Source organism: Heterocephalus glaber, unplaced genomic scaffold, assembly GCF_053883595.1.
Source record: "Heterocephalus glaber isolate CG9 unplaced genomic scaffold, H.glaber_assembly_v1.0 deba00000122, whole genome shotgun sequence".
In the NCBI taxonomy this organism is placed as follows: Eukaryota; Metazoa; Chordata; class Mammalia; order Rodentia; family Bathyergidae; genus Heterocephalus; species Heterocephalus glaber.
The window spans coordinates 77,637,373-77,707,972 of record NW_028258138.1 but is presented as its reverse complement, the minus strand read 5'-3'; the positions used below and the strand labels follow the sequence as shown (position 1 = coordinate 77,707,972).

Below are 70,600 nucleotides of genomic sequence, written 5' to 3'. Positions count from 1 at the left end.
CATCGTGCCTACTTACAGAAGAGGAAGTTGAGGCCACTTAGCAAGAGGGAGGCAGATGTGTAATGAAAGCCCAGGTCTCAGATGCCTGACCCAAGACCTTTTCAGGGCACAGGTTCTCCTCAATTCCTTCTCCAGCCTGTTTTCAGAAGCCCTCTTCCATCTATGCTCCTTAAGGAGGCCATCCTGTCCCTCCTGCTGAGGGCTCAACTCTCACGAATATAGAATTGTTTTAGAATTAGCTTTAAGGTACATGTTTGTCCATCTCAAGAGCCAAGCCAGAGTCCAGGGTGGGGCTCCCCCAGTGGGCAGCATCTAAAGAGAAGTCAAGTTGACTGGCTAGGCAGTGTGAGCTCAGTGTGCTTGAGGAGACTGTCTGACTTCTTTTATGTGTCTGCTCCCTAGGCTCTGGGCTGTAATTGTCTAGGACTTCACTATCGTTCTTTGCAGAAAGCTTGGTGTATGATATCAGGCAGCCTCTCCTGCTCCTTGTAATGGAGATAATAAGAAGTCAGAGACCCATCTCTACTCCCTGTGGAAGTCTAAATCCCTTTGTGAAGTCCCAGTGACTTCCCAGGAGAAAGTGCTTCCTTCTGGCCACTTTTAACTCTGAGCTCTTGTTTCTTTAACTCATAGATTGTGCTGGCCTGCCTAGTTTGTACTCAATGCATGCAGGTGTGAAACTTTAATTCCTCTCCTCACCAAAACACCTTATATCCCTGGCAGTTGGTAGATGTAGAAAGAACAAGAAAGGTTAGGTCCCTGCATCCTGACCCTGGGTTGAGCAGTGCACATCTCTGCCTGAGCCCCTGGGCTGTCCCCACCATGATTCATCATTTCTTGGGCCCCATTGCAGGCATTTTGTCCCCATTTTCTCTCTCCCTCCCTTCCTTCCTTCTTCTCCACTTTGGATAATTTAGGTGACAAGTAGTTTGATTTTCCCTTTCTTCTGCCCCTATGGACTCACCTGACTCCTCTTCTCTTCACGTATCTCATCAAAGTATTTTCTCCAGTGCAGGCAGACCCCCTCAGAGGGACGAGCTTTTCATGCCCTCTACAAGGACCACATCAGCTGAAAGGTCCTTCTTCATGTCCCCCCTCTGTACCTGCCTTCCCTCCTGGGTGTCTGTGATGGTTTGGATAAGCATCCCCAACAGCCCACGTGCTGAAGGCTTGATCTGGTGGGAACTTTAGAGGTTAGACCTAGTGGGAAGAAGTTAGATCAGAGGGGACATTGGGACATCAGCCCCATCTTACTTCTCTCTTTGCTTCCCAACCTCTGTAAGGTGGACAAGTCCCTCCATCATGTGTTCCTGCTATCATATACAGTGCTGACACAGACCCAGAGCAACAAGACCACATGATCACAGACTGAAACCATGAGCCAGAACAAACTTTTCTTCTTTTAAAGTTGGCTGTCTCAGGTATTGTTTCATAGTGAGGGAAAGCTGACTAACACAGAGCCACCATCGTACCTACAAAATCCTTGAGAGAAAAAGGACTTGGGTCTGAATCTCACCTTTGCCACTCAGTTGCTGGCTGGGCATGTCCTATACTCCTTTGGTCCTCAGTTTTCTTATCCAGTTGGTTTTCAGTTGGCCACTGTAACAGAGATGGGGTGGGGCAGTATTTATGAGTGACCCCCAGCAGAATCCAAGCAAAATGCATAGCACAGTGGATTTAACAAAAGCTAAGTGAAAATCATATCCAGTCTTTTTAAGGATGATAACTCCCAGAAAAAAATATCCTAAAATGTAAAATCAATGAATCACATTTCAAAAATTGCTTGGCAAGACCTCTAACTCTAGGCTTCCTGTTTTTTTTTTTTTTTGTACCAGGGATTGAACTAGAGTCCTTGCGCTTGTAAGGCAGGCACTGGACCCACTGAGGTAAATCCCCGGCCCAAGGCTTCCTGTTTTGATGGAGTCACTGGTAGTGTCTGTTTGTAGCCAAGTTTTCCTTTTGCTCCATTTTGGAACAGAGCTTCTCTGACGTTGATTTGTCACTAAGAAAACTTTTAGATAATAGCACACGTGCTGGTGATGAGCGCAGCGTGGAATCTCATCTTGTTATGGGAGACAGCAGGTCCAGTCCTTGTCCTCCCCCTGCTGAACTCTCCACCCACACAGCAATCACAGTTTCTAAAGCTCTCCCACATTTTAGACTTTTCATCACTGGGATTGGCCACAAGACAGGCGGACAGCAACTATTCTCCTCTCTTGATAGCTGAGTGGGCCGGGGTCCAGATGGTTAAGAACCATGTCCAAATAAGGCTGCAGGCAGAGCTCAATGAGGGCTGAGGAGCAGGGTCTGACTTGCTCACTTGCCTGGTCGTGTCCTCCCTGTGGCCCAGCCACCCAGCCACTGATTAGAATGTCAACTGCAGCTCCCATGTGCTCCTCCTGATGGGGCTGGCCCAGTCTATTTGCACCTCTGAACTCAGGAAACTCAGGAGGTAAGGAAGGGATCAGGGTGCTGCAGACTGTGGCTGAGGATTTAGAGATCATCCGCTTGTCCTATCCTAGCCCTCTTTGCTGCATGTCCTCAGTAGGTCCTCTCATCTGGAGCCTTGGACAATCAAAATCATGTTGTTTGGAGCTAAAATGAAGTTGTGGGCCACTCACGGGCCTCACCTCTTTGGCATTTATTTCCACCCCATCCCTCTCAGATGATGTCTCTATGATCACAGACCCTTTGGATTTTATGGCTGCTTCATAAACTTTTCCATTTCTTCTCTCTCCATCAGCTGCCACTTCATATTATTATCAGCTGCCTCCCAAATTTCTGGCCTCTCTAAATTCAATATTCTAATCTGCTGTGATCTAGAGTATCAGATAACTATCAGATAATTCTGTCTCAAATATAAGCCATGACTGTGAGTGAAGACTTTGGAGCATGCACTGAGTAATAACAATAACAATAACAATGTCAAAGCCCTTTCACCTTTCTTCTATATTCTGAGTCACGTTTGAAAGGTGAAATCCCCAGATCCAGTGACATCTGATAACAGTGGGCAGAAGTATGGCTCCAAAAGTGGCTGGAGCCTTTTGTTTGAGGGAGCATGGTGGGTGGGAGACTGGCAGCCCTGAGGCCCTGTCCTGGGTTCCTTCCAAGTAGCACCAGGCTCAGGCAATTCCCCCTTCCAGAGCCACAGGCAGAAACAGCTCGACTCCGTGCATTGGTAGTAAAGGGCTTGGACTAAGAGAAGCACAGCTGTGCAGTCAAGGTCATAGATGGAATTGAAAGGGGCCAGTGGGATTGATCCTAGAACCAGGGAAGGACCTTAGAGGAGAGGTTTTCCAATCATCTGAGGTTCACAATCATTTTTTAAAAATCCAGTTCTAAATCTAAAAAAAAAAGTTATTTATAATAGCAAAAAGTCAGACATAAATGAAGGTATACATGTATTTGTAAGGAAGTATTATATAGCAATTACAATATTTAATTTTTTCTAACACACGAAATTGCTTATGAAATATGCTAGTGAAAAAATTATTTGCCTAGACAAAGGACAGAAGGATATACTGAGGGATTGTGACTGTGGTAATTACAAGAGTCAGTGGTGAATATAAAGCAGTAACTCAGACCACATGTGACATAGTAGGGAGCACTGAGGACGGTGGCAAAATGGAAAGATCATACATTGGGTGGGGGACCCTTCTCACAAGCAATCACCATGTGCTGCTGGATCTTCACATTTTTTTAAAAGGGAAGTTTGAAATCATGGTGTCTGTGCGAGATCCTTCAATTTTTAAATATTGGCAAAATAGAATATTGGCCAAATACAATGTTTTGGTGCTTTGGCTTTGGCTTTTGGTCTACCATCTACTACATTTGAACTACACTAGAATGTTAATACCACCTGTCTCTGAGGAATGTGCTTTCTAAGAAATTTAATTTTCACTTACCAGAGCCTTCATAATTTTCCAGTTTCATACAATTAATAGATAGTATTTATATAACTAAAGAAAAAAGTGAATGATCCTAACCTTAGGGGAGTGGAGCATGTCTGGGGGGGATAAGGTAAAGATAAGGCAGGAGTGTGGAGGGAAAGACATTTAAGAGTTTTGAGCTACTCCTGGAACCTTCCAGAGTCTTGACTTCTTCATTTATAAAACAAGGAGAGCAATTTCCACTCTGCTTATCACATGAGATCAAGGATTATTATGGTTGGGATCTGAAAGATCCAGAAGAAGGCCCACCAATCCCCAGTAGAGCAATATTCAGAGGTGAGGCCTAGGGGAGGGATTGGATTGTGAGGAAGCTAACTCATCACTGCAGAGCCACTGAAGAGCACACAGCTGAACGGGTTACTAGGAGGTGGGGACTAGTCTGAGAAGTGGGTCACTAGGGGCCTGCCTTTGAAGGGCATATCTTGAGCCTGGCCTCCCCGCTACCTCTTTCTCCAGCCACCTTGAGGTGAGCATATTTCGTCCATCAGGCACTTCCACAATGATATTCCTGCCTTCAAATATAAATGGAAAGCTCTGATTCCTGAACCAGATAAACCTCTCCTCCTTTGAGTTGTTTTTCTCAGGTAGTTCATCACAGAGATGCAAAACTGTCTCACACAAGAGTCAAAAGAGATGGAAAATTTTAAGAAGAATTTGCAAATAATAATATGGCCTTGAGGATGAAGATGAAGTCTGTGCTCAGATATTTTTCATGTGAATTTAGGGACAAAAGGATGAGGAAAGATCGTAGGTCTCTGTGGACCTTGGCAGGCACATTGCAGTGGAGTCACAGGTGTGCATTTGCAGTAGGTGAGGCCTTGCTGCTTCCCTGTGGCCCTCAGTAAGAGTCATCACTGTAACTATGATGTGCGGCACATTTCCTCTGTGTTGGCGCTGTCAAGTGCTTTGTATGCATGCTACCTTTCTGAGCCTAATTCCTCATAAAATAAGAAGAATCACAGTGCTTTTTTCAGCGTGTCCTTGTGAGGATTAACTCAGATGATCTAAACACAATGCTCATGACAGAACCAAGCAGCAGCAGTTCCTTTCAGTTCTGGGCTGGTAGGTTGGATTTAATTTCACTTGCTCCCCTAAGACAAGGAAAGTTAATGGACCGTGAGTAGAAATGCAATAGATGATTATTCAAAATAGGTAATTTTCTTTTTTCCAATATTTATTCAAAACATACAATTTTTTCTTTCCTTCATTTTTCAGAAACTCATTCCACCCCTCATCAGTTTAGAAATGCAAACTAAAATCCAATTTATATTTGGTGTTTGGAAAAACTGCTCCAGATAGATCCTGAAAGGAACTCAGGTCCACCTGCAGAAGCTTTGACAGGTTTTTTTTTTGTCTTTCCTTTTTATGGAGTTTTGTTTGTTTGTTTTTCTTTTTAACAAATACAATATCAACTTGCTTTTGTATCAAAATTGGGTAGGTAAGCACTTCCACATAAATGATTTTGTTAAATCATCAAAATGCCTCTAAATGCCAAAATCCATGCATATACACATGTACATACACATATATACGTGATATTTATATACTATAGTTTGGATCTGAAGTGTCCCTCAAAGCCCCATGTGTTGAGAACTTTGTCCCTAGCCCATGGCTCTATTGGCAGGTGGTTGTTCCTTTAAGAAGTTCTGGTGAGTGGAAGTCACTTGGGGGGTGTGCTCTTGACAGGATGTTAGGACCCAGCCCCTTCCTGTCTCTCACATCCTGGCTGCCTCAGGTGAGTGCTGGAAGCATGGGCTTGAAGTGTTGCCTCTCAGTGAGCCCAAAAGCACCAGGACCAACTGACCATGGACAGAAACTTCTTCCATAGAATCTGCTTTTGGGGTTCCTTAGAGACTTCTATAAAGATAAACTTAGTCAATATTTACCTCACTTTTCACAATGCCTTATTTTCTAAAACAATGAAGTAACAAAAACAAAGAGGGAAACTCCATAATTTTTTTTTTGTGTGTGAAAAGAATCATAAAGTTAACACCAAACTTGTCCCTCCATGGGGTGGACCCAAATGAAGCAGGGAGGATGAAGTTTCTCTTTGTTCCTCCTATTTGGTTTGAGCTGTTACAAAAACATTTTAAATTTTGAAATAATTGGAGACTTACAGGAGAGTTGCAAAGAGACTTGTATATCCTATACTCTGCTTCCCTTAGTGTTTTCATGGCACATTTATCAAAATTAAGAATTTAACACAGGTACTGTACTGTTGTAAATGGCAGACTTTTCTCAGACTTTGTCAGTTTTTTTCATGTGTGTCCTTACTGTGTTCCCTAATCCCATCTGGGATTCTGTATTACATTTGGTCCTCCTCCTCATCGGTCTCTGACCATCTCTGACAAACCCTCCATCTTTGCTTGTCTGTTGTGACCTTGATGGGTTTTTGCAGAGTGCAGGTCAGGTATTTTGTCAACTGTCCCTCAGTTTGGGTTTGTCTTCTGTATTCTCATGAGTCTGAAGATTGAGGTTATGGATTTTGGAGGAGAGTGCCACATAGGTGATGTGGCCTTCTCAGTGTGTGATGCTGGTGAGATTCCTGGAGCTGTTGACCTTGACTATCTGGTGAAGGTCATGTTTGCCCACTCTCTCCTCTGTCAGGTTCCTGTTACCCCTGTGTAATTGAATACAGTGGATCAGGAACACTTTTGTTTGTGAACAATTTGCTTCACAAACAAAAGCACTTGGCAAAATTTTGTTTTTGTTTGCAAACTCTACATCGGGTAACAAATACAACTGCAACCATTTTTCCCACACAAACACAAATGTGGCCATCTTTTCCAAAATCATGGAACAAATTAAGTTTGTGAACCGAGGTATCACTGTATTTTGGAAGGAAATTCTTTGAGGTTATCAAATACCTTCTTTGTCCTTAAGTTTTCACCCACTGATTTTAGTATTTGGGGGATCTGGCAGCAATTATTGGGGTAGCACACTTAACAATGGTTTTAAAATTTTTTCCTCATTTCTTATCCATTTGTTAATTGGAATTTTCATATAAGGAAGAGCTATCACTTCTCCTTTGCTTACCGTTTATTCCACTTTGTTTTATATCAGTATTTGTCAGTCGTTATTTATTTTATTCTTTGGGTTATAATCAAGTATTATTGTTACTCACTTATTACTCAGAATGTTTCAGCTTTGGCCACCGAGCACTATTTCAGGATGGATCCTGTGTCCGTTTGATGTGATGTATTACTTTTGTAGTTTAAAATTACTACAAAATGAAAATAATTGAAATTGTTCTTCAGTGCTTTTTATTAGATTGAGTAGGTGTTTCATTTGTATGCAAGACTATGCTGAGCCTAGGCAGGAAGCAGCTCAGGTTTATTTGTTACATAGAAAAATCTTTAAAACATGATAATTCCTTCCTCCCTTCTCTCCTTCCCTGCTTCCTCCCTCCCTTCCTCTCTTTCTCTCTCCACCCCCCTCTCTTCACCCTCTCTCTCTCTCTCTCCCTCCCTCTCTCGTATGAGGCACAAATCTCTGATATATGAGGCTGAATAATACTAGAATATAAAATCAGGAATCTATTTAGGTCATGAAAATATCTGAAATAGTTTTTGTTGTTTTTAAAATTACAAACAGTAATAAGAACTTCATGTTGTTGAAGAGATGTGTGAAATCTTTGAAGATGAATATGGCCAAAACATTAATTTGGGGAGAAATTACAAATAAATTCCAGAGTATTGTTTTGTCTGATTTAATAGTCAAATGCTGAAAAAATGACTTGACTGGAAAAAAATCAAATTTCAAGGTTAATTCATCATCACAAGGGGAAATTATCCTCCTTGCTTCATTATGGATGCTGCATGAATAAAAAAACTGTTGCTTGAACCCTGAAGACAATGACTTGGATTGATGTTGTTTGTGAAGTGTACTCAGAATTGTTGGAAGTAATGAGCTTAGTGAGAGAGAGAAAAAAGATTTGGCTTCTATTGATGCTATATTAATAATGTTAGATTCAAGATCAGCATTTTGGACAAAAATCTAAAACAAGATGTTTTTAGGATGTGCAAAACACCATTAGAGCAGCTCACCCTAGCTATGAAGATCATTCACCTATGCTAAGAGCCCACTTGCCATTTGGTGGGAAGAGCCAAGTGCTGGTCCCAGAGACCCAGGTCCCTGTACTGCTAGAGGGATATTTGCCCTTTATTGCTGGTGGAATTAACAAGGCCATGGCTGTTCTATATTTGGAATATTCCAGAGAAAGACCTTTTCAGATGTTCAAAACTATTAACTTTCCACATAGCTGGGTGTAGCAGACACTCTGTTTCCCTTGCAGCCTCCAGGACTCTGCTACTGATCTGGAGCATTCCTCTTCCTCCTCCTCCTCCTCCTCCTCCTCCTCCTCTTCCTCCTCCTCCTTGTTCTCCTCTTCCTCCTCCTTGTCCTTCCTCTTTCTTTTTTCTCCTCCTTCTTCCTTCTCCTCCTCCTTCCTCTCCTTCCTTTTCTTCTTCTTCTCTTACTGTTATATATATGGTGCATCTGTAGGTTCTACATACATGGATTCAGTAAACCACGGATTGGAAAATATTAAGGAAAATGCATCTGTATTGAACATGTATAGACTTACTTCCTTGTCATTGTTTCCTAAACAGTACAATGTACAGCAACGATTATTTACACAGCACTTACATTGTTTCAAGTATGATAAGTCATCTAGAAATGATTTAAGGTATATGGACTGATGTACACAGGTTACATAGAAATTTTTTTAGTTTGAGACAGTGTCTTACTAAATTTCCCATGTAAGACTTGAACTTGCGCTCCTCCTGCCTTGGCCTCCCAGAGGGCTAGGATTACTGGAATGTGCCACCAGGCCCAGCTGAGATTTGTCTTAAAAATTTTTTTTTAAATAAGTAGAAAGGATTGGGGAGGTAGTGTGAAGGCCCTGGATTCAATCTTCCAGTACCATGAAGAAAAATAAAAACAATAGAATCCTCTCTCCTAGTTATAGATAGATATAAGACATTGTCGACACACACAAGACAATGTGTTAACCATAGGTGCTCAGAGCTGCTGCTTTCTTCAGGATCATCCTTGAGCCACACAGCCCCTTGCCTGCAGGTGCAGAGGCTGCTTCCTGGGGTTCCTGTTCCCCAGGGTGGCTGTAGCCAGTGACTGCAGGCCCGGGGTCTGAGTGTGGCTTTTCCCCTTCCCTGCACCTTACCAGCTTCTCTGGCCCGAACCTCTTGTGGCTGCATCTCCCCCTCAAGCCAGCTTTTTGGGAGTCTCATCTGAGATAGTTGGCTCTCTTCACAGATGCGTTTAAAGCTTTGAAAGTATCAATCATGCAATTTTAAGAAATAAACATCCAACTCACTTTTCAATATTGTCTTTATCAAGAAATTATAGCCCATGTTTTATCTCAGGTGCATTATATAGATGGTAAACATCTATTCTTAAAGTTTAGGTTTGGTAATGTCCTTGCTTTTGAGGAAAACACAGTATTTCACCTCATGTGTCTGCAGAGTGGGTTTAGGGTGCACCTTCCCCCTGATGTTGCTATCGTTTGGGTGCATCCCTCACAAGTGCATGTGCTGGACCCTCATTCCTCCATGCAGCAGCACTGGAAGGGGTTTGGATCCTGGAGGTGGAGCCCATGATTGGATCCTTGCCTTTGCCTGGGAAAGAGTTAGCTACCTGGGGAGTTCAGCTTCCCTTCATCTCCCTCTTGAATATCTTCTTTCTTCTTCTGACTTCCATCCACTTTGTCCTGAAGCAGTGGGAGGCCCTCACCTGATGAAGCCACCCAATTATGTACTTTCAGCTTCCAGAAACATGACCTAAACTTCTTTGCTTCATAAGTTACCCAGTCTCAGGCATCCTGACAGAGCCACAGAAACCTGACCAAGACAGATACCGCAGCTAAGAATCCCAGTTGAAACTCTGCAAGGAAACTCTCAGCAGCCTTTGGGTGTTGCCAGACTTCCTAGAGGTGTTCTGGGAACTCAGCCTTGACTTTGTACCCAGAACAATGTAATGAAATTGACTTTAAAGTTTTTGGAGCATAAATTGTCTCCTTCAGCACCTGAATATAGGTAAGTATTCATTGCACACCAGTTCTCATTTTTGTCACCATAAAAAAAAGACAATCAACAGACTCACAATTGAAAATGATCTTGGTGATGTTTTACTCCTACTTTTGACCAAGAGAGGGCCTGGGGCAGACAAGTAGATTGATACTATGTGAATAAAATAAAGATTCTATCTCTCTTGCAGGGTGAATAAGTGATTTTCATCTAAAATTGCTATGGCTTGGCCCTCTTTTGAGGGATAATATTTAATTTGTGTAGGCAGTTCAGGTGACATTTAAGGAAGCAGGTATTTTTTGTGTGCTTGTTTTGGAAGTTAATGGTTGGGAGGGCTTCCTTAGTTATCTCTGGAGTTTTCCCCTGCCCTGACATTCTTTGATAATAAGATTAATCTTTCTCTTAGCCAAGATTTTTTCTCTGAGTCAGACTGACCATTTCCCTAATTAGAGGATTCTGGGGACATTGTATTAAATTTTGGTCTCATGGCAGAGTTTGGTTTCAACAGGCAGTGCCATTTAGCATGGTCTTGTTGGGCTGTATGAATTCCAGGGGTGAACCCCAGGGTCCTTTCTAGTTGGACATTCTTCTCTTTCTCTATCCCTCTTCCTTTCTTCCTCTTCTTTTGTTCCCTTTTCCTCTCTTCATCTTCCCTCTTTTCCAATTCATTTTCTTGTCTATTGTCTTATTTTCTTGTCCATTGTCCTAGTTTCTTGTCTCACTGCTTTTCTCATTGCTAAGACAAAATACCTGACACCCAAAATTAAAGGAGGAGAGGTTTATTTAGCTCATGGTTTGTAGAAATTTCAGACCATAATTGGCTGGCTCCAAGGCAGGGTGGCATGGAAGACAAGTATCACAGAGGAGAAACAGTTCATGGCAGGTAGAAGGTTGCAAAGCAACAAGGGATGACCACAGTTCTTTCTGCCCCTTTTATCTTATCCAGGCAACTTAGGACAGGTAGCATTCACATGTGTAATCCTAGTGCCCTTGATCCTAGCATTGCACCATGAATCAATTCACACACTCTAGATCCAGCCATCTCTGAAAAAGTCCCACCTATGACTGCATGAGGCATTGGCAGGGGACATTTAGACACAAGCTGTAACATCCATTTTCTCTCCTTTTTCCTTTCTCCCATAGCAACTGAAATACCCTTTCCGAAAATAATTGCAGTCATCTTCTTCCCATTTTGACATTAATGTTCCAGAGCATGGACACAAAAGGATGCTCTCAGTTGAACATGAAACAGAAAGTCTGGTGGCCAAGGAGTGGTCATGGATGACAGAAGTCCTTCTTGTGTGAGGGTTATTTGTAAGGGTCGGGGTCTGTGGATGCAGGACAACATGTGTGTTAGAGGATAATTCACATTCAGAAATGACTGGTAGGAATCCACAGGCACCTTGTTTGAGAAATATGAGTTGATTATGAGTTGATCCACTGTTGATCCTGATAAGTTGTTTAGCCTGTCCTTTGGATGTCTTAATTTGCTTGGCTTTTTTTTTTTTTAAATGAGAGTGGTGATCTTGGCTCCTTTCAAGGGTAGAGGTATCCTGAGGGTGCCTGGACCACCAGAATACACCATGGTCAAGAGACTGGAGCACCAGGCAGGGAATTGGAATTTGGATCTTAGACTTAGCCCCACTGTTTTCTGGGTTTGTTATGCTCTGTGCATAAACAGCTTCTGAAGACCTCGGTTTTCTCATCTGTGAAATAAGACAGTTTGCTTTTCTCAAAATGGTACCCATGTCCCCCATTCAACTATATTTCTGTTCCAATGCTGTCTTGACTAAATGTCTATAAAAGCAGGACTGAGCATCAGATCTGGGGAGAAGCTGTAGCCCAGAAAAGCTCCAGCATGAATGAATGGATAGGTGAAGGGCTGCTTCCAGTCAAGGCTTCCAAGCATAGCTGTAGAGAGAGCAGGCTGTGCTATGCACAGCTCCATGGGGAGGGGATATGGTTAGTGAGGACAATGATGGGAATCATGCCCCCTGCAGTTGAGCTATGTGGTGGCTGCTCCCAATGGATAAGCATTCAATGACCTAAAATTGCCAAGAAGGAGGTGAGGCTCTTGAAAGATGTTACATCCTTCACTCTTCTCCCTAGCTCATTTTCTGGCAGGTGAGCACCTCATCTCTCACACCCAACTGAAACACTGTGAGTGCCCCCATGTGCTGGCTACAGTCCCAGGACCCCAGGACCTGCAAAGGGTCTCCTGAAGGGCACTTGGGCCAGCAGATGCCATGATGACAAGAGCTGGGCATCACTAAAGAACTTCCAGCCCTTCTGTTAGAAGCTGTATTTTGGAAGTTAAAAAGCCAAAGAATCCCTCACTTTCTTACCAAGGAAGATGTGGATATCCCAGTTAAAAGAAAGCAAATTTCTTCACAAAGTTCAACTAGAAGAAAACAGCAATTCCTTAGAAGATGCTAATTATTTTTAAATTTTAATAAGTTCACTGTGCGCCTCCTCAGTCCCCTCTGTGTCCTTGGGGTGCTCATGGGAACCATCGCTGGGAAATGCTGCTTAAAGTGAAGGCATCTGCGGGCTAGGGCATCCTATGGCGTTGAACAGTAGTTGCTTCATCAGTTACCAAGCTCATAGTGCCCCCTGGTGGCTACCGTTGCTCTAATTGATGGTGGAATTCCTGGGCTTGGTTGAACTGTAAACCTTCCCAAGCAGTCACTGCCCATCCCCACCCCACTCCCAGTCACAGCTTCTCACCTGTCCTCTGCATTTTTATATCATTTTGTGTTTGTTTCTCACAAAGATCTGGTGAAGCTTTCTGAGGACAAAGGATGAGGGATGGAATTCTGAATTCAGTATTAGGAGTTGGGGTTCCAGGCACTTCCCTGACTAACCATTCCTTGCTGTTCTCTTGGCCTCTGTCCCTCTGTGTGTCACCTTTGTGTGTCACATGGGAGATGGTAAGTGACTCCCAGCCTTCCTTGCAGCAGAATAATGCAGTGTGGTCAAGCCTGGGCTTTGGGTAGGGTCTCCTGCAGGGCACTGGGGCTGGCATATGCCACATTGGCCAGCAGACTTGGGGTGACATCCGAGCTTAGAACTTGAGACAAGTCATTTTGCCCCCATGAACTTTAGTTTTTGGTCAGTAACACAGAGGTAATACTGATCATAGCTGTCCCTAGGGATATGAAGTAAGTGAAATAGAAGTATGTACACAGGCAAGATTCAGAGCCAGGCACATTAATTACCATGCTCAGTTTGTGGCAGGGGCTCCTTCCACAATGCTGCTATGGCCTTCCAATGATTGGACCATTAGATGGGTCTGAGGAGAGCACATCTCTCTTTAGACCACAGCAAGAACACTGGCATGAATGGTTCCTTGGTGCTTGCTTTGTATTTGGAAAGAATCCAGAATGACTCATCCATCTTGGTTTTTAGTGGGTAATCACTTATACCATTGGAGCCTGGGGCCGTCCCCAGCCACATGTTGTCATTACATCCCATCTGTGGCTTGGGATGGAGACCAAAAGCAGTGGTGCAGAAAATTGTATTTGCTCAGTGGCCCAGGCACTGGCTAGTTAATGTGGCCCTGTGGGAACTGGTGCAAACATGCTGTATCAGTCAGTGCTCACTAGAGAAACAGATTTAATATAAGATATATAAATATATAAGGATTTACAAGGTAGGCTTACAATGGCCACCTGCAGAGTCAGGTGTAGAAGAGTATGAAAGGGCTGTCTGTGCTCTGGAGATACAAAGGAGCCAGTCACTGGAGCCCATTGTAGAGTCCTCTAGAAGTCCATATCAGGAGGCTGAAGTGTCTTTGCTGAAAGGCTGAAGAATCTGTGCCAGGAAATAGATGTCCAAGGCTAAGGGGAAGACTGGAGCTTCTCTGAAGGAACAGAAGTGAGACTTTTTTCTTTGTTCCTGTTAGGGCTTATATCTAGATGTCCTCCCAGAACCTTATGCACTCATAGGTGGGGCTTTTAGGAGCTGGCTGGATCTAGGGTGTGTGATACTGGGATTAGAGGTGTGTAGTACTAAATTAGTCCACTGATTGGAATTAGCATAGTTCTGGGTGTAGATAATGGAAGCCCCAACCTGTGTGTGGGTGGCACCAATCAATAGGCTTATTGCTTTGGTAGATATAAAGGGAGAGAGGGAATGCAGGGTTCCTGCTGCTGCTTCCTGGATTCTGCCTGCTCTTCCATGAACTGTTTCTCCTTTGTGATGCCTCTCTGCCATATCACCCTGCCTTGGAGCCAGCTGACTATGGACTTGAGACCTCTACAAACTGTGAGCTAAATAAACCTTGGGTGTCAGGTATTTTGTCCGGGTGATGAGAAGTAAATTAAACAGTTCCCCTTTTCATTCCATCCAGGCCTATTGGCTGGTGCCACTCACACCCACGGTGAGTCTTCTGTCTTCAGTAAAACCAGGGGACAGGGAGCAGTCCAAGAGCATGGGAGTGAAAGCTGGTTGGGCTAGACAGCACCGCCCCCATCCCATTACCCTTCACTCTTCCTGTCCCTGCTCCCTAACCTGACCTTTCTCTGGCTGGGCTGGCTGATAGGAGTTATGAGCTAGAGACCTGGGGTTCGAGGAGAGTGAAGTCTGGGTTTTGAGCCTCTTGACTCCCTGCTTAGAGTTTGCCTTGGGCACTGGTGTCCTTTGGCAGAAAGTCACTGTCCTTGCAAAGGCCCTCTCCCCAGATCTCCCCTTGGTCACCCCTTCGGGGAGTGGTAACGCTCTATAGGTTAGCCAGGTCCTGCACTATCCTGTGAGTCGCCTACTCATACCTTTAGGTACGACTCTCCCAGTAAGAACAAATGCTTCCTGCATGATTCTGACTGAGTGAGCCAGCTGTTCTTGCTGTCCAAGGAATGGAAACCAAGGCATCCAATTAGCCTCTGGTCTTTCCTTCAAGATCGAGCTCAGGCATCTCCTTCTCTGAGAAGACTGCTGTGACCCCTGCACCATTCCTTCCATAGCTCTCCTTGTTTTTGAATTCCTTCATCCTTCACTCTCCCCTCTCACTGGGTGTCTGATTAATTTCCATTCTCTTACACTGCAGACAACAAATGTCCACTGAATGGACCAATACTTATGTAAATGGATGGGTGGGTGCTGCATGGATAGGCGGATCGTACTGATTCTCTGCCACAGGACTGGGTCTGGGGAGAGATCTGAATGCACATGGGCAGGCTGAAACAAAACCTGTGCCTCTAGAAACTCCTGACAATCCAGCCAGGAAGCCACAGCAGGGACCTGTGAAGTATCTAACCCCACAGCCCCACTCTGCAGAGGAGAAAATGGGTGGGTGTGACAGGAGGGAGGTCAGAGAGAGCTGCCTGGAGGTGGTGGGGCTGGGTGGAAAGAGTCAAAGAGAATAATGGCTGAGGAGCCTGATGGGCAAGATAAGATAGGAGCAAGAGCAGCGAGCAGTACAAATAGAGCATGTGGATTCTGTCAGAGAGAAGAGAGGAGGCAGGAGACATGGCACCTCCTCCACTGAGGTGACCCCTGTTACTTGAAACAAAATAAAGAGAAGCAATACAACATCCAGGCTTTCTTATAATAAGGCATCAAGAGAAACCCCTGGAGGACAAAGCATGGATTTCAGTAGGCAGACCTGGACTTGCATCCAGCCTCATTGATTTTTAACTGCCTGACCTTGAGAAGGTTATGTTACCTCTCTGAGCCTCAGTTTTCATCTCTAGAAAATAGAATTTGTCATATGTACCTCTGGGGGCTACTGTGAACAGAAGGATAAACAAAAGTGACATGCTTATCGGAATGTTTTGGGTGTGGTTAGGGCTTTACTATTACTACTACTACTATTATTACCACAGCTACCCACAGCCTCTGTGTTTTGCTTTGTCTGTGGGAATGTGACATTTGAGAAGCCTGTGCAGTGTGTTGGCAGCTGTGATTGTAACAGAAGGTCTGATGCAGCCACAAGCTCTTTTCCTTCTTTTTTTCTGGCCTGAAAGTGTAAGATAATGGGGTGTACACACAGCTCTCTGGAGCCTGGCAGAGGCTTGTTTTCATGGCCTGAAATAGTCTGACATCTGCCCATCAAGGGGGCACTGTGCCAGGCCAGGGAGCACATAAACCATCCAGCCAAACAAAGCAAAACTATTTTTACCACAGGGAGCCCAAGATTGCCTCAGAGTCCCTGAGGGCCGGCCCCACCCCGCCCACAACAGTCACAACGGTGCTGAATCCTGCTACTCCCCCATCCCAGAATAGGAGACCAGAAACACACAGAGAGCTCCAGTCAGGGTTTAGTTTTCTATTTCATATTATAGGAATAAAAGTAACCCAACCAGTAGTAACGACTCCATAACTGAGCTCATCGATACCAGGCACCAGCACCACCTGTCCTTACTCTTTTATGCTTGCTGCTTCTTACCCCACGACCTCTCCATGCGGGACAGCCCTATTTTCTGCTGTGGAAGCCAAGGCTCAGAGAGAGGAAGGGACTTGCCTGGAGTTACCCAGCCAGGAAGCAGGTTGGCCCTGAGTCCACTTGCTGCAGAGGGAATGCTCTTCTCGTCCCCTCACTGCTGCCCCAACAGGGGGATGAGATGAGGGGAGGGGTGGGAGCCAAGGCCTGGTCTTGCCCTTGACGGAGAGAAGGTATCTGCTTCCAGCCACGACCCATGATGAAAGCTCGGGAGGGGGCTGGGAAGAGACTTGGGGCCCCACAGTTTGTGGGTGTCAGCAGGTGACAGCAATGTGCCTGAGCTGAGGGCAAGGGTGTCACTCCACAGGATTCTCTATGAGAAAGGAGGCTGGGGTGCCTGGGACCTGCAGAGAGGAATCCTCCGTGCATTACCTCAGTGGAGACTCTCCTTCCTTTCTTCCTCTCTCCCTTCCTTCTTCACACTGTCCTTTCAGTAGCATGCATGTCACAGGGACAATGTGGTCCTTGAATCAGCCTTGTGCCCCTGCCCCCATCCAACCCTTGCCATCCTTCAGTGCCCTGTTCCCGGCCCCTCCTCTGACCTCTCCTCTGGCCAGAGCAGAGAGGATCCTTCCCCCCGGACCCCATCACACCCACTGCCTGTGACTGGGGCACCTCAGTGTAAGTGGCCTTTTGGGATGGGAGACACTTCATGCATCCATCCCCTGCCTTCTAAGCACATTGAAAGCTGCTTGAAAGGGGCTGATGGTGTGCTTCTTCACACCATTTTGTGTCGCTCCACTTCTCCTAAAACCTTCAGTGACTTCTCACTGCCTGTAGGATTGATCATCAATCCATTCATCCATCCACCCAACCACCCATCCATTTACCCATCTATCCACCACCCATGTGTCCACCTATCTGCCAAGTACATCTGACTGCAGTATTAGGGATGTGGAGATACCTTAGACACTGCCACGGAGTCTGGAGTTAAGAGAAGAGAAACTAAAAGGAAGCAGGATGGTAAATCCTATGAAATAGGAGACAGATAACTTGTGGGAGCCAAAGAGCTTCATGTTCTAATCATTGTCCACAACTACCCAGCTAAAAGAGCTTGGTCAAGTCACTTCCCTCCTCGTGCCTCAGTTTCCTCATCTAGAAGCTGAGGATAAGAATAATTCTTATTTCACAGTGTTGCAGTGAGAACTAAATGAGAGATGTCTGCAGCTCAAGCCCTTTCCTCCTTTCTATCACATTAGCTCCACTTGGGCAGGGACCATACCTCCTCTGCCCCCTTCCTGTCCCCCACCTTGGGGTCATTAGAAGGCTGCTTCTCTGTCTCTGTCTGGTGGTGTCCATGGGGCTGGAAGTCTGAGGATTGGATCGCCCAACCAACAGCAGCCTGTGCAAGTTGTGCCCTGTGTGTGCTCTGATTCAAATTCACCTGGGCAAATCCTTCCTTTCTCCCTTGCCTTTGGTCTGTAGAAAATACTTTTTCTTGGGAGTGGAGTAGGAATTCCTAGAGTTCACCCTCCCCTTCTGAACCCAAGTCTCACTTCACAAGCTGGAAAACTGAATCCTAGAGGAGAGAACAGGACACTGGGGTTGTCTTTAAAGTTCAGATCTCAATTTTGGTTCATCTGTTATTTTTTCTGGAAAAGGACAGAAAAACTGCCAGGGACTCAGCTGTTCTCGACCCCATTCACTCCACTCCAGGTTTTCCAAAGATATTTCCTTGATCAGTGGCCTGAAACTACCATACCACAGCTCCCAGGACCACTTGCTTCCTTGGGATTTTTGGCTGCACACCTTGAGATGAAGACAGGGAAATGGCATGCAGGCCTGGGCACCAGCATGGCCCCCCAGTGAGAGAGCACAGATGTGTGGCAAGGCTGGGATGGCGAGGTAGAAGGCAACAGTGAGGTTCCCAGCTCGCATGACCTTGTGTTTTAGGAATAAGCAGGAAAGCGTGTCCTGGATAGGCCTTTTGTTTGCTTTTCTCCTGGACTTGCTCCTAGGGAGATTAGCTGTTTAGTAGGAGATCTAGGTGAGTGTATGTTTCCAGTGATGCGAGCTTCTCAACTTTGAGCTTAAGTATCAGGACTTTTGAATTGTGTGTTCAGTTCAAGATTTGTGCAAACCTGCTCTCTCTCTCTCTCTCTCAATATCTTAGCTCCTTGGTCATTGTGAAAGTGGGACACAAATTATTAAAAACAACAATAGCAACGAACAACCTTGTTCTCATAGTAACAGAGGTCTATATTTAGTTTGAATAATATTCTTTGAAATTTGATTTCCTGTACTCCACAGTGGTGCAAGGAGAAGATAAAACAGTGGGAGAATTTAGCAACATCAGCATCCTAAACTTGGAAAGAAATTGCAGACTGGGCTCCTGAAATCATGATCCACATCTGTTTGCTCCTTCCCCCTCCACTTCCAACCAGAGATGGGGTCTTCTCTTCCAAAGCCACTGAGCATTGCAGCAAAATATGCAGAATGATTATGAGGCTGAGTTATTAGGTCATTTGGTTTGCTAGGAACAGAGGGACTGGAACATCAGCTCTTCTTGCTGTCAGTTTGCTGATTGATGTCGGTCAGAAATTGATTTGAGGTATGTTCTGGATTCCGATGTGTGTGTGTGTGTGTGTGTGTGTGTGTGTGTGTGGTGTGTGGCTAATTCCAAGTCAGTGTTCTCAATGAAACAAAGTAGATAGAAGTATGTGGATTAACAGGGCAGGGAAAGAAAGTTGGGGCCTTGTGCTCTAAACCCTGTCTATGCATCCACTATGTGACCTTGAGGGGCTAGTCAAGGTGATTTGGGGGAGGCTGCCCGCTCGGACACTGAGGTGTTCCTATTTTCCCCTGAATGCAGCATCTATCCATAAAATTAGGTAGTAGATGAGAAATGCCTGCCTCTCCCTTTTTCCATACTGGCTAGAGGGGATAGGTGTGGCATGGCCAGTAGTTGTCCCCACTGCCCCGCCCCTCCCCTTTGCTTGCCCTTGCAGCCCAGTGGACAGGGACAGTTTGCTACAAACCACCACTCTCCACTCCAAGGCAGGCAGTGTGGTGCCCTCCCCAACTCCAGCCTCTTCGGAGGGCACTGTTACCTTTGTGAAGGAGGGAGAGGGATCCCTGGGGTGGCTGAGATCAGGAAGAGGGGTTTTGGGTCCCCAACATGACACAGGCCTGCAGGCTGCTGTATAAGCAGCGCTCCCAGACACTCCTCAGGTTTAGTTCAGGAGGGTTCGCCCGCCCAGGCTGCAGTGCAGGCCCTGTTAAAACAAAGGCTTGCCTTGGTGCTCCTGTGAACCTGCTCTTGGCTCATTTCTTAGGTGCTGTGGGCCCCAAAGGTCCTGTAAGTCTACTTGGGATTTTTATCCTAAGTAGGTACACAGGATGGTCAATTTCTAAAGAAACAGCTGTAAACACTCAGAGCTGTTAATACCAAAGAGACCCAGAGACCAGCAGCCAACGATGATCAGCAGTGGAGACCAGCACCTGGCAGAGCTGACCTACTGCGTCCAGCACAAGCTGGAATCAGATGGTGACGCCAGCAGTTACAGTAACCAGCAGCTGGGGATGTCAACCATTGGCACTCAGCATTACCTGCTGAGTCATCTGGTGACACAAGGACTGCTAGTGGAGCTGCACTTTGCTGATTCATGATTTCCATTGAATCAAGCAAAAGAAACCTAGGCTGATGAGCAAAAGTTCTAGTTCTACTACTGTACCCTGTAGAAGCCCACACATATTCAGGTATATGCATAAGGACTTTTAAAAATCACAACACTGTAATTTGAAAAAGTAAGAAACAGTTTGTGTGTCCATCAAGAGGAGAATGGTTAAATACATCATAGTACATTCCTACAATGGAATACTAAAATGATTGTCAATAAAAACAAAGGCTTATGAAGAAATATTTTAACGATTTCTGTTACTGGCATCTAGTCTGCTGCTTCAACTTTAGACAAGTGTGCACTAAATGTAAAATCTGCTTCAAAACAATAACAAAATGAACAAGGTAAAACTCTCTCTCTCTATAGTTATATATATATTTTATATATAACATATATTATATCTATACATCTAATATCCATACTATATGTTGGCTTTTTAACAAAAAACTATCTATAGTATTATCCCATTTATACTTTTAAAAAAATTCTAAGTGTGTGCATATATATGCAGATCTCTGTATAAATTTATATTTGAACATTGGAAGGGGATGGCTGTTAGTTTTTAACTCAGTCTTTTGCATGTTTGATTTTTTTCACAATATTAGAGGATTTGTTTTATAAATGTAAGAAAGAATAGTGAAGATAATTAAAACAGGAGAAGCGAGGCAGGTTATGCCCATGTTCCCACCCTTCCCTGTGACTGACACTGAACCCTGTGTCCACAGCCTTGAGAGACACTGTACGTTAATGGGCTAAATCTCCATCCATGGCTCTTAATTTAGATCTGCAGAACTGCCCAGCTTTGTCTCTTTCTGGGGCTGTCCTTTTGGGTTTTCATTCTGGATACTCTTTTCTCCAAGTTTGCCACAGAGCTGGCTCTGGAAGCAAGGTGTTGTAGATTGGGATAGCCACTCAGTTAGCTACTCCCGGCACAAAGAGGAGCCAGGGCAACAGCGAAATCCATCCTGTGCTCATATCCACAAATAACAGCCCTGTGAAGAGGGGCCTGTTCAAGAGGCCCTGTGAAGAGTGGCCTGTTCAAGAGAGAACACTTGATTCTGCTCAGAGAAATCAAGGAAGGCTTCCCAGAGGAGTGGACATCTGAGAAGTTTCCAGAGGACGAGTAAGAGTTGGACAGGCAGTGAACAAAGGAAGAGAATATTCCCAATAGGGGGAACTCTACAAACAAAAGCTCTGAGTTGTGACTGAAGGAGCATATTGGAGGGGTATGGGAGTGTAGTGTGGCCAAGGGCTTGAGGCATGGGTGGATCTGGGAAAAGTGTGAGGGATAAGGCTAAAGGTCTGTTTGAGATTTGGACTTTTCTAGGCTAGTAGGGAGTCGTGGAGGATTTGAAGAAAGAGACTTAGACTGAAGTGCAGAAAGCTGAAGATTTCAGTCCTCCCTTTCCTTCCTCTCTTATCCTTCTAGGGAGGGGACTCCAGCGAGTAGGAATAAAAGTCAGAGTCTCAGGAGGCATTAGAAGTGTCCAGGTTAGGCTGTGGAGTCGGCTGTTGTCAGTGACAGGAAGCCTTGCTCTCTTGAGGGTGTTTTATTCTGAGCAATCTAGACCTGGTGGAGCCCTATCCATCCCAGGAAGAAGGCATCCCCTGCTGCACACAGGCCACCAGATCCCTGGGGTGTGGGGAGACGGGATGCAGAGGAAAGGAACCAGGGAGAAGGGGCCATGTGTGGGCCCGTGTGTGGGCCCCTGTGTGGCTACTGGAAGACTCAACAGGGAGAGGCCAGGGTGTTTCACCATTCTCTCTGGGCCTCATATGTAATCATGATCGACAGATCACTTGACTTCCTTCCACCCTTTCCTGTCACCACATGGCCCAGGGCATGTGGCACAGAGCAGCTCCTGTTGGCTGGAGGGGCTAAGCAGGTGAGAGAAGACAGAGGCAGGGTAGGGTTACCATGGAGATGGAGGGAGGAAAAATGGCAAGAGATGGATGGGAGGAGGTAGCGGCCTTGCGGACAGTCAGAGGTGTGTGGCTGGGGTGCTACCACAGAGGCCAGGAGAGGCTGGCCTGGAAAGAGGGCGCAGGACAAAGCTGTCTCAGGACCACACCCATCTCTGTGGAGCACTGTCTCTCCAGATACACGAGGTTGTGTCTGACATTATTTGCAACTCTGGTACCCATAGGGGTTCTGCAAGGAGCCCAAACTCGTCAGTGACAAGGAAGGAAAAAGTGCCCGATTCCTGGTCCCTGCCCTGCTCCCCCCTTGCTGTGCTCCAAGCCTCATTTCCCAGCTGAGGCCATCAGTGCACCATGCAAGCAAGGTGTATTTGTCATGGCTGGGTACTCACTGCCAAGGAACCCTGGGCAAGTCCCTTCTCAGCCTGAATTTACCCAGTTATTTGATGAGAAGGCAGGGCAGGAAGATTCCTGAGAGCCTCACAAGTATCTGCCACCAGCAGAGCCAGGGCTGACACTCTACACACTCCCTCTAGAAGCCACTTCCACCCCCAACACGGGGACTGGGGGCTGGGTGCTCAGGGGTCTGCAAAGGCCGGCAGTGCTTCGAAGAGCAAATTGAATCTGTGGTTGGAAATTTTATGACCAAATAGACTGGCCTTTAAAAATTCCAAATTGATTTTAGAGACAAATGGATGAGATTAGTGGGGAGGAGGAGGAGGATAGGAAAAGGGTGAGCGGGTGGAATTGCTGGCTGGCAGCCTCTGCCTGATGAGACTGGCGTCTCTGACTCGCTGCCAACAAGCTCCTCAGTCCTCCGTGTCTGCAGGAGCCCAAGCCAACACTCCCCCCACCACTCTCTCATACAGCAGGGATAGCAGCCAGAACCACAGAAATGGATCCGGTGGGTTTAATCTGAAGGAGTGACATGGGAGACATCCCTGGGATGGAGCTGCTGCCACCAGGTGGTTTCCAGAGCCCACCCAGGCAGACCTGCCCCCACTCCCCAACTTCTTCCTTCTGCATGGGAGCCTCAGGCCACTCACACTCTTGCCTGGTGTCCTCGAAGAAGGCACTCTGTCTGCATCCCTGCTTTTGAAAACAGTTATGTCCAGACACAGGAACAAACTGATATTTAAGAATCACTGGTGGTCTTCTTTTTTCTATTGCTCCATGGGTGGGACCAGGCTCATCTATGGAGAAAACTGCTCAGAAGTCCAGGACGATGGGAAGCCCCTGGTCAGTAACAGGTCTTGTTCTCATTCATTCACTCACTGCATATTTGCCGAGCATCTGTGATTTGCAAGTCCTGTAATGGGTGCTAAGCAACTCACAGAGAAGGAAATACACAGGGCAAAAACTCTGGTTTTTAATTATTATAGCCTACATCTCAGTTATAAGATGTGAGGTGGTTATTAAACAAAACAAATAATAAGATAGTTAATATGCTAGGTAGCAATGAGGCCTATAAAGAAAAATAAAAGTAGAAATAGAGAGCTGCAGACCTAGTGGTGACAATGGTGGTGTGTGTGGTCAATTTTAGGCAAAATGGATGGAACTTAATGTTAAATGAAATAACCCAGAAACAGAGAGGCAAATAGCTCCTATGCAGAAACTTAGAAATTGATATTAAATAATTAAAAATTCCAGAATATTAAAATTTAAAAAAACATTTAAAAGGAGAAGACTCAACAGGGAGAGGCCAGGGTGTTTCACCCTGGCTAGAAGCTGAGAAAGTGAGAGGGAGGAGAATAGAGGGAGGTTGGCTGTCAAGCACTGGAACACAGCTGGATAGAAGGGCCTGGTTCTGGTGTTCAATAGCATGATAGGTGACTACGATTCACAATAAGTGATTACGTATTGCATGAAGAAGTAGAAAAGAGAAGTTGGTTCTCCAAACAAAAATAAATGGTAAGGGAAGGGAAATGCTAACTACTTTGATTTGATCAGTGCACATTGTGTGCATGCACTGAAACATGACACTGTACTCCATAAATATGCTCAATTGTGTGTTCATTAAAAATTAAATTAATGCTGATTTAAACAGAGGGCCAGACCACCTTACTGGGGTGGTAGTATTTGAGCAAAGATCTACAGGGTCTTTTGAAGATCTGGATGGGCAGTCTACAGAGATGGCACAGCCAATGCCAAAGCCCTGAGGTAGGGGTGTGCTTGGGGTGACTGAAGGAAAAGGAGAAGGCTGCTGAGGCTACAGTAGAGAGGTTGAGGGCAGGTACCATTGGGCCCCTCCCAGACCATGTCCAGGACATGGCTTTCACTGATCAAGATGGCAGCCAGGTAGGATGTTGACCAGAGTGGGATCTCATCTGACTTACAGCCTTCAAGGGTTCATCTGAGCTCTGTGTTGAGCCCAGGTTCCTTTAGAGCAGGGATGGCAACTAGGAGACCAACAGGGACCACTGCCAGGATCTAGGCAAGAGGGAGGCTCAGACACCCCTGGGGGCAAAGCAGTCAGCCTGCAATGGGAACCAGACAGCAGTGATTCACTGAACTATGGTGGGGTGCAAGAAGCAGGGGAGTTGAGTGGAGCTAGGAGCACATGCCAGACATGAGGCATTGAGGATGCCTGCTGAACCTCAAATGGAGATGTCCTGGCTTAGAGGGGGACTCTGAGTTCAAAAGTTCAAGCTGAGGAGACACTTGGTTCTCAGTGCATGAATGGCTATGGTGCTGAGTGAGATCACTGAGGAGTCAGATGGACACCAACTGAGTCCAGGAACCCTGATGTCAGAGGTCAGGGGGTGAGGAGCTGCCACCCCACCTCACCCACCCCAAGAACTGACAGGGGATAAAGCAGGACTCAAAGAAAAACAAATTTTTCCCAACCTTGGGCAATTCCCCCATTTTGGGTCATACCCTCAAAGCTGTAACTTCTTGTTCTGGTACAGATAAAATTGGCAACTATAACCTGTAAATGAAGTTTTTGGCACCCTGTTCTCACAAGATTCACAAGGCTCTGTCTTCTTACAAGGCTAAGTTACAAGGCTATTGCCACGTGATTAATTGCTTTTCATTGCTTTGTCTCAATTCTATAACTTTGCTCTCCCCCCACCCCCCTTTTCTGGCCACTAGAAAGACCATGTACAAAACTAGAGCCTTTCCTTTGTTATGGGCTCAACTTTTAGACATTAGTCTGCCAGGTCAGCGTACATCTAAAACATAGAATAAATCCTTCTGTATAAACTCTTAGTCTCTCTTGTCTCTTAAAATCCCTCAACACGGACAAACTTTTCTTCCGTTCCCATTCTGAACTGCATGGACCAGGGCCCTGATGGGTGGCTATGATGAGACTCCATCTGAACAGTGTTCCAGGAAGGGCTTATTTATGGGAAGTCCTCTCTGAGCCTGTTTCCTCATATGAAGAGAAAACCACACCTTCTAGGGTGGTTGTGAAGGTGAGAAAACATCTATGAAGATTTTTCCTTCATCTCTGGGGTCAGGTCCTGTGAGGCACCAATGGCAGCTGGGTTGGTGAAGGGAGACATTGCACTGCAATGCAGTCATAAGGGAGGCCTCAGTCAACTCCTTGGAGACTTGGGTAGCAGAATTGCCCTAGGTGTTCCCAGGGAGGTGAGGTGAAACCTTAGGCAAGGGAGCTCCCTGGATGCAGGGCAATTGAGAGAAGGACTAGGCTCAGGGCATTGAGTGGTTTGTGCTGCTGGGTAGGGGGAATGACTGTCATGGTCCCAAGAGGGCAGCTAACCAGTGCTCACTAAAGCACTGCATGGGAGAAGGCAACCAGGTCCTTATAAGATGGTGGTAGGCCAGGATCTCTTAAGAGAGTACCAGGTTCCCTGGATGGTCAGGACAAAGGATTGAGGAGCTGCCATGTTCTGCTTTGTGTTCCATAGACTCCCAAGCTGAAGTGTGGGAAGTCAGACATCCTCTTCTAGAGACTCACAGGAGGTTGTTCACTGGTTCTCAGTGGTGAGCACTCCATCTTAGAGCTTCCAGAAAGCCTGGGGCAGGCCTCTGCTAAAGTGTGGCTCAGCTGTTTTTCTGTTCAGTTAGTTGTGAAGTCAGATTTAACATGGGCCAAGCCATTTTCTAGCTAGGATAGCAAAAGCCATGCCACTCTCCCTCATTTTCTCATGAAGACACTAAGATGAACACTAAGATGTCTGTAGTCTACATGAGGGCCTCATTGCCAACAGATCTCAGATCCTGGCTCTGCCACACCTGAGCACTATGAGTTTGCAGAAGTCACTCAACCTCTCTGAGCCCATTTCCTCATCTGTAAAGAAAATCACACCCTCTAGGGTAGTTATGAAGGTGAGAAAATATCTCTGAAGCATTTTCCTTCATCTCTGTCATTTGGGAGCATCTGAAAATCTCAGCCCCTCTTCTGTCGGGGCAGTTAGAAGCCCCAACTCTGGCCTGAGAGATGTGCTAGTTTCCCTGACTTCCACAGAGTGAGAGTGTCCAGGAACCTCCCACTTGGACACGGTCTTACTTGTGTCAAAATCATTTTGCTTCACTCTGTGCCAGATTCCTGCTATGGGCACCACTGGTCTCCATCCACCCAGCCACGGAGAAACCAACAACAATGTTATCCCAACTTTGGGAGTAGAGGCCATTTGTTGGGCATTCTTAGCTCCTGAGGGCTCTGGGTGGACCTGGGATTAGATGAATGGGCAGGCAGGAGGGCCTGGGTGGGCCTGTGCTGGGGAGTTCTCTGTGAGCCTGGGTGGATGGGGACTATACTCACAAGGGAGGGATACTGCCACACCAGGATTCCAGTCCCAGGCAGGCCATGTACTGTAAGATCTTGGGCAAGTCAGAGCCTTCTACATGTCTGTGAATGGAGCCAATAATACAGTTCATAACCTGTAAAGTGCTAGATAATCATCGTTGATGAGGATGTGGAGAAACTGGAACACTTGTGCACAGTTGGAAGGAATAAGAAATATAGGGAATAAGGAAGGGGACGTTGCCAGAACCTCTGCCGTGGGTCCTGGCCTCCAGCAAGCCACTACAGCACAAGGTGAATTAAAGAACAGACAGGAAATGAGACTTAGAGTGAAGAAGCTGAGTCTTGGGACTGATCAGTCCTGCTGATGGCAACAAAGAGACAAAGGCCCCCAAGCACAGCCAGTATGTATTGAATACAATCATGGGAAGGAATAGGGGGCAGGGTATGCTTTGAAGGCATCTAGTGAAATACTGCCAAACACCTGGCATGATGGCGCCAGGCAGGGCTGTAAGGGAGTAAGCACTGCTTATCTTGCTTGGATAGAAAAACAGGTAAAGAGACAGGGTGCAATTAGCAAGCAACCCATTGGGTCAGTGAGAAGACATAATTCAGGGGAAAGGGTTTTAATTGCGGTCACGCTGACCTCAGCTGCATGTAACTCAGCAGAGTCCTGCCACTTCACAGACCAGGGCCTAGGTTTCCGTGGCAGCCGTTGCAGGAGGGGCTATACTTGCCCAGTCCACCATCTGACGTGCCCATTTGAGTCACATAGAGGTTCGGTCCGACTCCTGATATAAAACAATATAGCTGAATTATGGAAAGCAAGAAGCAGGTGTCACTTATAGCTCACTAGTACTGGGCAGGGATGTCTGCTAAAAAGAAATGATGTATCCACTGAAGAAAAAAGAAGGGCCTAAAAACTTCATTATCAAATCACTGTGGGATCCAGCAGTCCTGCTTCTGGGTCTGCATCTAAAAGAATCCAAGCAGGATCTCAGAAAGCCATCTAGACATCATCTTCACAGCAGCATAAAGGTGGAAGCCATGCAAGTGTTCACCAGTACATGAATGGTCTATATCTAACATGGAATATTATATTGACTTAAAAAGAAGGAAACTGTGATATGAGATACAATATGGAAGAACTTTGGAAACCATGCTGACAGAGGTAAACCAGTCACAGAAGTACAAATACCAGATGAGTCCTCTCATGCAAGGACCCTAGAGTAGTCAAATACATAGAGACATGAGGTAGAATGGTGGTTTCTGGGGGTGTTCTTATGCCACTGAACCATACCCCTAAAGATGGCTAAGACAGGAAATGTTATGTGTATTTACTGCAATAGCAATCTCTGTGTGTGTGTGCTGTGTGTGTCTGTGTGTGTGTAGAACCCAGGCCTTGTACATGCAAAGCAAGTACCCACCACTGAGCTATGTACCCAGCCCAGCATTTTTTAAAAGTACAGACATTCATCATTTAATGACCAGGTATAGTTCCTGTGACTGGGTTGTTAAATGAATCAGTCACTAAGTGAGGAATTGTATATAGTATGTACATTACAACATTCAGAACAAAGAAATTCTCAAAGGCAACTCCAACTTGATGACTTTGATTTTACTTACATAACTCTTGCATGCAGTACTGTAATGTATAATAGAACATAAAGCTACAGAACTGTACTGCATAATACAATCAGCAAAAATTACAGTACTGCATAAACAAAGTTTTCTGTACAAAAAAATTAAGATTTTATAAACAAGATGTAAAGAACTTAAAAAAACCAGTTGTAAGTCTAAGCAGCAAGTCTTAAGTTTAAACAATGCATCTCAGTCTGAAGTCTGAATAGTCTTTAAACAGGCAGGTTATTAAATGAGGAATATCTGTACTTATATAACCTTGTCTGAATTCGGCCTTCCCATCTATCCACAGGTAGTATCAATGGCTAAATCCTGAATAATGGAAAATTCTGGTGAATTCTTGATGCTGCAAGCTTATCAGATGGTCAGAGTGGCACCCTGAGTCCAAAAGAGAGACATGATATAAAGTAGATGTCTCTTTATTTGAATATCCTAAGACTGCTCAAATGCAAGCTGTCCCAACTGAGCTAACATTTAAAAAAATGTTTTGTGTGTTACACACAAAAAAAGCATCTCCAATTCTCATCATCTTTGTTATCATCATTACCCCATTAGAAAAGAAGGGGAGGGCTGGGATTTAGTTCAGTGGTTCCACTGCATGCCTTACAAGTACAAGGTCCCAAGTGTGATCCCCAGTACCAAAAAAAAAAAAAAAGAGTGGACACCCAGTGAGCAGGTAGAAGGACCCCATTAAAACATTTCCACACAGCATTGTAAATCTTCATCTGAGCCCGAGAGAGCCCCTTCCAGAAAAAGAAAGGAATGCATAGTGCGGGGTAACCTCATTAAACTTCTATTTGTTCTATCTTGAAATGACTCAAGAAATAAGAGGTTAAACTCAGCACAGTGGTGCACACCTGTAATACCTGCGCTTTGGAAGGCTGATGCAGGAGGATTGCAAGTTTGAGCCCAGCTTAGGCAACTTGGCAAGACCCTGTCTCAAAATAAAAATAAAAAGGGCTGGGGATTTAGCTCAGTGTAAAGGCCCTGGGTTCAATTCTCAGTACCTAAAACAATAAATAATGAGCTAATTAAGTAGTGAATAAATAAATAAATAAATGAAAAGAGCTTAGATTATTGAATTGTGCTACACTGGTTCCCTAAACCACTGTGTTTTAAAGTGTAGACTGCCTGAGTTGGAATCACCTGGGGGACTGGTTAAAAAAAAAAAAAAAGAAAGAAACCTCAGGATACAGAGTTCTGCCTCCAACACACCTGATCAGTATTTCTGAGGAGAAGCCTGGGAATCTGTATTATTGACAGACCTTAGTGACTCCTATCATAGACAGAAACCAGAGCCCAAGGCCAGTGTGAGTGGATTAAGCAGGAAGCTGGGGATGGACACAGTGGCCACCCCAGGTGACCGTCTTTCCAATGGGAGAAAAAACTGCAAAGGTCACCAGGACCAGGTTTAGTCAGTCACAGGGAGGAGACAAGCAGAGGCTAATGTTTGGGGTAGGGGTCTTGGGCGACTGCTGAACAGGACTTTGCTCCTCTAAGACAAAGGAAATTATCCATGCAGCCTTTGGGGTGTTCCAGCACCAGGAATATGTTCCATGGCCCAGCAGGATGTCCACTTTGCAGCTTTGAGCCCAATTTATCCAGTCTGATGTCACAGCCCTCTGTGTTCTGCTGCAGCCCACTTGGCCTTGTCATCAAGCTGCTGCTTTAATGTTTCCAACTCACCTTCCAGTAGCAGGAGCTCTGCTCCTGGGATAGCTCTTCTGTGTTATGTTGACAATGGCCCCATCTGCATCAGCTCTCAGCAGAATGAGATTCCATTCCCTTTACACACTAGGAGAGCATGTGGAGCCTCTCCTGGGCATCTCTCCCACTGTTCCGTGCAGTGACAGACATGTGTGTGCTGTCTGGACCTCGATTTACAACTCTACCCTGTCCTAACAATTCCTGCAGCCATGATATACCCTTAGACTGAGAGACTGAGTTTATAATATTACAGATTTTATTCCAAGAACATCAAGGCTCCCAGACAGCAATCAGTGGATACAGGAAGCTGTTGGACAGCTGTTTTAATTCAACAGATGTTTCATGAGCACTTACTTCATGCAAGAGGAGAAGGTGCAGTGGCTCAGCCATGGAGCATGGAGGACCACCTCAGGTGGAAGAGCCCCAATGCACCTACACTTTACTGTCAGCATCAGGGTGTGGAATGAATGCGGCAGAGTTAAATAGCATATATTGCTGCATATAAAGGACTCAAGATATAGTAGCAGTATATTGCTTTAGTTAAGCCACAGCATTCTGTCATCTGCCTATCTATCTGTTGATCTATCTATCTATCTGTCCATCTGTCTATGTATCTACCTACCTACCTACTTATCATGTTTAGGCTCAATTGCATACATACACACATAGTCATAGACTCGCACAAATATTGTGTCTAGAGTAGACACACACATACATGCTGGTCCTGTTACCTTGGAGGTAGTTTCATAGGGCTTAAAATTGGCTGATGTATAAAGCTGTCAGAAGGCTGTCCCTCCCTCAGGCTTGGTCTTCCTTGTGTATTTGCTGTGATGAAGCTCCTGTACCTTTCAAGTGGCTACAGACACTCAGTGCTCTTACCCACCTTGGGAAGCCCCATTAGTGAGGACTGAGTTATCTGACTGTGTTCCAGAAGCATCTGTGAAATGACTGCTCCTGCTTTCCTCAAAGCCTGTTGAGAGTGGGCAGTGAATGGTGAGGGTGGAAGCCTTGGAGAGAAAAGGGACACCTCGTGGGTTTCTCACTAAAGAGAAACCATTTGATACTTGCCCATGTGTGTCCAATTCATTTCACTTCACATTACGGTCTCAAAGTGCATCCATTTTTCTACAAAGAACTCAAACTTATCTTTCTTTTTTTTTTTCGGTACAGGGAATCGAACTCGGGACCTTGGGCTTTCGAGGCAGGTGCTGGAACCACTGAGCTAATTCCCTGGGTCTCAAACTTATCTCTCTTTATGGCAGAATAGTACTCCATTGTGTGTATATACATACCTCATTTTCTTTATCCATTCATCTGGTGACAGACATATAGGCTGCTTCCAAGATTTAGCTCTTATGAGTTGTGCAGGTATGCATGGATCACTGCAATATGATGTCTTTAACTCTTTGAGGAATTTACCTGGAGAGGAATAACTGGGTTGAATGGAATTTCTGAGAAAAAACCCAAAAAGTAAAAGATCAAAATAACAGAGACAATATGCAGTAGGGAGATAGATTGTTTGCAGATTGGAAGGGGAACTATAGATGGAGGAAGGAAAGGGAGAGGAGAGCAAGGGAAGTGAAAGATGTGTTATGTACAAGTACCAACTCCACATGGTATGCAGCAAACAGGTGTGTGTGTGTGTGTGTGTGTGTATGTATATATATGTATAAATATCCAGAGAGAGTGAGCAAGAGAGGCCTCATGGAGCAGCAGGGAGACAGCTCTGTGCTCAGGGTGGCCATCCAAGACCTGCTGCACTCCAGTCACAAAGAAACAGTCCCCATGCTTCCTGGGGGAAACTTGACCCCAGTCCTCATTGAGGACCATCCGGCATATTTCCAAAGGCACTGCTGGGCACATCGAGGCAGGCACAGAGCAGCTGCTTTTTCTGTGGCAACGCTGCCCTGGAGAAAGCCCCCAGCCTTGCTGTGGAGGAGTCACTGCCAAGGAGGTGGTGGGGTGGGGCCCACAGAGCCCTGGAGACCAGCTCACAAGCTCTCTGCTTCCAGCACAGGGTGTGTAGCCCTGGGTGGTCACTGTTTGACAGACTCCTCCAGAGGTGAGGAGGGACTTCCAAGGGTTGAGGTTCAAAGGGCTCAGAAAAGACCTTTGAAACCCCCACAGGTGGGGCTGGGACACAGCTCAGTGGTAGAGGGTGCTTGGGCTCCATCCTCAGTATCTCCCTCCAAAACCCACAGATGTTTCACAGGGGCGGTCAGTGTGGCCACCGTGGTGGTCCATGCATCCCACGTTGGTGGCTGGCTTTGGGCATGATGGGCTGTGTGGCTTTGAAGCATCTCCTCCCAGACCCAAATTCCAAGATGACAAAGAGGTTGACACCCGAGACTTCAACCTGAGTGCTGGTAACTTCTCTGCCCACTGGGGAAGTCACCTCCCTGCGGCTGTGATCTCCTTGTGTGTGTCCCGCTCTGCTTAGAAGCCCGCCTCTCACAGAAGTGCCACCAATCTCTCCAACTGGGGTGGAAGACAAAAATGTAGATCCCAGCTCTGAAATATGGGCAGGACACGTGTGTCCCCACACAGGACTGCAGTGAGGACCAGGCAACCCGCAGCTTCCACAAGAACTTTGCTGGAGGAAAGCTCCTGGGAGGAGGAGGAGCTCCAGCTCAGGGAGGGGATGGAGAATGGGTGGGGAACGGGTAGGGGTGGCTTGGCCTCTGTTGTATGCCAATCTGGTAACAATGGGCTCTCGTGGGAGGGGTAAGTGTGATCCTCAGAGCCCTGCAGCCAGCCCTCCTGAGCACAGCACCTCCTCAGCTAGACCTCTGGACCATGGACAGGGACCTGAGTGAAGATGACAGTAAGTAGCACTGCATGGCCTGGGCACCCACCTCTGTAGCCCACACTGAGAGAGCTGGCCTCAGCCCCAGCAAGGCCAGCTCTGCTCTGAGTTCCTGAGGGATCTACAGTCCTCCTCCCTGCCTTCCTTCCTCTCTCAGGTAAAGCCTGTATGCAGCCTGCTGCCTCTTCTTCCATTACTGATGAGAAGGCCAGGCAAAGCTAAGATGTGGACTTGCTCCCTGACTGCTGGGCCACCAGCCTTCCTTTCCCTAGGTGACAGTGACCCTTGACCCAGGCACGTGTAAGTGCGAACAGCAGATTCTTATTCCCATCACTTTCTTGCTTTAGCAATGAGCCTGCTTGTTTCATTATTGCTAGAGAAACACAGCCCGGGTGACCCCTTCCTGTTGTGAGGACAGAAATACAATGGAATCTGAAGCCTGCTTAAAAACATAAGGAAGGAAATGGTATTTTAGGAGGAACTAGGCTATGTTTGAAGGGAGGGAATTTTGGATCCTGAATTTGGAAGCGAATCAGGAATCAGGAGGTTAGAGTTTGAGTCCAGGTTCTGCTTTGACTGGCTGTAATGTTGGACAGTCTCTCACTTATCTTCTGTGAGTATCAGTTTCTCCATCTATGGAAAGACCTTAGGTCAGGAGCTCGTAGTCTGCTGACCCTGAGACTTGGGCAGTGTCATGGTGCCTTTGGGGGTTGTGGAGGGAGCCTACATCATTCTCCCCAATCCCGAGAGGCTGTGACACTGATACATCTTCAGCATCACTAGCCATGGTGAGCCCGGGACCTTTGCAGGTTCAATATGCTTTGTTGCCTCTTATGTTGGGATTATACAGCTTTAGGTTTTAGAACTGAAATAGAATATAAAAGCAACCTACACTTAGAGCAACTCAATCTAAATTTTGTTGGGTCCCTTTTCCACATTGAAGTAAGAGACCCAGACCCTTCAAAAAGTAAACCGAGCTGAGCATGGTGGTGCACACCTGTGATCCCAGCACTTGGGAGGCTGAAGCAGGAGGATTGCTGTGAGTTCCAGGCCAGCTTGAACTACATAGTAAAACCCTGTCTCGAGAAACAAAAACAAAGAAACAAAAAGTAAACTGCTATTAATGGAAAAGTTGGTCACCTGTGAGGTTCCTGTATTAGTCTTGTGCCTTTTTATAAGCCATCTGAGAGCGAGATGAATGCTTTCATTCCCTCACAATTCTAAAAGCCCTGGTTATGAAACAGGGCCCCCTGCATGCTGGGTGCCAGTGTGGTGGTACTCAGCTCAGCAGGAGGGTACCCTGAAGGTGTGGGGCCATCCAGAAAGGGGCTTAGAAACCCAGTGGGTGAACTGGAAGCAGAGCACCTTTTCTCCAGGTGTGAGAAAGGGAGCCCACTGCAGAACTTATGTAGTAAAAACTTGCACTGAGATGAAGTGGCTGCCCATCTCATCTGATGGAGACCACTTCCCATCCGCTAAAGTATTGCCCTCTGAACTTCGGGGTCTACACTGTAAGTGGCTTCAGAGAGAAGAACTTCCTCGGAAGGCGGCCTGAATAGGGACGCCCTGGATATGCACTCAGTGGAGATCCCCACAAAGGCCAGTGGCGCATGGCAGGTGCTGGGATGCCTCTGCAGCACCCCCTGACCGGTGCCTCTCCCGCCATGGCAGGCACTTCTGATGATAGGCTGGCCCCAGTTACGGCTTTCCCTGGAGTGTGTACTCTTTGGCCTTGATTGTAGGTACCAAGGCTATTCGTTTTTCAATAGCCTGCCTTTTTTAGCTCCACCAGATCCTGCTCTTAACAATTCTGAGTATAAGTGGGTTACCCACTCAAGGTTCCAGCTCAGAGCAAAAGGGGGAAAATCCATTTTTTTCCTGTACAGCATATCTTTGGTAATATAATTTTTTATTGTAGACTGAAACCTTCCCAGATATGATACAGAAAAGGATCTTGAAGTAAAGATGGGCTGTAACTTGAGCCCTCCATAATCTTCAGAGGGGGCTTCTCAGGTCCAGGGCCATAAAGCCTGGGTTGCAGCTCCTTCCTGGGCCTTAGACCCTGTGGAATTAGAGCAGAGCTGAGCTCAGGGCTGAGAATCCTGATCTGAGGCCGCTCTGCCGTCACCCTGAATGTTCCAGTGCTGGGTATAGGGGACCTCTGCTTGGCACTTGGGTCTGCTCTGTTCCCAAAAGGTTTACTTAATTGCCCTCACCACCCCCAATCTGAGACTCAGAGGCTCTCGTGGTATCATGGCGGGTTCGGGCCTCCTGTCCAGCCTTGGTGTTACACAAACCCTCGGGGAGCAGGTGCAGTGCTGATGTCCAGGTCTTGTCGGCTCACTCTGTTCTGACTGCCTTGATGTCCTGAATTAATTCCAAATGTTTACCTCCCATGGTCATTTTTACTTGTGGAAGAGCCAGAAGTCACACCATTCTGGATCTGGCAAATAAAGTGAATGAGGACTCACTGTAATGTTTTTGTGAGCCCTTGATAGCAGTGTTCATCACATTTATTATCATACTTCATAAAGACATGAAAAAGGGCTCCAAAACTCCTTCCGAAAGTGGCAAAAACTATGGGATAAGTATATTCCAAGTGAGTGGAGGGTATTGAGGGAACTAATGGCAATGTGTTTTTATGTAATAATTTTTAAAAATCAAAACATTCACCATATATTTAGATCTCACCTTGTAAGTGCACATTCGGTGTGTGCACATTGTTGTGCAGCCTTTGCCACTGTCAATTTCTGGAACCCCTTTCATCTTGCAAAATGAAAACTCTCCTCACTAACGAAATTCTCCACTTCATGTTTCCCAGGACCCCTGGCAGCCATCACCCTACTTTCTGGCTTTCTGTTCCTGTCACTTGCATGTTTCAAGTGTCATTCAGGTCACAAGGTGTCCATGTGCATGACTGAATGTGCACTCATTTGGTGCTCTGTGCACTGGCATGCTGATGTGTCCACTGTGTGCCACTCTTTGTCAAGGTGACAGATGGAGACAGGCTGCAGAATAAACCCGAGAGTCCTATGGTACTGGGGGCCATGGGAGCATGATTTCTGTGACTCAAGATTACTCATCTGGAAGCATGGGGAATTGCCCTAGATTGCTTTTCCCATCTGAATTAAAAAGAACGGCATTTTCAAAAGAGAAAGCTAAAGAGGCCATCCATTAATTGCCTCTTTCTCTGTAAGAAAAATTTCTTTCTGAACAAAAGAAAAATCCCTGGTGGCAAGTGAGCTGAAACACTACCTTGTTGACTGTCTTTGCAAAGTTTTCTCAACAGCCATCCGATGTTTCCATGCTGCCATGGAGACGCAGGGGGGTGAGCTAAGTAGCCCAAGTCCCTGGGCTTGGAGTGAGGATCTGAGTTTTAAGCGCTCTGTTCTTCCTCTCTCTGCTGCGAATCTGTGAGCTGGTGGCCCTGAGTCACATCTCTGAGCCTCATGTTGTTCTCTGCAATGAGGATAACTGGTTATGATGATGCATGTAAGAGACGGTGCCTGCACGTTCCTTGTGAGCCCCCAGATGTGACACGTGTGTTAGGATGTGGTGGCTCCACTGCCCTGAAACTCAGTCCCAGCACCACAGGAATAGGGACACAGCTCGAGGCCCCATCTGGTGACCTTCACTGCCAACTGCACAATGCCAGTGACGTTCCTGTTATGCTGGCTGAGATATGTACAGGAAATGACGCATCTTCCTGTAGGTCAGGCTCCAGACCTTTATTCTTGTACATAGCATAATGGCGGATTAATTTAGCTCTGAAGAACTGTGACTGCTGCCCCAGAGGTCAGGGCGGGTCCCAGCTGATGGATGGAGCTCTGACTTTCCAGCCTCTCGTTCTTCCCCTCTTTCTGCCCACTTTGTTTGGTTTGCAGGGGGACACAGAAGCCATATGGAATTTCCCTGTGTTCTTGTCAAGGCACCCATGACCGCAGAGTGGGTGGGGCAACCCCAGGGGAGAGGGCTGTGCTAGTCACTCTTCCTACACTTGACTTTCACATTGTTGTCCCCTGGTTTAAGGAAGCACTGTGAAAGGGGAAACCTGCCTGCTCAGGTCCAAGATCCCTCAAGCATTTATGAAGTGCCAAAGTGCCAGACACAGGTGAGGCACTGCGTGCACTTCCCCTCAGATGGCTTCCTGGAAAGTGTTTACGCTCACCTGGAAGAGTTGGGTCCCGCCAGTCCTCTCAGTGACAGAGTCTGGGCTGAGTCACAGGTCAGACCTACTCTCCTGAGCCCTCTGCTATGGCCCTCTGACTGTGACGGCATCTGCCATGGATGCACAGAGGCCTGGACCCCAGAGAGGCTCCCTGATGCCCCTCTAGCCTTCCCCCAGGCGAGTGTTTACATCACTCTGTGGGTGATCCTCAAGTCAGTAGCGGGCAGAGGAGAACTGAGGGGCCAGGCTCAACCCCACTGTGTTCACAAGTTCCATACAACTGTGTCCTGCTGTGGCTGGCTTCACATGACGATGGTCACATTGAGTCCTGAAGACAGAGACTGTTAGGGCCACCGTTTGAAGTGTAGTAAGTCCAGGTGGATCTTCAGATCAGGGACACCAGCATGCATGGGCATCACTGTGAGGCTTCGTAGTGTAGTCACTTTTCGACATAGCCACATCTACCCCTGTCTCCGGCACTGTCTCCTGCCCATCTTCCTCCACAGATGGCCAGCAAGGAGGAAGACCCCTAGAGATGGGGTAGTTGTTCTCACTGTCAGAGGACAAGGGCATTCTGGCTTTGGGGCAGGGGTAGAGAGGGGTTGTTCTTAGTGACACCCCTCCTCCTTCCTTGTTATCAGCCATGTTTTGGGGTTCCATCCTTCCTCACACCTGACTTCCAGATCAGCCTGGGCTGCGCTCAGTTAGAACAAGACCTGCTAACTTTTCTAGACTTGATTTTTACTGAACTTTAACAAACATGAAATACTATTTTATTTAGAGGCTTTAAAGCAGTGCCTCCCTTACCCACCCAAAAAGGGTCTATGAGATGGGGTAGATCTGCCAGACATCTGACCTGAGTCACTTTCCACTGACCATTTCACAGCCCACCCCATACAGTCAACTTCCCAGGACTGACTTGGCCACTAGAAAGGCAGAATCAGGTGTATTAGTCAGCTATCCTATCACTGGGACAAAATACCTGACACCACTTAAGGGAGGAGAGGCTTATTTTGGTTCATGATTTCAGGAGGTTCAGTTCATGGTCAGATAGCTCCAAAGCAAAAACATCATGCAGAAGGGCATGGTGGAGGAAGGCTGCCCAACTCATGGTGGCTGGAAAGCAGAGCCTGGCTGCAGAACAGTGCTAGAGAGGAAGGGGCGAGGGACCACTGATAGTCCCCAAGGACACACCTGCAAGACCCATTCTTCTGACCTGGCCCCACCTCCTAAGGGCCCATTCAGCTGTGACCTCATCAGTGTGCTAACTTGCCAGCCCCTACCCTGCAGATGTGTTCTGTGTCCCAGGATGCCAGTGTGAGCTGACTAATTCACCTGGGCTTTCTGCAGCACCCGTCTGCCCCACTCAGCTTCCCTCAGTCTTCCCCAAGGCTCAGGACTGTGTCTTCCTGCAGGTGTGGGGGACCTCAGTTTCAAAGCTGAGAGCCCTCTGGCACCCCCCACTGAACTCCTGGAGAGACTGTCCAGGCATGACTACCTTCTTCAGAGTGGCAGTAAGTCTGGGGGTCTTCTGCAGGCAGGAGCTGAGGCGGCTCCCTTTCTCTGGGGCCTGGGGAAGCCCCTCGACATGCTGGGTGGGAAGGGAGGGGACAGCCCCTGACAGGGACCAAGCCTGTCTCTGAGCCCAGCAGCACTGGTTTTAGAATCAGTCCCACTCATGTCACATGAGCTGTCGCAGATGCCTCCTTCCTTCCCCTCACACGCTCTTGCTCACTTGCAGACAGCCTTTCCTTCTCCCATCCCACAAACACCTGCTCCTTTGGGTGGCTGCTGGCCTCCTGACTTGTTCATTTCCTCCCCATCCCCCAGGACAGCAGATGCTCTTTCCACCTTCAGAGGCCCCAGGGAGGCCCTGGGAGCCACTGTCCTGGTCCTCCATTCTGGACTGCAGGTAAGGCTCAGGGTGAGCATTCCCACACATCATGCTGGCCCCACCAGAGCCCTCTTTTGGGATTCTTAACCCTGGCAATGCTTTAGAGTCCCTTGGGGGTACCTGCCCAACCAGATTCTGCAGGAGTGGAGCCTGAGAATCTTCATTTTACCAAGTCCTTCAGGCTGATTAGCTGCAGTTGAAATCCACAGCTGATACCAGAGATTTATAAACTCTAGCCCACGGGCTGAATCCATTCTATGCCTGGAAGCAAAGTTTCATTGTGATGCAGTCACACTCATTGTTTGTGTCTCATCTATTGGCTGCTTTTCCACTACAACAGCAGAGTTTACTAGTTGAGACAGAGACTGCAGCCTGAGAAAGCTAAAATATTTACCATCTGGCCCCCTTGTTTCAAGGGTTTACTAACCCATGGTCTAGATCCCTGGAGGAGCCAGGGGCGGAGCTCATGGTTCCCGGCCAGCTCCGTGCACAGAGATGGGGGAGCCGCCCCCTTATGGGTCCAGCCCAACCCCAAGAGAGTCTCCTGGGTTCCCCACTCTGCTGCTGCCAGAAACACCTCCCCCTACTCCTGGCCACCGGCCTGGAGTGCTGGGCACAAAGCCCGCTTCCCCTGGGGTAGCATCTCTGCCATTGCAGCCCACAGCTTGTCCCACTCTGGTGTCTTCTGCCTGGCTGGTTGGGTGTGGAGACTCCAGGTGTCCAAGTAAGATTAAATGCCCCTCAGGGCTGCCAAGGAGATAGGGCAGATCTGAAGATGGGAGGATGCAGGAAGGTGAGACTTCCTATTGGAGGCCTTGAGGGGAAGGCTTCACCAAGGGGCTGCGTACTCAGGGGAGAGGACTTTTGTGGGAGGAGGGAAGGGGTGTGGAGAAGGGACCCCAGCTCCTTCCCACCTGGGCCTTAGGCTGGGGCCCATTGGTCACTGCTCAGTAGGGATCCACCCCGCCTACCCTGTATACTGTTCCTAGCTCCTTTGGTCCAGTTGGGTTCCTTGAGGGTAGGAGCCTCATCTGGCCTGTCTCTGCCTCCTTCTACCTCGGGACATCCTCCCTGCTCTTCTCATCTGAAAGTGTTGTGGTTTAGTTTAGTTTTGTTTTTTGAGTTCTATGGCTTGTCAGCTGCCTCCTAAGCTACACACTTCATCTACTGTGCTTTTGCCGCCCTCTAGAACAAATTTTCACCTCATCCTGCCGCCGTGTGCCCTCCCCGTTGGACTCTGGTTGGCTTCACCATAGCAGCAGCCCTGGGCTCTTCCCCTCTTCAGGCCACAGTGTCTCCTCCATTCTGCAGGGCCTGGCCTGGTTAGCTCCCAAGCCCTTCCCAGACAGGCCCCTGCCTCTCTACTCTGTCTCACCAGAGTCCCTGTGGTGACTGAGGAGCTGGCCCGGGAGGCCCTCCTCAGCTTTGTGAACTCCAAATGCTGCTATGGCAGTGCAGCCGCCGGTGCCCTCGTAATCCAGGAGCTCAGGCAGCAGACCCTCTTCAGGGTAAGGGGCTGACGGGGCTGGAGACATTGGGGTGGGGCTGTGTGGCATGAATCAGGGGAAAGAAGTCAGGGTGAAGGTGGCACATGTGGATGTGAGGTGCTGAGTCCCTCCTGTAGTTTCTGTGTTCTGCAGCCATGAGTAATAATAACAAGAACAAACATCATGGATCATCACGGGCAAGTTCAAATGTGCAAACAGTATGCAAAGCACATGGAATTCACGTCTTGTCAAGCTCTGCTAGTTACTCCAGGCAGGGTCATATTGTCACTTGTCTCAGAGCAGGGACAGAAGTCTGTAGAGACAAAGTACCTGCCCAAGAACATGTGGCCAGAGGTGGTGGAACCAGGCTCTGGACCAGGCTGCTGCACACTACCCCCAGCTCCCTCTGCTTCCAAAGTGTCCCATGCCAAGGGACCATTCATTCATTCACTCCAGGGAAATCCTCCCCCTGGCACCAGACTGCACGCACAGGCACTTCTGTTTCCTTCTGCACAGAGTTCACACCTAGTGTTGATGACACAGCTGTCCTCTGGTGGGTGTGCATTCACGAAGAAATCAGATACAGGTAGTGGCTCCATTGGAGATCTGGAGGAAGGGGCCACCTTGGAACTGTGTGACCTTGGACCAGTCAACTGAGTGACCCCTCTGAGCCTCTGCTTCCTCACATGTATGAGGAAGAGCCAAACAATGGCCAAGATCCCATCTTGATCTGAGATTCTGAGCCTAAGGATCAAGAAGAAGTACCTGGACATTGGACACAATTCCACCTAAGCGGACCCTCAGAGCAGTGGACTCTGTGGACTCTATCTATCACAGGCCGAATAGTCCTTCAAGACTCCCTCTCAGAACATTGCTTCAGCAGTCCCTGTGGAACTGAAATTGCTCCAGTGTGAGGTGCCCTGACTGGCTGACCTCCCTGCATGTGGCTCAGGGGATCTAGAACCAAAATTGCTATTGCCAGCAGCACCAAACAGCACAGGGTATTGTGTAGGAGCAGCTCCGTGGCGGGGCGGCGGGGGCACTATCAAGGGGGCACCCTTGAGTTATAAAGGGCATGTGTATATGTGTGTGTGTGTGTGTGTGTGTGATTTTCTTCTCTCTCTCTCTTTCTTTCTCTCTCTCTTTCTTTCTTTCTTTCTTTCTTTCTTTCTTTCTTTCTTTCTTTCTTTCTTTCTTTCTTTCTTTCTTTCATACTAGGGATTGAACCCAGCACCTTTGCACTGAGCTACATCCCTTTTAAAAATTATTTTCTTTTTGTGACAGGGTCTTGCTAAGTCACTAAATTGCTGAGACTAGGCTCAAATGTGCCACCCTCCTGTCTCAGTCTCCTGGAGTGCTAGAGTTATAGGTGTGCACTACCATGGCCAGCTAATAGATGTAATGTTTTTCCTCTCGGTAGTACCGACTGGAGACCTTCAGCGAATCCAGGTTAAGCGAATGGACATTTCAACCCTTCACTAGTAAGTGAGCTATCTGGGCTCAGCTTGGGAGCAGATAAAGAGACGGTGGTGGGAAATCCAGGCCTGGGCTCAGCTGCTCATCCAGGCTGAGAAGCTAATTGTTTTGGAGCTGTGCCCCTCCCCATCTCTGTAAACACAGGGTGACTCCATCTCAGGCTCACCAGTGCTGATCTCGGGAGATGCCTCCTGGCCACTGGCCAGATAGTGTGGGTGCTCGGGCAGCTGCCTGCCTCCACCCAACCCTGGACCCCTGAAGTTTCTAGACCACCCAGGTTCCCCATAGCCCCTCAAGTCTGTGGTTCCCTCTTGGGGAAGCCCTGGCCCTGTCTGCTTTCTCTGCTCAGCCACTCAGTCCATCCTGCAAGACCCAGCCCATGTGTTTCCCTTTATGAAGCCTTTTGGGCTATGTCCCTCCCCAGCAGGACTGGCCAGACCTCTGAGTTTTCAGAGCTCTTTGCACAGCCTTTCTACAGAACACTTACCGTGTCTTGTCACCATGCTGCATCTGCCTCCTGCAGCAGAGGAGGAGACGGGATGGTGGTAAGGACTGCGGTGACAGACAATAGCTCTTGTTCATTGATCCCTCAGTATGTCCCAGCCCTATGCTAAGCATTTTATAGACATTCTTCTGTTTAATTTTTGCTACCATCCTCTATGGTAGGTGCCACCATTATCCCCATTTTACAGATGGGAGAACTGAAGCTTAGGGAGGCTGAGTAACTTGCCTGGAGTCCCATGGAGAGGAAAGAGAAGAGCCTGGAGTTTCACCCACGTATGCCCACCCAAAAGCCCGGGGCGCTCAACCAGCAGCTGAGGAGACCTTGTGCACTCATTTCTTTCTCTCTTTTTCACTACTGAAGATTGAATTCAGGACATTTGCACTGAGCTGCATCCCAGGCCCTTTTTAAATCTATTTTTTTTTTTGGTACCGGGGATCGAACTCAGGACCTTGCACTTGTGAGGCAGGCAGGGGAACCACTGAGCTAAATCCCCAGCCCTTTAAATTTATTTTGAGACAGCATCTCATTAAGTTGCTAAGTTGCCCAGGCTGGGTATAAATTTGGGATCTTCAAGCTTCAGCTTCCCAGAGTGCTGGGATGACAGGCATAGGCTGGCTTGTACATCATTTCTGCAGCCCTGGGATCTGGCCTAATGCCTGCTTGGTGAATAAATAAAGTCCTGTCCCTGTCTCCCCTCATTCTGTGTCAGACCACTTAGTCGATGGCCCACACAGAGGCACCTCGCCCAAGCTTTGGGACATCAAGGTCCAAGTCCCCGCAATGTTCCAGGAGGACACCAGGAAGTCCCAAGTGCCTCACTCCTCCCTGGTCAAGGTACGTGACTGATGGAATATTCACTCTTCTCAGACTTTCCAGGTTCTGCTTGCTTTTTATCCTCTCAGAAAAGAATCCTCCATCCAGCCTGGTTGTTCTTGCTCAGGTATAAGTGACCTAATTTAAAACCCTGAACCGTGGACTCATACAAAATCCCATTCGAATTAGGAAGTGGGCCTTCTCATGGCAGGAAGCCCATCCCATTCACAGAACTTTAGCTTTAGATGCTGAGCAGAACTTAGTAACATTCCCTGACTGTCTGTCCTGATGGTATATAACCCAGGGCCCAATCAAACTGACATAAATAAATGTTAAAACATTATTGATTTCCGTAGGAAGTCAGCAGGAAGGAGCCTTTAGCTCCCATCCTGTGTGATAGCAATAAAATCACGGTGGGGATGAGAGGAGTCTCATGTGTTGCCCATACTTTAGATCCTCTTCTCCTCTAATTATTGCCTGTTTTCACATTAGGGCTTCATTCAAGAAGGGGCTTTTCACTCTTGTGGTTTCGTAGAGTTATAAGATGAAAAAGACTTGGAGAGGGCAAGAAAGCATTCCAAAGCTGTTTTTATTGAGTGATGATTAAACTTGAGTAGAAAGCTCATTGCTGTCGCGCCAGCCCTGCCCAGGATGGGTGGGTCTGTTCCACAGACTGCCTTGGCACCAGAGGGACACACACCCTCAGACCTGCTGGTTTAGCCCCATGACAAAGTCAAGGCTCCAGGAATCCCCTTCCTGGCACTCAGGACTAATGGAGCCAGGCCTGGAGGAAGTGGGAACGAGCTCTCCTTAGCCTGCCTTCAAGGCCTTTGGGACCCTTTCATGTCACAGAAGGGCCATTCCTTCCTTGTGCTGTCTTCTCACTCTGGCTCTGAACCTGCACTTCCCTTTAAGATGGTGGCGTCTTGGCAGGGTGGGGGTGCTTGGAAACTGGGTCTAAGGTGAGCCCTTCACTCTCAGGACTGTCACAAGTGCTGTGGACATGGGCGGTACAAATGCAGTGGCTGCCACGGTGCCGGCACGGTGAGTCACCTTTGGGTTACCAGGAGGAAGTGATCGAACTGTTGGGAGAGGACAGGAACCCAGGGCTGAGCTGGGTCCTGGGTCTCCCTGAGTGAACAGGACCACCTCAAACAATCATCCTCCCTTTCGGGGCCTCCATTTTCCCATCTGTAAAATGGGAGGGTTTCAGCTGGATATGGTGATGCACACTTGTAATCCCAGCACTCTGGGAGGCTGAGGCAGGAGGATTGCAGTTCAAGCACAGCCCAGGTAACTTAGCAAGAACCTGTCTCAAAATAAGAAATAAAAAGGGCTGAGGAGGTAGCTTGGTGCAAACGACTGGGGTTTAATCCCCAGGACTCTAAAAAAAGAAAGGTTCCTCATCTGTAAAATGGGTGCATCTAGAGACCCTTGCCCTTGGACAGTTCCACTTTAGTTTTCCTGTCCTTTTCTCATCTGTCTCCCAGCACCATTGATCACCTCCTTAGTGCTAGGCCCCTGAGGCTTGGGAGCTGGGCTTATAAACCTTCTTTGGTCCCAGCCTAGCCTGCGGAGGTCCTGCAACCTAGTTTTAACTTATGACATCTGCAAAGACTATTTCTCAGTAGGGTCCTGTGCTGAGGTTCCTGTGGACTCGAATTTGGCTGAATTTGAGTTCAGCCCGGCACATGCCTGGAGCAGACACCCAGGCCTTTGGGCGTTAGCCTCCTTCCCGGAAGCCTCCTGGGCCCTTGGCTGTCCCTGGAGGAGGACCCCATTCCCACATGTTCCCTGCTCTGCCCAAGCGGAGCCTCCTCATGGGTCACACGCTGACCACCAGCCACCCTCACCTGTGTCTTGCACTGCTCACTTGCTGGCCACCTGCTCCTGCCGGGTGTTCCTGTCCTTCAGTTCATGTGCTGCCATGGGTTCCACGGCGGCCCGTGCCTGGCTTCTCTCTCCCTTTCTGTGTCCTCACTCCTTCCAGCTTTCCTGGGTGCACCTCCCTGGGGTCTTTCTGCTCCTCCTGCTTTCTGGGTGCCTCCAGTCTCCACTGATCTGTGACTGGGCCGCCTCTGGGGCCATTTCCAAAAGTGACCCCCATGCCTATCCTCTCCCCTCCTGTTCCCAGCAAGGGTCCCTGCCAGCCCCTGTGCTCCCTGCCCCTCTTGACACTAGGGTAGGGGTGTCCTCTGGGAGATTGGTGATGGGGGAGGCAGGGAGGCCGATGTCTCAGAAGAAGCAGGGATCCAGTGATGTGGAGTCTGAGAGCCCTCACATCTGACCCTCCCGTGCTCAGAGGAAGTGACCCGACCAGGTCACCAGGCTGGGATCGGCCCCAGTATCAAGTGTGCTGGGCCCTGCATCCCGGCAGTCCGAAGGCTGAGGCTGCAGTTGTCTATAGGTGAGATGTCCAGCGTGCAGCGGAGCCAAGCGCAAAGCCCGGCCGCCCCGGAGGTGTCCCAGGTGCTCAGGCTCCGGCAGGTGCAGGTAGGGGTGAGTGGGTGTCCCCTTCCTGCAGGGGATGTGCCCTGGCTCTCTGGCTCCTCAGTTTCCACTGTCTGTGTCCAGCTATGTTGCCAGGCTTTGGTGCAGAGTGCTGAGCTCCTCTCAAGGCCAGAAAACAGGCACTCAGCCAGCAGTATGTGCCAGGTGTGGTGGAAACACCTGTAGTCCCAGCACTCAGGAGGCTGAGGCAGGAGGAACACCTCGAGTCTGAGGCCAGCTTGGGCTACATAGTGAGTTCAAGGCCAGCCTGAACTACATAGCGAGACTCTGTCTCAAAGAACCAACAAAAACAAAAACAACAAACACAAAAAACATACCCAGAAAAACCCAAGCAAGCAGTATGTGGGCAAGAGTGAGGAAGAAGGTTCGGGGTGTGTGTGGGGGTCTTTCTGTCCACACAGGGAAGTGATTTTCCAAAACTACCTAGAGGGCGATTCTTACCTCTGAGGAGCAGGTGCTGAGCAAAGCTCTGGTTATAAATTTATATCAGGGCCTGAATGGAACAAGGCAAATTGGTTGATTGACTAAACAACCAACAATGCTCTTTCTTTGCTCACTGCATTTTGTAAATCATGCCCTTTAATGTGCTTATAAATCTTTAAAGAGAAACAAAATCAGGAGGAGGGAGAATATTCAAAGCTGAGTGGGTAAATGATGCCTGTGGCTCATCCACTCTCACACTTTCCTTCTGGAAGCTGGATGGTAAAGCTTGGTGCACCTTCCACCCTGAGTAGGGAAGAAGGTCTTCTGTTTGGAAAGAAACTCAGGCTTCTTTTATTTGTCAGTGGAAAAACACTATTTTAAACTGGTGTTAGCAAAAACAAATTTACAGGCTCAAGCCAGTGAGCTCAGCAGTGTAACTCCAGGATTTCATCAGGGCTCTTTGGACCCAGGTTGGAATGCTGGAGGGACCACCGGTGGCCCAGCTCAGTCACCCTAGGAGAGAAGGGTGCTCCAGTCAAGCCCTGGGGTGGCTCTCAGTGTATTTGCCTGGGTCCTGTGCCCATCTCTGTATGGGCTGTCACTGCCAGTGAGATGGAATCCAAGCCCACAGAAGGGCAGGAGCAAAGCCCAAGCACCAATAGGCTGTGTGGGGAGGGGTGGCCTGAAAAGGGTAAGGAAACAAGGGATGGGTGGTGGTAGGCATGCCCTCCCTGCCCACCTCCGGGAGAGGACTCGGGGACCTTGGGAGCTTCCTGGACCTGCAAGCTATCGAACAGTACTAACTGTGGCCCTCAGGTGCAGCATGTGCTCAGGGCGAGGGAGCAAGACGTGCTCCACCTGCAAGGGGGAGCGGAAGCTGGTGCACTTCGTCCAGCTGGTCACCATGTGGTACGTGGCAGCCCCTTGGTGCCAGGGGTGAAGGAGGGGCCGGGGATGTGACCGAGAAACCACTTGGTAGGGCTTTCATGGTGCAGAGAGCTGCCAGGATTTGGAGGAGGAAAGTCCTGGGGGAGGGGATACAGTAGGGTAGCCCCATGGGCCCCTGAGCAGGCAGACATACTGAGCACAGGCACTGCCACTGCTCTGCAGTGAGGTTGTCCTGCACCAGGTGGCAGACTGAGCACCTACGGAAGTGTAGAGAAGTCCCTGAAGTGAACATTTAGCCTCCTTTCCTCACTCCCTATCGTGCATGGGGGATGCTGAGGCTGAGAGAGGCCCAGGGACCCCAGGCTGCACCTTTTGTGTGTTTCACCCTTCACCCTGTTCCTGACTGCTCCTTCTCTCTCCTTCCAGGAGGAACAGCCTGTTTGAGTTTGTGTCTGAGCCCCACCTGGACTGCCCCAGGGAGCTCCTGGCCAAAGCCAAAGGAGAAAACCTCTTCAGGGATGAGAACTCGGTGGTGAGGAGGGCTCTGTGGGCAGGGGCAGGCTCTTCTGGCCAGTGTGGGGGCTGCAGTCACCGGCAGGTGGGTGGGGACACAGCTGCTGGGCAGAAAGGAAGCTCCTGAGCCCTTCGGTCCCTGAAGCTTGGATGTGGGAGGGGCCGGAGGTGAGACCAGGTAGCATCCTAGGGTCAGGTCTGAATGCCTGGCCCATACCTGCTTTAGAAGTAGACTTTTCTTGGATCCCCGCTAGGGCCCTGCTTGTTTATCGTCTACTGCTGTCTTCTTGCTCCTGGGGCAGAGTTGAGGAAAACAGGCCACATGGCTCACAACACCACATACTGTCTGGGCCTTTGATGCTCAGTCAGGGCCCTTGGGGAACGCGCTCTGACAGGCAGGGCCTGTGGTGGTGACCTCTCTGCCCTCGGCATCCACAACAGCACCAGGCCCAGGTGGATGCTGAGGAGGTGGTTTCAGAGGGCAGAGGGCAGGTCTGGGGCTCAGCAGTTTCAAAGACAGCAAAGAGCTGTGGAGGACAGGCCTGCTCTCCATGTGGAGGATTCTCAGCACGGCCCAGGACACAGGCCCTGGGTGGTAGTTGCCTTGTCCTTGGACTTTATGTAGGCTGACTGCTAGCTCTAGGGTTTACTGATGTTGCACAGTGTGTCCATAGCTCACACAAAGTGCTGGGCACACAGTAAGTGGTTTCAGTGTTTGAGTGAGGAGTGGATCTGAGTTCCTGATCCCAAAGCCCAAGGCTCCAGGTGCTGGCGCTGTGGGTCTGAGAAGGTGAAGCAGTCCGTGTCTCCCCCAGGTGTACCCCATTGTGGACTTCCCCCTGCGGGACATCTCCCTGGCCTCCCGGAGGGGCATCTCACAGCACAGTGCAGCCCTGGCCTCCCGGGGCCGCATCCTGCAGCAGGTAAGTGAGGGGCTGGTGGGCCACCTGGCTCTCACTCTCTTCCTGGGCCCCAACCCTGGGGGATTAGATCTGGGGCTGTCAACTGTGGGGCTCCAGGGCCAGGCGGGGTGCTGTCCCTTGGTCACCAGAAGGGGAAACTGACCCTTGCTGTCGGCCTGGGGACTCTTTCTTGAGACTGTGGGGTTGAGGAAGGGGAGGCAGGGCCAGGACAGGTTATAGGGAGAAGGCAGAAGTGCCAGCTGCACCATGGGACCATGGGGCAGATGGCAGGCCTTGAGGCCAGCTATTCCAAGCCTGGGCTCTGCTCTGAGATGCAGAGCAATGCAGGGTTTCCAGCATGCATGAGGCACTGTGTGGCTTTGATTCTGACTCCTGGTTTTCAGTTCGGGGAGAAGAGAGTTGGAGATTCAGGTCAGAGGCTGGGCTAGATGCTGGAATCCCAGCCATGCCTGCTCCCAGAGGCCCTGTTTGGGCAGTTTATCCTAGTGAGCACTAAGTGGGAGTGCTGCCCACCCTGGCCCCAAGTCCCCAGGTGTGGCTATGAGGTGCCCTCCCTCACCATGCTGCTGGCTGGGGACCTCATAGTGAGAGTCTGGGCCTGTGATCAGCCCTGTGACAGGAACCTGGTGGCTGGGCTTGGGCCTGCAGATGGGATTGGACCCTGGATCTCCCGCAACCTGATGTGGTCCCAGGCCAGCTACTTCCTCTTGAGTCTGGTTTCTTAGCTGGACTCAAAGGACTTTGCAGAGAGGAAGGACTGGGCTCGAAGTGCTGGGCACCTGCTGCTCAAGGTGTTTCTCTTCTCCTTGTTCTCTGCAGGGAGCCTTGCCCTCTCTCTCCATGACTTTCCTGTTCGAAGTGGCGAGAAGGGCATATTTACTAAGAATTACAGGGGCCAACTGGGCTGGGAAGTAGAAATCATGCAGGTTGGACATGGTGCACTTACCCGCACCCAAGTAGGCTGTCACAGAGGGGGGGTGGCCCTCATCCGGAGACACGGCCACCGCTCGGCTTGTGTTAGCACAGGGCCAGAGGGCTCAGACCGCCTCATGTCTGGCTTTTTAAACAAAACCTTCCAATTTGTCAGTATCAACACCAAAATTCCAAAACAGCTGAGAATGCTGAATGGGCTGATGGGCCTGCTCCAGCTTCCCCTGGTCTGATCCAAAGTCATGACTTCACATAAAGGAGAGGAGGCCCAGAGAGTGGCCGTGCTTTGCCAAGGCCGCACGGCCCCTTAGTAGCAATGCTGGAAGCTATGTGGCGATGGCTCACAGGGATGCTCCAGCCAGCTGTGGGCTTGTGGGCCCTGGTCACTGCAGACAATGTGCTTACCAGGTTAGCACCTGCTGCCTAGCTTGAGCTCTCATTTCCCACTCCTGGGCTTCAGTGTCTTTATCTGTATAATGAGGGGACTTGGGGCTGGATGTGGGGCACAGGCCTGTAATCTCAGCACTCTGGGAGGCTGAGGCAGGAGGTTCTCAAGTTCAAGCCCAGCCTGAGCAACTTAGTAACCAAGGACAAGTGCCAGCTTCTCCTCTTTCTGTTCCCACACAAGCTGTGGTCTTACATGATGCCTCTGGGCTGTCTTCCTGAAGGCCAGGGAGCTGGACCTCTTCGAACCTCTGATTGTAGGAACTGAGGGGGCGGCCTCCCTGGCACACTGCCTTCCCGTGTGGCCAGGATGGTCTCTGGAGGGAGCTGAGCTGCAAGCCGGGGCTGGGTGCAAGAGCAGATTGGAGGAAGGCTGGCGGGCATGAGGCTGTCCATGGAATGAGTTCCTGAGAAGCTCTGGCTTGGGTTGCAGTTAAGAGCACCAAATAACAAGGCATCCACTCCAGGGTCCAGAAGAGGCTTTGGGAGGAAAGGAGGGAGGGAGGCTGGGAGCTGCTGGACACCACAGACTTTAACTGGGCTATCACTTTTTTTTGGTGGTGCAGGGAACAGAAGCCAGGACCTTGCATGAGCTGGGCAAATGCTCTGCCATTGGGCCACATCCCCAGCCTGACTCTATTTCACTTAGGAGGCAGACAATTTAAAATCTTTCTTGGACTGCTCACTTGGCAGCTGGCTAAACTGGAGCCCAGGAAGGGGACAGGACCTGCTGCTGAGATCACACAGGCTGGGGTAGCAGGTCTGGGACTAGGATGTGGGTCTCAGGAGTCTGTCCCTGCAGCACTGTCCCCTCTGTAGCAGCACAAGTTATTTGCAGACAAATTCAGGAGTCTAAAAGTGCAGGTGAAGAGGCAAGGCACATTTTTCTCGAAAAGGGGACATAATGGTACATAGGAAGCCACTTCTGTGACTCCTTTTTCCAAACTGGCCTTTGGTCCCAGAGCTGAAGACAAAGCTTCATGTCAAGATTTTACTCAGGATGCAGAAGGCAGTGAGCAGAATCCAGTCATGAGAACACATTTCGACTCCCCGGCCAGGGCCAGGAACCTGAGACTAGACTCTGTCCCCTGTGGGCACAGACTATCACTAGGATACATTTCTGGCAGAGGAGGAAAGCTCAGTCTTCCGGCCTCACTTTGTTGTCTCAGCAACTCTGTGAAAGTTTTTATCCCCATTTTACAGACGAGGAAGCTGCGGCCCAGAGGACTGGAGCACAAGATTGTGCAGAGAGCTCCAAGGGAAACTCCTGCCCTGACCCCAGTTGCCCTCCACTCCTGCACTCACTTGCCCCTCCCGCCCTCCTCGGAAGCCCGGGGGAGGGGGAGGCTTTCCGCTGGCCGACAGAGTCCAGCATGGGTGGCTTCAGCTGAGCCCCTTCTGCCAGGGCCTCCAAGTCATCGCCACAGCAGGAGCACCCGGCCCCTCCCATGCGGGGAACTTCCTGCCAGCTCACCTCTTCCTGGGCTTGGGATCCCCAAATCCGACAGTGTAACAGGGAGACACCCAAATGGCACAGGAGCGGCCCCCCAGGAAGTCCCTGAGCAGGCTCCCCTTACTTCAGGAGCCTGTCACTTGCCTACGTCAGCTGTGCAGGCTCAGGGTCAGTAAGAAAACAGCCCTGGAGGCTGACAGCGGGGTGCCCAGTGTGCTGTCCGCCCCCAGGATCTGTGCTCAGTCCTGCCTCAGGGTTCAGGGAGAGGTGGAGAGCTTCGGCTGGGCACCCAGGACCACCCGTGGGAGGGAGCACACACTGGGATATTTAAAAGGCAGTGGGTGCTGGGAAGGGGATCTGAGCATTAAATGGGCGAAGCTGTGGTGAGGAGTTGGAGCTTGAACTGGGTCATCTCCCAGCCCTGAGCTTTCACAAGCCCACCAGCCTCAGCGAAAAGAAGGAAACACTTGAGAAAGATTTTGCCCAAGTCAGGGACCATATAAAACTGGTGGGGTGAGGGAGGTCTGAGAGCACAGCCTGACACAGCCTGACACAGCCCATCAAGCTCTGAGGTTTCTCTGGTAGCAATGTTTTCTGTTAAAATTTAACTCAGGATTTATAAACCACTTCCTAGTACCCCTGTGAGTGTTTCAGCGTAAATGTGTTCAAGATGACTCTATCTGCCAACTTCCTCCTGCACCTCATCTTAAAGTTAGCGCTCTGAAAGATGTTGCATTTGGCTGGTGGCTTTCCCTGGGGCTGCGTCTGCCCCACTTGGTAAGACATAGACTCTGATGGTAGCTGAAGATGAGAAGTCAGCTTTTCCCAGAGCTTAGGGTATGGGAAGGGGCAGAATGAAACATAAATCTAGACAGGCAGATTGGACTTTGCAGCCAACTCCAGAGTTCATGCCAACTCCAGAGCATGAACTTTATCCCACAGGTAGCAGGGAGCTACGGAAGATTTTGGAGCAAGTGCCTGACTGGAACAGAACACTGAAGTTTGTTTTTTGAACATTTGTTTCCTCAGCGGCAGACCATCGAGCTGGTCCCCCTCACAGAAGTTCATTACTGGTACCAAGGAAAGACTTCTGTTTACTACATATACGGCACTGACCACCAGGTGTACGCAGCGGCCTACCCTGCGTGGTGCTGCTGTGGCTGCACCATCGTCTGACCACACATCTGTCAGGGCCCCTCCTCACCTGCTGGGGTGGGTGCTGACGTCTGAGCTTGCACACAGTTGGCCACGTTGGACAGCCACATACAAACCCTGCATTCCTTCCAGAAAGGTCAGCGGAGCCTGTCTCAGCCACCCACAGGGTTCACCTGCCATGCTCTTTTGGGACAGAAGCCATTTCCCTGTGGCGCGCAACATACAAACATCCCTCTGGTGCTCATGTAGGGGTGTTACTTAGTTAACACACAAAAGGCTCATCAGTTACTATTGGAATGCTAATTTTCATTTAGTATTCTGCTTGTTCTTTGATTCCCCCCCCATACCTTATTTGGAATGACTTCTGACCATCTGCTCTTAACAGATTGGTGCATTGTAAGTGAGTAGAAGGAGCTGATAATTTTCTTACCACACCTCACGTAGGGAGTCTGAACACTTAAACACATGTATTTTCTAAAAATGACTTTCTTCTAATGTCTGATTTATATTTCAACTTAATGTTGCTTTCTAAAAAATTATGTATAAGCGAGCTGTGTATAAATTTTATTTAGGACCCAAAGGAAGCATCGTGTATGTTAAAGTTGACCTAAGGGCCCATACACAGTGTTGGCTTGTAAACCCATTAGGAAGTTCCTCACTGAGAGGAAGTGGATGGGAAACAGAAGGTGCCTGTGAGCCCTCAGCCAAGGGGTCCTTGGATCAGACAGCTTTGGTGAAATCCCAGATGGATACGGGGTCTCCCTACCATTCCACAGCTGTTTTGTGGTTTCCCCTGTAGGATCAGGTTTTTGTGACCTTTGCTGCCTTGGATCACGGGACACCTCAAACCCTACGACTGGCCACCAGGGACTTTGGCTTGGCCTGGTTCTGTTTTGTTTCAGAAGAGCATTACACTCAGCTCCAGTTAGCAGAGGCTGGGGCGCAAAGAAGACTGCAAACTGGGCGGGCAGAAGCCCTTCCTGTCTTAGGAGGGACAGACAGCCTTAAGTCTGTCTGGGGTGATGTCCTGGAGCTATCTGTGCTTTGTCCCAAATGGCATCTCATGTCAAAGAGAAGAGACTGGGACAGGATCTTTTCCCCACTGAGCCAGCCCTGTGCTTCCCTTCCCTGTAGTTGTAGTTGGGGTTGCAGGCTTACTGTACCTGTACACAGTGGTTGGTAAAACAAGAATTTGGGTGACCTTGGGCTTCCTGCAGAGCTCAGGGGAGGCCCGGGGTCCTGGAATGGAAGAGCGTGTGTGTGTGGTGTGTCTAGGAGGACGGTCACCGCTTGGGAAGCAGGAGGGACTTCTTGCCCCCACCTGGTGTTCTGTCCTCCCCTCCCTGTCCTGTCATTCTCTAATTCCCAGTATCCCAGCCTTCAACACCAGGTCAGTTTGAGACCCATCAGGCTTCAGTTTCTAGTGCCCAGGGAGCCCTTTACATGGAGGACGATACGTTTTCGGTCGGGGTAAATGGCTCAGAGGCTTCTGTTTCTCAGCAGGGAATAACCTTCTTGGTACGGTAGTTTGGATGTCGCTGCTTTACACTCAGAGTTTCAGTATCTGCCCTGTTTGCTTGCATTTAAGGCTCTGCTTTGGTACATTTCTTTGCTCCCCTCCCTCCCCACATTGGGCGACAGAACTGAGATTTCCAGCTAAAAGGAAAATGGAATTGCAGTATGGCGGGAGAGTGAGCTAATCTTGCAGGCTAAAATTAGTTACTGTGCTTTTAGTGATAAGCAGCTGTCCCATGATCAGAGGTAGGGAGTTTCAAGGGGCCGGGGCACAGGGTGGGGCTTTTTTGCAGGAGACACTTCAGTGTGGCAGCTGCTCGAGGTGACCTCTGTGGACACAGCCTTGGCTCACCCTGGCTCACTGTGTGTCACCACATGGGTGCCGTCCACCTCTGCCACCGCCTGTTCTCAGAGGTCTTCGTGACCATTCAGATGGGGGTTGGGACTCTGCCCTGGTGTCTGTGGTGTAGTGGACACACGTTCCTGGGAGATGTCAGGGGCTGCCAGGTGTGTGAGAGGCACAGGGAGGCACTTGCCACAGCGAGAGGGAGGTCAGACCCTCAGCCATGTGGTGTTGATGGTAGGATGTCCAGGCTCGGACCCTGAGGTCCTGTGGCTCAGGCAGCGGTTTCCAACAGCCAGGCCAAGCATTCGGCCCCTCTGTGCACCAGGCTCATTTGGAAGGATGCCAGGCCTCGGACTCCCAGTCCCATGCATAGATTTTTGGGGTAATGGTGGCTGGAATTCTGCATTATTAACCAGCGTTGAGGACTCATAGGCAGTTTCAGAACAGGAGATTAGAGTCAAATTAGCTGGACTTTAGGATCAGAAATTCCAGCCTCTAGTAGTTATCTTTGTGCCCGAGGCAACCAACTTCACAAAATAGAGGTTTATCTAGCTCACAGTTTGGAGGATCAAAGACCAAGACAGAGGAGAGGGGTCCCACTGATCTCACCTCTGGTGAGGAGGGAGAAGAGGAACCACAGCAGTGGCTTCAAAATGAACACAGAGAGACACTAAGATCCCAAAGTCCCCTCCATGGGCACGCACCATTAACCTGAGGCCCTAAATCTAAAAGCTCTACCACCTCCCAGTAGTGCCTTCCCATGAACCAAGCCTGCAATGCATGGACCCTTGATGGAGGTCAGCACAATCTTCAGTTTCAGCACTTAGCTCAGACTGGAGAGTCCTCCTCCAAGCCTGTTTCTTCATCTGCGAAGGAGATAACCCTCGCTGGCTCACAAGGCAGTTTTAGGGCTCACACATGACCACAAGACATCAAATGTGTAAGTGCTTTGCAAACCAAAGCAATATTTGCAAACCCAACATTTTTCTGCTTAGGGGCAGAAAAGAGGAATTTAATGTTCCTGTTGCTGTTGACTCTGCCCACCAGAGGGCAGCAGATGCACACAATGCAAACTCCGGACCTGCTTGTTTTAGGAGTTCAAAGTCCACGATTAACCTTTACTCAGCCCAAGGACACCTGGGTTCCTGAGAGGTTCTAGAGCCTCAGGAAAATTGAGGCAGCTCCAGAAAGTTTCTTCAGAACTGGTTTAGTGTGTCTTTTGTTATCAGTAGGCTCCAGTTAAGGTATTTTATTCTTTCAAAGGCAGGACATCAAGAGACACCATAGTACCATTTAGGAATCCAGGCTGAGATACCAAACTAAAAATTTTCTGTCTAGGTTCACACCTTAGCTCTTTTTTCCCCTAGTGCTGGGGATTGACCCCAGGGCCTTTTCACTGAGCTACATCTCCAGCCCTTTTTTTTTTTTTTTTTTTTTAATTTTAAGACAGGATCTTGTTAAATAGCTAAGATGTCCAGGCTTCTTTTGAACATGTGATCTTCCTGCCTCCGCATCTCAGAGTGCACGCATTAGCGCTCAACTCCAGGTTATCTTTTTATTCCTTTCTCTCTTTTTTTCCCCTTAAATTCTTTTATTGGTACATTTTAGGTGTACAGTACATTTACATTTCTCATTGGGAATTGTACCTTTACATGATGCATCTTGGTTCTTATTTTTTCCCCATTCCTAGCCCTCCCTTCACCCCCTCCACCCTTCCCTATTGACAAAGACTTTGTTTCCATTTTTTCCATTTCTCATCATTTTTCCTTTCCTTTCTTTCCTTTCCCCTACCTCTTCCACTTCTCCTACCCCTTTGGACCTTTTCTTCCTATTTTGCATTATCAATTATTCATTTTAATCATTGGTGCATTTTAGGTATACAATATAATGACATTCATCATTGGAAATTTGCACCTTTACATAATCTCTCTTGGTTCTTATTTTTTTCTCCCTTCCCCTGCCCTCCCTTCAACCCCTCCATCCCTCCCTATTTACAAAGACTTTGTTTCCATGTTTTCATTTTCTCATATTAATTCCATTCCCTTCTTTCTTTTCCCCTCCCCCTCCCACTTCCCCTTCCCCTTTGCCCCTTTTCTTCCTATTTCACATTATCTATTATACCTTTTAGTCCTTATTTACGTTTTCCGTTTCTTTCATTCTTCAGACTTGAGCTTGGTGCCTTCTCTATCCTGGGCACTGTCAAGGGCAAGCTCCTGTGAGATGCAGGTGCTGATCTTGTCTTGAAAGTACTTGGACTTTAAAGGAAGTATCATGGAAAGCAAGCATTCTGGGGTACCACCAAGGGCCAGGTGCTGCCGTAGGCTCTTTGAGGGTGCCCTTGACAAGAGCCCTGTGGGTTGGGCATTGATAAAGAAGCCAGTGGAGGCCTGGAGAAATTAAATCAAGTTCACCGATGTAGGCCAGAAGCTGGCACCTGGACGTGGACTGCCTATGTGCTCTCTGGTCCAGCAGGGAACGGACCCCATGACAGCTAAGCAGCAAGAGCCACAGAGAGGTGGCCTTGGTCACGGGTCATCCAGGGCAGATGCGCTGATGATGTTTCCTGCAGCTTCCATCTGCCTGGGGGCTTCTTCTGCTGCACACACTGGGCAGAGCATCCCTGGGAGCTGTGCTCCATCAGGGTGGGGAGACCTGGCTGGGGAAGGAGCCCGCCTCATCCTACGTCTCCCTGCCTCCCCTGCCTGCTCACTTCCCCATGGTCCTGTGGCCCGCCGTGGTCCTGCTTCCTGGGATTTCCTTCATAATAGGCTTTTCCCTCGGAGAGCTATGGAGGGGCAGCCCTGCTAGGGACATGCTATCTCTCAGAATTTGATTCCTCAAAGAACGAAGGGCCAAGTCCTCTTCACACCTGCAGCCTCTGCCCAGAGCATGCTAGGGACACTCAGAGTTGCATCAGAGACTGCAAAGGTTTGGGGACACTGCTCTGCCCCATGGGGGCCAGCGAGGGCCTCCGGGAGGGGTAATAGTGGAGCCCTATTAAAGGGGATTCTTCCTCACTGATTTCCCACCTGATCCTCTGAGGTTGAAGACAGCCAGGAGCCAGCTCACAGGGAGCCCTGGTCTTTTGTACCCTACAATTTCATTCCCATATCCTCTGCTTCCTTCACATTTATCAGGCATGGTAAACAGGTGGCTGCTCCTACTTTTACTTCTCCCTGAGGGCACAGCTCACATCCCAGAGCCTCAGTTTCCACATGTGTAAGATGGGCTGGTAATTCATTCCTCACAGGGGCCCATGTGTGTCCTGTGTGAGGCTCTGAGAGCAGTCTTGTCAGCTCTGGGGCTTTTCTGGGACCCTGACCCTCCTGGCCCAGCTGCCTCTTTGCAGGAAGGTGGCTCTGCCACTTCTACTTAGCTTCACTCCTGCTCCAGACATCAGATGCTCCTTCAGCATCACCCCTGACCTCCTTCATGGTGGCCTGGGTTCTACTTGGTTCTCATCCTTCAGATCCCTCCAGATATGCAGACCAAAGCCCAGCATCTCACTTGAAGGCCTCAGGCCCAAGTTGCCTCCCTGACCCATCCCAAGACCCCAGCACAGTGGTCGCACTGTCTTATGCAACAGAATCCTTGTCCTTTCCTACCTCAAGTCACGCTACAAAGCTGTGTGTGACTCTTCCAATGCAGCCTTGTGGGCACCAAGACCCCTCCCAATTCTCCCAATTCTTGTTGTCCATTTTCCTTGACCCCAGAAGCTGAGGATAATGGGAAACATTTATGAAGTTGTTCCCAAGTGTCTGGCCCTGTTCAAACCATTTTACAAGTGTTAGGCCCTAAAATTTCACAATCATCTCATGAAACAGGGCTGCTTTGATCCCCATTGCACATATGAGGAGACTGAGGTGGGCTGAGAGTTCACAATCACTTCCCCAAAGTCACAAAGCGAGGGAGTGCAGAGCTAGGTATCTGGCTTTAAATCCTGGGTGGAAATTCGGTGTGTTGGTGTGTGTGTGTGTGAGCTGCTTCAGGAAGTGGCCAGAATGACGGGATAAGCATGTTCAAAACAAAGAAGACTGTTTTGAGAAGGATTAATGATAATGTATCTTACTGGAACAAATATTTTTATTTGAACATTCACCATTTTTGACCACATCTCATGGGTACAGTAAGTTGTGAAACATCGCCAACCTTCCAATGCGTCCTCCCTCTGCCCCTTCCTGGTCCTGAGACTCTGGCTGCTCAGCCAGTGTTAGCTGCACCCCTGAGGCCTGCTGTGAGGACCAGCCATGCAGACCGCACAGCCCCTTGAAGCAGGGCCTCATACATCCAAGCACTCAATAGCTGTGACTGCTGGCCTGTTGGGCACAGTGTTGTCCCTGTCACTGGTGCTTTCATCCTGCAAAGTCACTGTGGGACTGGAGTGCTGACTGAGGCAGCCCTGGCACAGAGCAGGGGTTCACTGAGGGGCAGCCTGTGTGTGCCGTTGCTGTAGTTATTCTATTTTTAAAAGTTCTTTCTCCCTTATTTGCTCCCAACCTTAAATCTGAAGGAAAGCTAGAATTCCTTTTTTAATTGAAAAATGTTGAAAGTGATCTGCAGAAGAAGCAGAAAGCCCTGTTCTAGGCTTCCTAAACTTAGTAAGAATAAAAGTGATGATTGAAATTCAAAATGGTCCTTTTCTTCCCATTTCACACTATCCATTATACCTTTTAGTCCTTATTGACACTTTCAGTTTCTCACACTGGAGAAACTATTCGGTATTTACACATGTGTGTCCTATTTATTTCACTTAAGAGTATTGCCTCAATGTGCATCCATTTAGCTATAAATGTCTCTAATTTCTCATTCATTATGGCTGAGTAGAAGTTTTTGTAAATAGAGAGGGATGAAGGGGTTGAAGGGAGGGCAGGGGAAGGGGGAAAAATAAGAGCCAAGAGAGCTTATGTAAAGGTGCAAATTTCCAATGATGAATGTCATTATATTGTACACCTTAAAATGCACCAATGATTAAAATGAATAATTGATAATGCAAAATAGGAAGAAAAGGTCCAAAGGGGTAGGGGTAGTGGGAGGGGCAGGGGAAAGGAAAGAAGGGAAAGGAAAAATGATGAGAAATGGAAAAAATGGAAACAAAGTCTTTGTAAATAGGAGAGGGTGGAGGGGGTGAAGGGAGGGCTAGGAATGGGGAAAAAATAAGAACCAAGATGCATTATGTAAAGGTACAAGTTCCCAATGAGAAATGTAAATGTACTGTACACCTAAAATGTACCAATAGAAGAATTTAAGGGAAAAAAAAAAAGAAATTCAAAATGGTTGGACTTGAAGTGCCACATCCTTCCTGCTACAGACCATGAATTGCCAGTGGGGATAAGGCATTGAAGACCCTTTCAGCCTGGCCTCCTGTTAGGTAAGGACACAGCCCCCGAAGTGCACTGGCCCCTAACTGCTTGTCCTGGGCTGAATGCGTGTGTTCTGGCCAATCCCAGTGTGATGAGAGGCAGGGCAGGTTGGGTCATGAGGGGAGCCCTCATGAATGGGAGAAATGGAGGGAAGAGCAAGGGGGAGGGAGGGAGGGAGAGAGAGAGAGAGAGGGAGAGAGAGAGACAGACTCTCCACCTACCCTACCATGAGAGGATACAAGAAGGTGGTGGCCATCTGTGCCCGGGAAGAACCTGGCCATGCTGGAGCCCTGATCTTCCACTTTAAGCCTCCAGAACTGAGAAATTTCCATGTTGATAAGCTCCTCGGCCTTGGCATTTTGTTATAGTGGCCAAAACAGATGTACAAAACACATTCCAGGGCCGGAGATATAGCTCAGTCGTGTCGCACCTGCCTGGCAAGTGCAAGGTCCTGAGTTCAATTTCTGGTACCACAAAAACAAACAAACAAACAAAAACATGTTCCATTTACCATCTCGATGTGATCTCTTGTTAGTCCTTTAAGGCTCATTTAGTTTTTTTTTTTTTTTGATACTGGGGATCAAACTCAGGACCTTGCACTTGTGAGGCAGGTGCTGGAACCACTGAGCTAAATCCCCGGCCCCTAGACCCATTTACGTTGAGGCCCATTTTGAAGGTGAGAAAGCTGAGGCTCAAGGACTAGAAAATCTTGCTCAAGGTATGCAATGGATTGGGCCGGAGCTGGGGTCTTCCAGGACCTGGTTCTCCATGTGGAGCTGGAGGTGGAGGGTGGTGGCCATACCTCCACAGACCTTGAAGGGGCCACCTCTGGCTCTGGCCTCAGTATCTCCTTTCGTGGGGGCCTCAGCTCTGTGGGTTGTGCTCAGAACCCAGCACTTCCTCCTTCTGGCTGAAAAACCAGGTTGGGATCTGCAGCACCTGTGCCTGGCTGTCCCCAGTCCCACTCCCCCGGTCTCATCTCACACCTGCCAGTTTGTAGTCATCTGGCCACCAGTGGCTGAGCGAGGTTCTCACCCCCCACTTCTGTCAGCCCAGACAAGTGTGCAAAGAAGCAGGGGACAGGAACTGCTACAAGAGTGAAGAAGCAGGAAGAACACAGAGGTGCTCACGTGAACATGAGGATACCAGGAACGGAACCCCGTGGCTCAGGACTGGGTGGTGTGGGCGTAGCTCTGACTCTGGACTTGAGTGTTTACCACACAGTGCTGGATCTCTCTCTCTTTCTCTTCCTCCCTCCCTCCCCCCCCCCCCCGCCCCCCAGGCTTCCTTGGCTGGCCTGGCATCCATTCCAGGCTGATGGTAGCCCTCTCAGCACACCTGCAGCTTTCTGGATTACTCTAGTGATGGTTCCAGAACAGAAATTACCTGGGCCCAGTGGCCAGGCTTGGGTTAGCCTAGACCCAATGCCTGTGGCTCTGTGTTGAGATGAGCTGGTAGTCTAGGCCTGAATCTAGCAGGTGACACCAATGCTGCCCAACCCTCCTGGATCAAGAAGGGAGGAAGGCAGTTTCCCTCAAGAAATCCATGTGCTATTTCCAAAAGGAATGGGAAGCCAGGCAGCAAAACAGCCACGAGCCAGAGCAATGGGTAGTGTTGCAGCATGGAACCCTGGACCGCAGCTGCATAAGTACACTGGACTATGAGCAACCCCCAGCCAACCTGTCCTCATTGCAAGGGAGCAAGCTTAGGTCTGATCAAGGTTACATCTGGACTTGACAGGAAAGGGAGGGGGGCACTCCTCTGAGGATGCAGGAGCTGGGCTGCAGATTCTGTACCGGCCAGAGTCCATCTGAAGCCAGTCAGGGATGTCCCTCCCCCAACTTTCCTTCCTCCCTGTGTGTGGCACCTGTAGATAATCACTCGGTCTCTTGGAGGGAAGACAGAGGAAGAAGACAGATGCCACTGTGTCTAAGGGACGCAGCGTACTATCTCCCCAGGGTCCAGAATGGAGACTCTTCACTTAAAGCCGGTGTGCCCCCCACCAGGCACCCATGTGCAGACCTGGCAGGTGGCTTTGAGCCTGTGGCTGCTCATGGGTTAGAAGGAATCCAAACTCCTGCGGGGGACAGATCTGATCCGATTATAGAAACATGAAAATCCGCCTGGCTCCAAGCATCTGCTTATTTTCCTCATTCCTCCAGTTTGGCACAGGGAGATTTCTCAAAGACCTACTCAGTGGCTGCCCCTTACAGCTATGAAAAAGCCCCTTACTTCTGCTCTGGCTCCTATCTCTGTCGACGTAGCAAAGGATCTGAGAAGGGCCGGGATTTGTATTGACAGACATGCTTGCCTAGATCAGTTAAGGAAAATTATTTTTGCAATACTCTCCCCAAAAGGTTTTGCAGCTAAAAATGCTTTTGAGCTGTGCAACATGAATGACAAAACTGAAATGAGATGAGAAATGAAATGAGATCTATTCTCTGGGGAGGGCACTGGACCGTGGGGAAGAAGAGCTGTGATGTTCCTGGGGACAGAGGGCAGGTGGTCTCTAGGTGGCTCTGCTGAACCAGGAAAGAGAAACAGTGTTGCAGGGAGAGGAGTGGGGTTTAGCGAAACAGAGCCGTGTGGAAGGGTGGCGAAGAACCCTAGCCCTGAGTGGAAAGAATGCTGACATGGGACGGGGAAGGGAAAGAGGGTGCTGGGTGCCACGCAAGTACACACTGCCAGTAGAAGCAAGTAGGAAACCCATAACCTGGGCACTCTGGGAGGCTGAGGCAGGAGCATCGGGAGTTCCAGCCCAGCCTGAGCAACTTAGCAGCTTAGTGAGACCCAGTCAATAAATAGATGATAGAGGATGAAGATAGATAGATAATAGATAGAAAGATAGATAGAAAGATAGATAGATAGATAGATAGATGATAGACAGATGATAGACAGACAGAAGACAGATGGATGAATGGGACATAGCTCAAAGTGAAGGCCCCTGGCTCAATCCCTAGTACCAGAGAAAAAGAAAGAAGAAGGAAGAGGAGAAGGAGGAAGGGAGGGAGGCCAGCTGGCCAAATGCTTGGTGGGCTGAATGGGTTCTTTTTGCTGCTCCAGATCCACTCTCACCCTTCTCCACTCTGGCCTGGGCCCCAAATCTTCCTGGCCCTCCTCCCCTATCTGTAGCTTCCTTTGGTTTTGGTCAAGGACACAGTTCTTGGTCTGGCCTGTAGGGAGGGCTGTGGACTGTGTTTGGCCCCTTCTCCACACTTCTGAACTGAAGCCCTTGCCCAGCATTCGGGGGGCTCAGGAGGAAGGCGTTTGGGAAGTCCTTCTGCTGTGCGGGTTGGAATCAGTGCCCCACATGGAGCTTGTTGGGCTTCTCCTCCAGGACCTGGCCCCTCCCCAAGGCTCCCCTCCCTTGGTGGTAGAGGAGACCCCAGTGTTTGTTAGTGAGCATGAACAGGGGAGCGTCTCTGGCCCCAAGAGTAATCTGTGTCTTTGTTCCACTTTCCAGATGTTTCTCTCCTCTGGTGCCCTTCTACCTCTCCCTGAAAACGTGGTGTGAGGACCTGGGCTTGAGCCCAAAGAGCACCAAGTTTTGGCGGCATGGTGGTGTGTTGGTGCCAGTCCACACAGAGCAGGCACCCAAGGCTGAGTGCATGCAGATGAGTCTGCGTCCATGCCCTGGGGCTCTGGGGGCTCCAGCCTCCTCCAGGGGCTGCCTGGCAGCCAAGTTCCCTTTGGAGAAGGAGAGGGAGGGAGTGGGTGCTTGAGACGGGTCTCTGGCATGCAGTGTGGACAGAAGGGTGGGCTCGCCTGGGGCCTGGACTCCGAGGGGATCACTCATGCAGAGGGGCACTCAGCCTCCTCAAGGCACAGCATCCACTTTTGTGTGGGTTACTTCTGGACAGGTTTTCAGGGCCTTTTCCTCCAAGTACAATGGCGCATGCACACATCGCACAACATGCACAAACATATCCCACATTGGTGTCTCTTGCCTTATCTACTTGCTGGGCATAGACAGATCCCAAATCTCATCTACTTTGATTCCCAGCTTCTTCCTGCTTTCTGGATCCTAGGAAGGTACTTCAGGGATTTTTGGTTTAGCTGTTGAAACCCTCCCTGCCTCTGCCTGGAGCAAGACTTCCCTGTCACTGCCTGGGCCTCCCCATTTCCTGTGGCAGGTGCAGCTCACCCTAATATCAATCAGCAAGCATGACTGAGCAGGCTGGCCTGCCGAGCTTGCCTTCAGACTTACCCGGTCTCCTGCCTGCGTTAGCGACCCCGCTCTGCACCGCAGCTCTGAGCCCTGGGAAGTGCAGACACTGGGCTGAGAGAGTGTGTAAGTGGTCTAAGAGATCCTGTGAATGGTGGGGCCAGGCCTCCAGTGCAGTCTTCCAGATTCTGGGCTGCAGCTCTTCTTCTGTCCTCTATGGTTTTAAAGAGGTGTCCTGCCCTTGCCTTTTCTCTTTCCTCAAATTACTCAGTTGTTTGTGTTGCCTTCCATCAAGGAGTACTACTGTGTGCAAGGAATCTGGTTCTTATTAGTCCACGTGTACAGCACATAATGCTGATGTTCCATGGGGAGCTGGTCTGTGTACCTAACACATCTTACTTCCTTCTGCATCCCCTTCCTCCTCCCTCCATCTCCTGGTTGCCTTCTCGTTTGCAAAAGATATGTCTCCCATTCTCTATTACGTCTTTTATTTTGTTCTTTATACTTTGGGTTTCTCATATAAAAGAAACCATGTGATATTTAAGTTGTGCGTCTGATTTATTTCACTTAACATTATGGTCTCAAGGTGCATCCATTTTCCTACAAATGACTCAAGTCTCTCTTTCTTTCTTTCTTTCTTTCTTTCTTTCTTTCTTTCTTTCTTTCTTTCTTTCTTTCCCTTTCCTTTCCTTTTCCTTCCTTCCTTCCTTCCTTCCTTCCTTCCTTCCTTCCTTCCTTCCTTTCTTTCTTTCTCTTTTTTTTTGTACCAGGGATTGAACTTGGGTCCTTGTGCTTGCAAGGCAGGCAGCAGAACCACTGAGCTAAATTCCTGGCCCAAGTTTTTCTTTCTTTATGGTAGAGTAGTACTCCAACTGTACTGTCTATGTACTGTCTACTCTCTTTAAAAGATCTTTGGCAGGGGAATGTCGGTGACAGGTTTGAGTATTGTGTAGATTTCCTCCTGGCTCAGATGCCATGGCTTAATTCCCATGGTAGTAGAGGGAGACAGGAGGCAGGCAGACTGGTTTGAATTGAACCAGTTAGCAATGAAGCCCAGGAAAGAAATATAGAAAGTTGAAGCTAGGTCACTGAACCAAGGGCAGGAAGGTGCAGTGATTAAGTGGACTGTAGTGATAGACCTGGATTCAGATCCTGACTCCACTGTTTCCTGGAGTGCAGACACAGCAAGTCACTTAGCTTCCCCAAGCCTGTCTCATCATCGGCACCACAGGTTTGGCAACAGCGTTGCTGCAGCTGAGGAGTCCACTGAAATATTCAACCCGGAGGCTGAGCCCCGCCTAATGCAAATCAAGCAGGAAGTGCCATTACCTAGGAGTGGTGCGGGGACAGTTAGACGGTGGTAGCCGTGGTGATGATGGTAATGGTGACAGCAAGGATGGTGATGGTAAGGGTGCGGGATGGTGATGATGTCACGGGGATGGTGGTGGTGAGGATGGGATGCTGACGACGCTGAGGATGCTGACGGTGAGGCTGTGGTGGTGACCATGAGGATGGAGGTGGGGGCTGTGATAACAGTGACTCCATGCCGAGATTAGGATGTGGGCTGACTGACGGTGAGCTGGTGAGAGTGGTGCCCTGCTGGTGATGGCGAGGGTGATTCTGACTATGGAGAGGACATGAGCAGTGGTGAAGATGAAACAGCCAAGGCTGACTCCCATGACTCTAGGCCAGGTGACAAAAGGGCCCTTTAAAACACTCCCAACATGCTCATGGGGTCCCGTTTCAGTCTTGTCCATCCCAGTGGGGGAAGGTTTCCTCTCTCCACCCTGCCTTCCTCCTCCAGGTGCTGTCTTTCGTCCTGAGCACTGATGGGGCAGCTTCAGGAAGGGCCCATACAACCCTCCTTAGCTCTGCCTTCAATCCCTCTGTTTCTTCACACTTCACAGAATATCTGCAGTGTGTTTACTTAACATTTCCTTACAATGTCTTGTGGTTGCACAGGAGAAACCAACATCATTTTAATAAACAGAAAGTGGGTTCAGAAATAAAGATGATGAAGATAAAACCAAGTCATCTAATATGAGCCAAGTGCTATTGCTGCAGACACTCTGAATCTGAGGTTGGCTGTCTTGTTCAAAGTGGAGATTAGCTGGGATTTGGAAGGTGTTAAAGACACACTGGTACCAAAGTGAGCTTTTCTCCTTGATGCAGGAGAACTGAGGCTGGCATCCGGGGAGTTTATTTAATGATAGGTATTACAATTCTTGAAGCCACCTCCCAGATGGCCAATGATATTCACACTGCCCCTTGGACGACCTGCTCCAGATAGGCTGTACCACCACAAGCCGGTGTTTGCATACTTCAGGCCCTGCAGAAACTGACACCAACAGGTGGGGACAGGTAGGAATGAGCTCATTAATCAGCCTAGCCTCTCGGCCTGGCTTCCCTGACAGGCAGTGGGAGGGGCAGACACCATTGAACTGGGCTCCTGCTCAGAGAAGGCATCTGAGCAGCTGGGTATTGGATGGGCCAGGTTCTATAAAGGGTTGGTTGAACCTCTGAAGTTGATTTTTGGGGCATCCCTGGAGCCAGGGCTCCGCAGCCCAGCTCAGAAATCACTGTGGAGCAATTCCTGGGATGAGAAACCCTTACATCTCTAGGAGCTTCTGCTAAGGACCCCCTTCCCCATGAAGGAGACTGAAACCAATAAACCGGCCCCCTGCAAAAGAGATGAAGAGGGAGAATGAGTAGCATATTTTCCATTTTCCTCTGTGTGTGTGTGTGTGTATGTGAGTGTGTGTGTGAGACTGGGGACTGAACCCAGGGCCTTCCCACTGCAATACATCCCCAGCTCCTTTTTAAAATTTTTTAGTTTGAGACAGGGTCTTGCTCACTCATTAATTTGCCCAGCCTGGGCTTGAATTTGGCAATCCTCCTGCCTCAGCTTCCCAGAATGCTGAGTACAGGGCCATGTTTTAACGAGTGTGCTTTTCAGTCCTCCTGCTCAGCAGGAGCAGTGACTCCGAGGAAGATAAATAGGCACTGACATACTTATGGACACCAATGTTGACTTTCACTTAACATTCACATCCTTTTCAGATTCTCTTTCTAGACTGTGACATTAACAGTGATGTTCTGAATGTCTTCAGTTAATCATGGAAAATTTCAAGCATATCCCAGAGGACACAGAACAGTGAGTAGAGTGAGCACCCAGACCTGGTTTCAGGAATTATGAACTCACGTTGTTTCAGCTCTCATCGGCTCCTTGCTTCCTACACCCTACTAGGTAATTTTGGAGGAAATCGAAGAATGGTGTCATTTCATTGGCAAATACTTCCGCACGTGCTAGGTTGAGGCTTATGGGGCTGGTGATGAAATTACACTCACTGCTGAGCTCCCTAAGTGAAGGGTCTGGTGTGGCTGGCTTGTTTCGGCAGCATCTTCATCTTCTCATCTCCCCCACATGGCCCCTCTCTCTCCTCACGTCCCCTGACGTAGTCACTGAGATGAGACCAATGTGTCCTTGGGACTCCCCAACCCCTCACAGTGCTGTCCTGCTGTGGGGTTCCCAGTCCCTGCCTTCAGGCACTCAGAGCTTCTGTTTTCCTCCTCTTTAGGAATTTTTATTCTCAGCGAGTTGCAGTTGACTGCAGAAAAAAGATCTCAGATGAGAGAGTCTGTGGTAAGGGTCTCTGGTGCTTTAGGCCTGGCATTTCTTTCCTTTCCTTTCCTTTCCTTTCCTTTCCTTTCCTTTCCTTTCCTTTCCTTTTCTTTTTTTTCGGTACCGGGAATCAAACTCAGGACCTTGTGCTTGCCAGGCAGGCACAACACCGCTAAGCTACATCTCCAGCAGGGCCCGGTATTTCTAAGAACACGATGATGGGTGAGAGGTGGTGAGGTCTGACCTTCAACCTGGCCATTGCTCTGTGACCCTGGCCTGGTCACTCAGCCTCTCTGGACTCCAGTGTCCTGCTCACTTATTACTACACTCCCCATCAGAGTCAAAGCTATGCCTCACCTGGAGTGAGTGGAGGGCATGCCCTCTGAGCTGGGAACAGGGGTTCTCTGGAAGTCCTGCTGTGCCACTATGCCCAAGGTGCATGCCTGGCCCTACGATTCTCTATGTCTCCTACTTCCTGCCCATGCTGGGCTCATTGCTCAGTCCTGCCTTCGCTGAGCTCCAGCGGAGGGAGAGGTGTGCAGGACGCTGGAGGCCACTGCTCTGTGTCCTTGGCTGATTGTCCTCTTCCTGGGTTACAGCCTGGGTCCCAGCGCTCAGCTCTATTTCTGTCACCATCTGGCACAAATGGCCTCTCGAGGCCCAGGCCCTCGGGGACAAAGCCCCAACTCTGCTATAAGAATGGTAACCTGAGGCAGCTTGGCCTCTGCCTCAGGGCTTCGGTGTTCTTTGGGTCAGCAGCCCGCTGACATCGCAGACTCAATTACTGTCTGGCTTCCTCAGGCCCTTGTCCCTGGGCTCCAGTGGTGTGGGGCCCCAGGCAGCCTAATTTAGGAAAAGAAATCAGTGGGTGGCAGCTGTTGGAAGTGCTCAGCTTCTGTTTTTGGCCAGAGCACTGGAGGGAGACAAGGAGCACAGAGATACTGTGCTGTCGGGGCAGGTGTCTGTAGCTTCAGGGAAAGGCTCAGCTCTCAGAGGTAAAGACTCCATCAAGGTCCTCTTGGCCAGCCGGTACCTGTTCCAGGACTCCTTAGAGGAAGTCGTGTGCCTGTGCTTGGTTACCTCTGGTGAGGGGGAGCTCAGTCTCTGGAGACAACCTACTTCATCATCATCATTTCAACCCTGACTGCTAGTTGGTGCCAACTTGACTTCTACACAGCCCAGATCTGCATTGATGTCACATTTGCTGCTCTGGCTTCACCCTGCAACACCAGAGAGGACAAATTTAAGTTCCTGTTCCCTGTAACAGCCCTTCAGATATGTGAAAGCAGCTCTCCTGTCCCCCCAGAGCCTCTCCCCAAGGCAAAACATAGTTCTTCCAGCCATTGTGCCCTCCGCATGGCTTTGGTAGCCCTCCCTGTCCTCACTGTCCCCTGGAGGAACCAGTTCTGTGTCTGACTTAAAGCACAGGGTCCCAGGGACTCCTCTCTGAGAAGAGGGGTACAGGACTCTGGCTCTATCCCGCCCCTCCCACACCTGCTATCACAGCTCTGCTCCACAGACACCCCAGACACTACATGCATGGAACCCTGAGTCTTCCTCACACAGGCTGCTGTTAAGCCAGGCCACCTGCTCTGCGGTTGGACAGCTGCACTTCAGGGCCCATCACAGCACCTTCTACCACCTGTCCCCACTATGGCACCACCTTGTTGGACCCACACTCTGTGCTTCTGGGCTGTTTGGGGATTTGGGGAAGCCTGGGTACTATCCTGAGCCCTGTGTCTACACCACACCCGTGACTGCAGTGCCTTTCAGATCATCCTCACCCTGGACTGGGCTACACCTGCTGCCCCCTAGTGACCTCACAGTCTGTCAAATGGGTCAGCAAATCTCCAGGCTGCCCTGGGACAGAGGAAGTAAGGCAGGACCAGCAGTAGCCACTGGGTTGAGTCCCAGGGAATGCTCAGCAGGTGCCGAAGTCACTTGCCCCCACTGGCATCAGCAGAAAGGCTGAGTCTTGGGTGACAAGGAAAAGGAAGGGAAAGGGGAGCTTCCTTCCTCATGCAGATCAGCTCACATGTGGGTCCTTTCTCAGAGGTGGGATTCAGCGGCTTTATAACTAGAGAGCTGACAAGATTCATTTCTTGGCTGTACTTTTCTCCCTTGTTCCCCCTCTCCTCCTTTCTCTACCTTCCTTCCCTTTCCCTCTTTCCTTGGGACAGTTATTTTCTCCTCCATCTCTGTATTCCCCTTGACCTGAGTGCCAGGAATACAGGTAAGGAGACTGACTCTGCCACTGTTCTGCTGATCGCAGACCATTGGGTGAGACACATGCCAATCACCCACCTCCTGAGGTGAGGGTGGGTTCAGAGCACACAGGGGCCACCAGGGAAGCTTGGAGATGCTAGGTCCTCCCAGTGCACTGCCCTATGGCTGTCAGTGCCACTCAGCTGTCCCTGGAATGCCCACACAGTGGCAGCTGAATGACAACTTCTTGTATTCACTTTCACACATGAAAGAGAAGAAAATCCCTTTGTTGGACTCTGGGTTTGTTTTTCAGTTCAGAAAATGTATCCCCACGATAGGTGACCTGAAAGTCAGCTCAGGTTATTTTGAGATTCGAGGTGCTATTGAATTTAGGGACAAATCCTGCTAGGCACCTACCACCATAGGTTGTATGCTGTAGAGGAACATGGACAGGGAGCCTAGGAGAACCAGGAGCTTCTCAGTTCTGTAGCAAGAGTGTAGGTTGACATCAGACAGGTTTGGGTTTGCACAGTGGTCCTCTGTACAAACTGTGTGGCTGTGAGGCTGTGTGGCCTCATGCTTCTTATCCTCTCTGGGCCTCAGTCTTCCACATCTATAAACTGGGGTGGACTTGGTCAGATCACTGTGGAGATTCATGGAGCAAGTGCAGTGCCTGGCACCCCACACCTATGGTGTCTATTACTTCACTGCACCACAATTCTTCCAAAGAGGAGAGAAAGCAGCAGTGCACATGAATAATGAAGGTTCCAGAGAGGGCTGGAATTAGTTTCAGAAAGATTTCTAATTTGTGTTTCTCACACAGGTAGCATTTATAAGTTCACCTTTGTTTGGATCAGGTTTTGTTAGAAAGACTTCCCAGGGGAAAATGCAGTTGTGTGCTTTAAGTGAAACCTTCCAGGCCTTGCCTTGGTTTGGGGCTGCTGGACTCCTGAGGTAGGTGTATGT

General features: G+C 48.9%; 1 protein-coding gene across 13 annotated transcripts; it reads left to right on the top strand.

Moving 5' to 3' along the window:
* Positions 1-32,688: 32,688 nt before the first annotated feature.
* On the top strand, positions 32,689-53,001 carry Ssuh2 (ssu-2 homolog). 13 transcript variants are annotated; one of them, XM_087216673.1, is made up of 13 exons: positions 32,731-32,856; positions 32,996-33,138; positions 38,422-38,520; positions 38,837-38,918; positions 40,279-40,408; positions 41,808-41,868; positions 43,078-43,202; positions 44,163-44,225; positions 45,589-45,674; positions 46,932-47,024; positions 47,430-47,535; positions 48,332-48,439; positions 51,017-52,202. In XM_087216673.1, the coding sequence occupies exons 4-13, from the start codon at positions 38,845-38,847 to the stop codon at positions 51,440-51,442; spliced, it is 1,272 nt and encodes a 423-aa protein (XP_087072799.1). In that variant the 5' UTR covers positions 32,731-32,856; positions 32,996-33,138; positions 38,422-38,520; positions 38,837-38,844; the 3' UTR covers positions 51,443-52,202. The 13 variants fall into 13 exon arrangements, with proteins under 13 accessions (XP_021115659.2, XP_087072786.1, XP_087072813.1 ...); XM_087216660.1 differs by lacking the exon at positions 32,996-33,138 and having other exon boundaries at positions 32,693-32,856; XM_087216687.1 differs by lacking the exon at positions 40,279-40,408 and adding an exon at positions 42,556-42,640 and having other exon boundaries at positions 32,700-33,138.
* Positions 53,002-70,600: the final 17,599 nt, after the last annotated feature.

Coding starts and splice junctions, on each gene's coding strand:
- Ssuh2 (XM_021259995.2), top strand. CDS start 38,692: ATGAGCTGTCGCAGATGCCTCCTTCCTTCCCCTCACACGCTCTTGCTC. Junction 47,025..47,429: donor GTCCAGCTGGTCACCATGTG/GTACGTGGCAGC, acceptor CTCTCCTTCCAG/GAGGAACAGCCTGTTTGAGT. Junction 47,536..48,331: donor TCAGGGATGAGAACTCGGTG/GTGAGGAGGGCT, acceptor TGTCTCCCCCAG/GTGTACCCCATTGTGGACTT.